Source organism: Coloeus monedula (assembly GCF_965178545.1).
Source record: "Coloeus monedula genome assembly, chromosome: 5".
NCBI classification, from domain to species: domain Eukaryota; kingdom Metazoa; phylum Chordata; class Aves; order Passeriformes; family Corvidae; genus Coloeus; species Coloeus monedula.
Window position 1 is genome coordinate 34,393,371 of NC_138785.1, and position 71,448 is coordinate 34,464,818.

The following is a 71,448-nucleotide window of genomic DNA, read 5'->3' on the forward strand; positions in this document are numbered from 1 at the left end:
CAGAAAATGAAACATCACAAGCAGGTTAATGATCCCATTGAAAGGAATGAGATAGATTTGTCTTTACAAACAAACTGTGGGTTTGCTGATAGGCAAAGATAGACACTGAGAGATGAAAGAAGCAATAGGAAGAACCATAAATTTCGTAGGAAAAGAAGAAGGGGGCTATACATTAGAAGGGGGTCTGTATTAGGCGATTCGGGGAGTCTGTACCTCTCAAGTACCTCAGCCAATGGGGAAAGACAGAGGGAAATGCAGCCGAGAAATTAGGATAAAAAGGAAGCTGCGTCCTCTAACAATTTGAGAGACCCCAGGGGAATACCCCATGGCCTCTCCCTTTATTCGAATAAAGTAACAGGACTTCTCTGTCGCCGTTTTGGATGTAAACCTCTAGTGTTGGTGCATTAATTTTCCTGACACCATCTTGTAGCAATGGCCCCTTTGCTTCAAAGGCCGCCAGATGGAATGTCAAGAGGGCCAGTCAAAACTTCCATCCTGCTGCAGATCCCTTCACCTACCCTGGCAGGGAGCTGACTTCACCCAGTCTGAAGCACTCCGTCGCCCAGTAAAACCTCTACCACTGCAGTTTAGCCAGCGAAGAACAGATTCAGGCACCAAGGACATGCTCTGAAGACACGGTCAGCTTCCCCCTGTGTCCAGGTGAGACACAGGCGGTACCAAGCACCTCCAGAACGGGAGGCAGGGCGGGATTCCCCCGCATGGGGAAGGCCGGCCCATGCAGGCGCTGCCGCAGCCCTCAGCGAGCGGCGCAGAAGAGGCCGTGGCGTCCCGTTAGTTGGGAAGGAATCTGGGCAACCTGGTGCCGGCAGGAACAGGCCCATCAGCCTGGACAGCGGGCCTGCTCCCTCGGAGGTACAGTAAAGTCCATCTCCCTGCCGGACTAAAGGGGCCGGGATGGAAGACGCTGGTGCAGCCCTCAGCAGCCACTAACCCAGCCGCACCGCAAGGCAACACTGCGGACGCCCTCAGGAAACACAGAGACCTTGGCCCGCACCGCAGTCTGCGGGAAGAAAAGCGCTATAAAGCGCTTGTGACCGACCCAGCGCGCCCCCACCCTGCGAGGGCGAGAGGGAGGAAAGAGCCAGGGCCTTCACCCGCCCCTGAGAGAGAGGCGGTGGAGAAGGAGGCGGGCTCCCCGTCCGCTTCCGGAGGCAGCCGCGGCCGTGCGCGATGGCGAGCGGGGTGAGCGTTTGCGTCGCGCGGTGGGAATGTCGCCGGGCGCGCGCGGCGGGAAGATCGCCCGGGGGCGGGCGGAGCGTCCCGCACCGGGCAGATGAGGCGGGCGAGCCCTCCTTGCCCTGCTGTGCCCTCCCTGCCGGGTTCCGGGGGCTGCCTGGCGCCGGGGCCGCGGGCCGGGGTCGCCGTGGCTCCCGTCCCAGCGCTGGCGAGAGCCGGGGTGCGAGGGTTGTCCGGGCGTCTCCGCGCTCGTGCCCCACGACTGTGAGGCGTGCGGCGGAGTCGGTGCCGCTTCTTAGGCGTGAGAGGCTCCCGCTGTGAGTATTTGCGGGACTGGGAAAGAAAACACACGCGTTTGCTCCTCGCCGTGTGTTGTACTCGACCCCCGTGCGCGTTCTGTGGGCTGCGCTCCGGCCGCTCCTGGGTCGCGGCCGTGGAGGAACAAGCAGAAGACCTTGAGCTTGCGTGGCTTCCTGTGGGCTTCGGCCAGGTGCGACCGAATCGGCGTGAAGGAAGGGGTGAAAAAGGGGCCTTCCTGCCTGCTCAGAAAGCCATTGCCTGGCACGTTTGCTGCATTACTTTAAGAACAGCGCTATAGTCCAGACCTTCTGCCAATATTGCTCTGAATTCTGCACAGGCGGTCAGTGCCCGGGGCCCCAGAGAGTTCGGTGGGCGCTTGGCCGGACGCTGAAGGCTGCTCCAGGCTGGCACTGGGTTTGGAACAGCTTCTGTCACTGCCCAGAGCTCGGTTTCATCCCGACTGAGATAGCTGATCATGTACATAGCCACAAGGAATCCAAGAGATGTGCTCCTGTGCTAGTATGGTAACAGAGGAAATGAAGAATTGCTGGAAGTTGGTGTTTTGGGTTTTTTTCCAGTTGTTGGCTTCAAGGTTTTCAGCAACGCAACAGCAGAAAGCTTTGAATAATTAGAAGGCAGAAGAAGATGGGGCTTTCCTTATGCCCACTCTGAATAGTCCAGGAGCCTTTGTGGCTGTGTGAACTGAATCAGAAATTACTATTTCAAAATGTGCTTTCAGATGTGTACTGTTAGTTTTAGATAATCAGAATTTATCCTGTAAGGAGATATTTTTTCTCCTCTCTGTCTTTAAATTTGTGTTTAACTAAGCTTGTGGAAATCACATTTCAGGAATGCGCAATCTCCTGTGCAAGAACAAGTGATGACTTGATGAGGGGACAGATTGAAAACCAGTAAATTATTTACTGAGTGATGGCTCCTCTTGCACTTTGTGCTTTGAATTTAGATTTTCTGGCAAAATCTTTGGTAGATTTAGAGATTACGACCAATGGCTCACACTGTGATTCCACAGTTAGTTACTATGGCACATTCCATGCATTTTTGTAATATTTACCCTGGTATTAAAAAGCAGGGCAAGGAGATTTCATAGTTCTAGTTCGGGGCGTTTCTGTCTAATTTAGATCCCTGCTGGCTGTTGGAACAGGTACCTGTTTTCTGTTACAAAGCTTTTAGGGTCTGTAGTATTTATTTTCCCGAGTTTAAGCCAAGGTAAGCATCTGAAGATCTGCTATTACAGGTACCGTGAAGATTTTAACTGGCTCTGGCAAAGTCTGATACTGTTTACAACAGAAATACTACAGAAAGGCATAAATTAGCCATTCTTTTCTCCTGATCACAGGTGATGAATCAGACTTGGCAAGCTCAACAGGTGGTCTTCGCACTGCTTTTTCTTCCAGAAAGTGAAATTTCTAAAAGGCTGGGTGACTGTATTTCTGGTCTTGGAAATTTGCATTAATCCTCTTTCAAGCATTCCCTGGGAACACCACAGCTATTTTGAACACACAAAATGTCATTTTCTTCTATTGGTTTATATTTCTGATAGCAATGGCTTAGACCTTGTCATCTTCATAAAGCCAACCTCTAAGGTAATCCAGATGCTTATCCTTTCAGTAGCTGAAGCTGCTCTAGGTTGTATGGCTATAATGCCTGCTGATTTTTTAAGTCAGTTGTGCATATGTACCTGTTAATAGGGTTTACAGATCCAGAAATCCTTCTCTTTCATCCAGGCTCTGCACTGTTTAGATTGAAAAGCTTCCTGGGATGTTTAGGTGTGGATGCAGAGCAGGATGTGTCATGGTGTTGAGAGCAGTGAATGAAGACTTGTTAACAGTGATCCCTGAGGCCACTGCAGAGGTGTCAGTGCTCAGGAACTCGCTGCCAGGAGCCTTAAAGCAAAGTTCCTCTTGTCCCTCTGCAGCATTGGAGGGCTCTGCATGTGAGCTGCACACATGCATTTCCTTGCCAGAATCCTACTCGGAAACCATCCTGATAAGGAACAGGAAATTCACTCTTGATGTGGGTCTCCACAGTTTCCTTTCTGAACTTGCCAACTTTAAACACTATGCTTAATGAACATATCTGAAATGAATGGCAATCTCTGGTTTTAAACTCCCATTTTTATTATGCAACCTTTCCATTCATGTTGCTCACTTCACTGCATCGTGTCTCCTAAGCACTCCCAGGCTTACTATATTTTTTGCTCAGTAAGAGAATGACATCCAAATTTGAGATCTTGGCTTACTCATTGTTTAGCTTCCTGAAAGCAAATGTGGGGCAATTAAACCTTTGTGTTGAAATTATGAATTTCAGATCTGGGATTCTTTCCAAAAGCCAGTAGTGCTTCTTTTATTTTCTCACTTGGCTGAACAAGAATTATTGAGTGAACCATACAACAGATGTCCTCTTTTTGTTGTTGTTGGTTTTGTCTTTTAGGTTATTAAATGCAAGGCTGCTGTTGCCTGGGAGGCAGGTAAACCTCTCTCTATTGAGGAGGTGGAGGTTGCTCCACCAAAAGCTCATGAAGTTCGTATCAAGGTAATTACATAAATTCTTATCTATATGTTTTCTATTTTGGGAGACTGAATATTCAAGATGAACGGTTTGTTTGCCAACAGAAGAAATGTTGAATAGATATCATTAGTTCATTAGTATCTCAGCTGGCTTTACAGAAAATAAAATTACAGTATTTAGATCTTCTGTTTATGAAAAACACTTTTAGTTTCTACTAGTCTCACTTCATAGTCTGGTCTGAGGATAATGGCTAAACCTGGGGATTAATTCCAGTTGTTACAGACCAAGTTCCCACAAAATGTCTGAACTGAGAACATGTTTATCATGTTTGAAGGAAAGCAATTTGTCATTTGTGGCAGCTGTGTAACATGCTGGATTTTACATCAGTCAGGTCGTAAGTTACTGCTTGCTGAGCTGGGATTGGTCTCGGATTCCCTATATCCAAGTTTCTGATTTCATCAGGACTTCAGTAGCCTGTATCTGCCAAAAAGCATACATTGATGTGAAACGTTTTTCTGTAGAAAGGATTTCTGCATGGTGCTGAAGACCTAAACTGGATTTATGCAGAACTGACAGTTCTGCATGGTCTCTCTGGTAATTTTACCTCTGTGTCTTAACTTACTTCAAATCTGACATGCTAACCTACTTTGAGATGACTTGGAGCACCAATTTCTAGCTATAGGAAACAACATGTCATCTTTTACCCCTTTCAGTGTCACAGTTTGGTTGACAGAAATTATAAAATGTACTATCATGACTTTGCTTTTTCAAAGTACAAATGCCTTGCCAGGAATTGAAAGTATATTGCCCATATCCCAAATGCTGCCAGAACTTTGACCTGGCAATTGTTCTGAATTTCTGACCAAAGGGAATTATTTACATCTGTGCTACTATTCTGTTCTTCAGGGTGTCTCAGATTATGTATTTCTTCACAGATAGTTGCCACTGCTGTCTGTCACACTGATGCCTATACTCTGAGTGGTGCTGATCCTGAGGGATGTTTCCCTGTGATCTTGGGACACGAAGGAGCAGGAATTGTAGAGAGTGTTGGGGAAGGAGTAACAAAAGTAAAGAAGGGTAAGAAAATACCTTACAAGTTTTCTGCCTTCCTTGACAGTGTTACTTTATTTGAAGACCAGCTGTCAAATTGGGCCACTGAAATGCAATATTGTAGGAGTTAATACAATGTTTTATTTTGGGGTGTATGCCTGTGTAGATTTCTATGGCCTGTGAGACACAACACTGATCTATTCAATGAGCTCTTGATTTAAAACTTGAAAGAGCCCAGAATACCAATTTTTTTACTTTAAATTGGATCAATGTGTAGTTAGAAGAGGGTTGGGGGATTATTTTTTTTTTTCAAATTATAGTTTTTATCTGTTAGTTTAATTAAAAGGCTTAAAGTGTTTAATCATGTTGTTCACTGTTGATTTGGGGTGGTTTTGTTCTATAGTAACATTGCTACTTGTTCTGGAACGATGAATTTTGGATGGGCTGTCTGCTCAGCCAGGATTAAAGTGGTTTATCTAGCACCCTATAATACCACTGTGTACCATACAGAGCTTTTACTACGCAAAGGTTTTAAGTGAACACAAGCTCACATAAAAACAATGACAATCAAGTAACTTCATTTTTTTTTCAGAATGCCTTGCTTGATTCAATGACTAGACACAGAATGTTTTTTTTTCTCAGGGGACACTGTTATCCCTCTATACATCCCCCAGTGTGGAGAGTGCAAGTTCTGTAAGAATCCTAAAACAAACCTGTGCCAGAAGATAAGGTCTGTTGGACTTTTTTTTTTTTTTGACACACTACAAGCATTTGTTCAATGTATACCTGCTGTAGTTATCAAAAGTAATTGACAGAAGTTTTATTTGAAGAATAAATCTGTTGATGCATCATTTAATGACTTGGAAAGTATGTGTTTCAGGAGTCAGTTATGCAGTTTTTTTTCCATTCTTCCTTAAAATTTCTTTCCTTCTCTTAAATAAAACTCTTTCTCTCTTTTCATATATGTTAAGGTGCAGACTGCTACCTTGTGTCCACAGGTTTGAAAACATAAATGCTCTGACTCTGTATTTAATCCATACTTAAGGGAAGCACTTCAGAGAATTTAGCTCTTGGGAGCAAACACCAAAGCTTTCAAGTGGTACAGACGGCTCCTTTCTTCCTTAATACCTGCTTCCCACATAAATTTGCAGCTCTTATTCTGGAAAAAAGTCTCCCAAACTCAAAAAAAAAAAGCCCCAGTGATATAACTGACAGGTGCTATTCAAGGGGAAGGTACTGAAGGAGGCCAAGACAGTGGTGGTGTACTGTGGCACAAGCACTTAGCATTGGTAGCTAACAAAGTCAACATGTTAATATTAACTCCATTTCTTTCAGTGCTTCCATGAATTAATTAACAGCATGAAATTTTAGGAGTTTAGCATCTCATTTCTGTGAACTCCTACGTTTATTGAAATGGTCCAAATATAAAGGTGCAATTATGCAACTGCCTCTCTGTGCTGCTTAGTGAATTCTGTCTAGTGAGACTATTTGCTGCTTAAGACTCTGACTGCCCTTTCCTGTCTTTGCCTCAAGAATTACTCAAGGGAAAGGAGTCATGCCTGATGGTACCAGCAGATTCACCTGCAAGGGAAAGCAGATTTACCACTTCATGGGGACCAGCACCTTCTCTGAGTACACTGTGGTGGCTGATATCTCCGTAGCCAAGATAGACGCTGCAGCGCCTCTGGACAAAGTGTGCCTGCTGGGCTGTGGCATCTCCACGGGCTATGGGGCTGCTGTCAACACTGCTAAGGTAAAGGCTGTGCTTGTGGTACACACAGCTTAGGGACCACAGCAGGACTGTAAACGTGATGTACCAAATCTGTATTTCTTCTTCCTCTTCAACTGATGAAGTTTAGCTAAGAATGTCTTAACTTCCCCATAAGAAGCAGATCAGGTTACAAGAACCTGTTGCCCTCTGGAGGAAATTCAGGTGGACTATTCTACATCCCTTTTGATACCAGCTATATACAAATTACTTTCCCAGTTCATTTGCTGCAAGTCATTCTGATAATCTGAAGCTCAGGGTGACACAGGTGGTAGGTGAGTGGGCATGAGTCTTCAGGCAAAAGAAAAAGCTTAGTACCTAAAGAGCTTTTTGGATTAAATTTATATATAGTTTCCTTTATCTATAAAATCTTATAGCCATATATATTTGCTTCCATTTTTTCCTTTATTACAGACTCCTTAACCTACATTTCCTCTTCATGTGGAAAAGGATGAATTTTTGTCTGCTGCTCATGACTCCATTCTTACTCCTAGGTGGAGCCTGGCTCTACGTGTGCTGTGTTTGGTTTGGGAGGAGTTGGGCTGGCAGTTATCATGGGCTGCAAAATAGCAGGAGCATCCCGGATCATTGGCATTGACATTAACAAGGATAAGTATGCCAAAGCCAAAGAATTTGGAGCTACTGAGTGCATCAGCCCCCAAGACTCCAAGAAGTCCATCCAGGAGGTGCTGGTTGAGATGACTGATGGTGGTGTGGACTACTCTTTTGAGTGCATTGGGAATGTGGGAGTCATGGTGAGTGCTTGACCAACAGGAGCATATACAGGGAGGACCAGCTGAGCTAAATAGCAAGAGCAGCTGTTTTCTTAACACAGAACATGCTAGACTCATTAATTTTTTTTCATAGTAATGATAACTGCTATGACTAAAAAAGACAATTTACACTCAATCCTAATTATATAATGAAAGCAGCTGCTACTTCTTGGGTTGAAAATGGCACTTTAAAATGTTTTTTCCTTAATTGGACTTTTTTGAGATCCTGAGTGTCTTTATGGTCACAGTTGAAAAATTAACAAAACTCACATAAAATATATTGTGCAGTGAACAGTAAACTCTCAGGAATCAGTCAGTATTTCCCTAATTTCTCACGGTGAATTTCACCTTTGGAAATGCAGACGTATTGCTGAATGTAAGGCTAGGTTTTCAGGAATTACAGTAGCATTCCTAACTGTCAGTAGTATGGTATGTGGTTACAGTTTATCCCAACTCTCAGTGGGAGTTCAGAGTGACTTCTTTGAAAGCTAGATAGGATATAAAAAGTGCAAAGTGAACCTTTAACGCATAAAGAATCTGAACCAATGGAAAATATAATGTCATTTTCAGTGTATTTACTGTTCCTTAAATGCTGATGTGGTGACTCATTAATTGGGGAAAGGAAGTGCTACCTGTCCAGGCAGCATAAACCTTAGCAATAACCACTCTGCTTTGTCCTGTCTGTCCATGAAGAGGGCTGCCTTGGAAGCCTGCCACAAAGGCTGGGGAGTCAGTGTGATAGTTGGAGTAGCTGCTGCTGGCCAGGAGATCTCCACACGGCCATTCCAGCTGGTAACTGGGCGGACATGGAAAGGGACCGCGTTTGGAGGTAACTCTTCTCTTGGTATGGGGATAAAAATAATTTACTGTGGGCTAAAGCTGGGAAGAACACACCACCTCAGTTTTGCTTGTGCAAGAAATGTACTATTGACAGACGATTCATAAATGCTGTGTTGACTTTTAAGATAAAGACTTTTAAAATCTGTTATTCCTACGGACAGGGTACAGATTAACACATGGGTATGAGATCTAACGTATTTTGAAGAGAGAATATATCTATATGCTATTCAGTACTAAAGGGAGACTGCTTTATCACCAAGTGAAGGTTTGGTTCAGTTTGATCCAGTGAAAGGACCTATTCTTTGGGGAGATTTGAACTCACATCAGTGTGTTTGTGTTGCTTAACCACTCAAGCAAATTGTGGGGCCAACATGATAATGTGCTGTAAAGACCTTTAAAATAAAAAGGTAACAAGTGCTTGATACACGTTTTCTGCTGTCAACTCAAAAACACATTGAGTTCTTTTTTTGGGGAATTCAGTAATTGCTGAAGTTGATGGAAGTATTCAGACTTTTGAGTTATTACACTGCTCTTTGTCCAAGCAAGACAAAACTTATGGAGTTGGGTTATAAAGATACATAGGGAGCCTGATAGAGATGTCTTGTGTATACTTTCCTAGGTGAGGGCTGCTACTATGTTGAATGCTGGAACAGCTAGTGAAAGATTTGTGCTTTGGATAATGTGTGCTTTTTGCCAGACCTCCGTGGGAGAGACAAACATGTCACTTGCTTCTGTTCCTTTTCATATTGATCATACAAGTGCCTGTGTAAGGGTTCTATTTTTAATTTTCTGAGATGGGTGGAAAAGGGAAAAAACAAGGCATATTTTCTTTCTTTCAGGCTGGAAGAGTGTAGACAATGTACCCAAACTGGTGACTGAATACATGTCCAAAAAGATCAAGGTTGATGAATTTGTGACTCACACGCTGCCTTTTGACAAAATTAATGAGGCTTTTGAGCTGATGCATTCAGGAAAAAGGTAATGTTCACAATATTGAAAGGTAAAGAAGACATTTCTTGATCAGACACTGTCAAAGTACAAGTTCCCTGCCCACTGTCATGTTTTAAACAGGGAAGCTAAAGGGTGACATATACCACATGCATTGATTCTGATACAAACACACTTCTCTGAGCTTCCAGGCATGTGCCAAAACACAGGCACACAGTAAAAAGCAAGCAACAGTGTACAAGACAAATACACACAGATGTAAAGCTGATAAAGGGGATAGGACAGTCTCAGGCATTCACCATTGCTAGAACATTCTTCCTTATAAAAAGGAATGTAAAGAGACTGAAGATTACATATTCGGTAATATTTAGGTTCCTCTGCAGATATACAAATAGTTATGAGCATTATCTCCAGAAACCACCATGGGCTTTGTATTTGATCTCAGTCTACATCTATCTCTTGTAGATAACTTTGGAGGAAGTACTAACTTTATCTGCTTTAGCTCATATGTATTCTGTTTTGGATTAATCAGTTGGCTGTCACTGCATTTGTTACAATTGGAAACACTGCATTTATGCAAATTTCATCCAGCAGTTATCCCCTGTCCCAATTAGAAACTTGGGTATTGTTTCAGTGCTTTATTCATACATGAGCATGTCCTAGGAAACTAATACTGAAAGCTACCTAACATTTTCCAAACAGACAAAAGGGGAAATGTCTGTTAATATTACTGCTCCTGATCAGTCTTGGCTAGCTACTGAAAACTGACACCTAATTCAAAAAAGTGTCCATTTGGAGTTTATTTTACTGGAGGAGAGATGAAAAAACCCCAAAGATAACAAGCATTATCCTGGACTTTTAGTAAATATTATAGGCATAAGCATGACGTCATTCTTACAAAGGAAAGAAGTTAAAATATGTCTCAGCAATGAAAGGGAGGGGAGAGAGAGTGAGAAAATTGACTTCTTGGTAATTTTTATTTTCTTCTTTATTTTAAGCATTCGAACTGTCCTAAAATTTTAGAGCCAAGTGTGGACCTTCTAACTGACCAGCAATATGGTAACTGCCTTTTTGTAATGGAATTTTTGATAGAAGATAGAATCAAGCAACTGAAAACTCACTTGGACTAGGAAGACCATGTATTTTAGGGTGAGCATTCTGGGTATTAAATAATAAAAAACTGTTTACTACTAAATAGCATAACAGAATTAGTCCTGATTATGGAACTTGTTTCTATAATCATTCTTCAAATTCAATAGTGGCAAACTCAATCTGGTTAATAAAAGCTTATTTCTAAACCCATTCTTGGAATTACTGAGCATTAAGAGTGATTGCTATCTTACTTGTTCTGCTCTAGTGATTTTACAGTGCGTATGTGACAGAGTGTTCAGCAGAGTCTACAGCAAATGATGTGGGATTCACTGCAGAAGGCACAGCTAAGCACAGGGCTGAGAAGCAGCATCCATTTGCTGCAACTGTGCTGAGAAAGTAGCCAGAACTTGTCAAGTTTCTGAGGCTGTTCTAGGACTACAGTGGATTGCAGCATCCAGCTCAACACTGAAGCCAACTGTAGAGCAGATACTTCAGTGTTCAGAGGGATCCATGTTCGGAGTGGTCTGTGTTCTGCCTTATTTCCCATTTGTCTCATTGACAAGGCCTCTTGTAAAGATCATGGCATAGACTCCTCTTGTCACTTGCTCTAGTAGAGTCTTCCAAGGCTTCAGTAGGACAACTTTCCCATTTCCTTAAACTTATTGTCAAATGAAGCAAACTTTGCCACCAACACTGCAAAAACAAACAGCGTGGGATTGTTACCTCTACATGATCATGCCATTGAAGCAGGCACTATTACTGTTACAGCAAGTCTACTCTTGAGGGGTGTAGGGGAACAGGAAAGAGCATTGTCTGATGATGGCTTCAGCATTTTCTGAGATTTTTTTTGTTGGAGGGGGAGGGGTTAAGTCTCAATTTTGGAGTTGCAGGTTTTCTTAACTCTAGGTGAAGTGATCTGACTGGAAAAAATTCTTTTTGTATTGAAACCTGTAACCAGTGCCCCACATCCAGAAAAACACAGAGAAAGAGCAGAACTCAGACTGCAAAGCAGAGGCAGAAAGACTAGCCAGTTAAAAGAAAAGTTAGATACATAAAAACTCAGTGTTTTTCAGTCAACCAAGGACACTGATGAAGTGAGAAGTTTCATGTTTTAAAGAATCCTGGTCAAAACAACTGTTTACGGAGAACACAGAATGCAGACAGAAATCTTATTAGAAGAAATTCCCTCTCACCACTAAAAATTACCCCAAGCCGCTGCTATACAACTGGGACAATTGCATCTTTTCCATCTGTCATTAAAAAGATGCCTAGAGCATTCTGAAAATAGTTGGGGTACTGCATTTTTAACTTTGTTTCAGACAGTAAAGAACAAATATGAATGTTATAAGAATTCAATTTTGAGCATCAGGAGGAACTAAAAACTGAATTTGTACAAAGAAAGTGAGCCCTTTAGCCCAGCAGTGAAGTGATTCTCAGTAGCTTGTAGCTCGAGGAAGGCTGGCTGAACATCAGAAAACTTGCTGCTAAGCTGTTCCACTGAGAGTACGCCATAATTACAAAATGGTATAAATACAATACTAACTAACCTGGCAAACCACCCCCCAGCTGGATGTAACAGATTTAAAATACACTGGAACAGCTGCTCCTCTATGCTGCACAGACTGGCTGAAGACCACACAATCATGTCTGCATTACATGATTAATTCTCTGAATTAATCTCTGATTAATTATCTGAATCTCAGAGTGTGTGTGGGAAGCCAGTCTGTAATGCCAACAAGAAAGACACGTACTGATACCGGAGCACTTGGGTCAAAGACTTGCAGCTTCTTCCTAGCCTGAAGAGCTGATGTCCCAGCCACTACTTTGTCCTGCAAAGCATTTGATTGAATGGAGCATGTTTGAAATAGGGTTTTTTGGAAGTTGTTCAGCAAACAAAGGGACTCAAGAACAAGAGCTTCTACCTCATTTTTGGTGGCCAAGGTAGTGTACTGAACTGCACCATCCTGACAATGGTAACTTCAACAGACAAAAACTTCCCACCAAATGACTGTGCATGAAATGTGCATGTACTCTGCTGGCTGTCATGTAAAACATGCAGGTTGGCCTCTCTCCTCCTGCTGTTACTCCTACTCAACACCATCTACCAAATTTTCTCTCCTTAAGTATTCAAGTCAAGTTGCAGAAACAGCATGAAGAATTTCCACACTGCCTTACACGACAGTACAGGGAAAATACATTAAGAGATTGTTTCTGAACTAATTGCAGGATTGTGTTTTTGGTAAAAGTGTATACAATTGCTAAAAATGTTATTAAAAAGTAGATTTAAGTTGAGATTTTTTATTTAAGTGGATAGCAACTTATGTAAGAATAAAAAATAGTTAATTTCCACAATCTAGTCAGCACAAATCTAGTACGTCATGTTCAAGCAAAGACACAGCTAGGTAGGTGAAAAAATAGCTTTTCTCATTTTTTTTATCTAATAAGTTTTGTTCTCAAGCCTGATGTGCCCTCTCATGTTGGAAGAACTTGTGTAGATGCTGACTAAGCTTTCCACTCATTTAAAACTACTGCAGTAGTATGAACTCACTATAAGCAGTTTTCCTGCTGTGATTTCCATTTATAGTCAGAAATGCATAGCATCATAGACTACCTGTATTAAAAATGTGCTAAATTTGGTTTGTGTCAATACAACAGCAAAGAGGTATCCAAGTGGCACGTGTGTGGGTTTAAGGGTGAGTTCTAACTGCATGCATGTAGCAGTGGGGCTTGCACTTGTGCAAGCAAACCTGGATATAACTGAAAATTCTACGTCTGGGTTTGGATTACAAGGAAAAAAAAAGTTATTTCTGTTAAAAGCAGCTGCAACTTTTATTTTAGAGACCAAAAATGAAGCCCCCCCACCCCCAGCATCATACACACACACATAGAAAAGGCAAGACCATTGTAACCATTCAAGTGAAGGATATGGTGGGCAAACCTCCAGGACAGGCGTCTCCTCAACACATCTCATTCAGCGCAGTGAATCCCACTCAAGTACTACAGTCTGTTTGTTAAAAATCTCTACACACACATGCATACGCACGCACACACGCTCTCTGTGCATCGTGTCAGGTCACTTTACTGCATAATTAAAAATAAGAATAAAGGTAATGAAAACATCGCAGTGATACTCTTACAGCAGCAGAGGTCTGAGGCACTCAGGGCAGAGAAGACGTTTTCTGGTAAATTTGGGAGTAGACGAGTCCAGTACTATGAAGCACTAACCCCTTTCCCCCACCTAAATTCTGCAGGCCAAGGAGAGCCAAGGGTATGCAGCACTTCATGTTCTTGGTCTGTGGCAACAAATTCACCAGACATCTTGTAAGAAGTGTATTTTATGCCCATGATTGTATGATTTAATGTCTGTGTTGGTTTAAGTTTTTCTTGTGTTACAGTGGTGTAAGACGAAGTCTACAATGGGGTCTGAAAATTTTTTCATTACAATTCAGAAGAAAAAATAAATTCCCTCAGCAGAGACACCAAAGATGATGGAAGGGAAATGGGCATGGAAAAAGAAAGAATAGAGAGAAGGGAGGCTTAATCAATCCACACTCCTTATCATAACAGTTTCCAGCTCACCATGACCCATTAACAGAATATAAAGGGGTATATATACCAACATTGCCCACTCTATACCCTGTCTGAGGAAAAAAAATACCAGTTTTCATAGCTGCCCCGCTAAGACTTTCCAAAAGCCTGAAACTCACACAACTGAGGGGGAAAAACAATTACCCGTTTAAAAATTACCAAAAGAAAATGAATACAGCACTGAACGTGTTTCATTTTCACATACTCAGACCTGTTTTGAGATACTTCACTGTAAGTCTTGCAAATCCAATCCCCCACAGCTACTGTGGATGTACTTTTCAAAAATGCCCCACAGTTAACACACGTAGGGATCCCATGAATCACGGGATCTTTTTGGTTCTTGTTTAATTCCTTTACCTAGGCAAGTCTGATACTTCAGCTTCACCATGCTTTTGGGAGCAGGAGGCTGCCTGCAAGTACTGCTTCACCAAGAAGCAGCTTATTCCAGGGAGCTGCATAGAACACAGACTTTGTTAATTTCCCATACGATCAAATCTCCAGTAAGAGAAACAAGTCCTGCCATTAACACAGTGTGCCACCCACAGTGGCAATCACCACAGAAGCCACCAGCAGAGAGATGGGGGCAGAATGAAAGGTAGCCTGCTCTTGTACGTGCGTGTCTTTCTCCCTTCTGCCCCCTTCTCAACTGATAAATAAACAAGGCCCAGAACAGTATCTGCAGAGGCAGGAGCAAGTCTTTGGAATAAGAAATGCTTAAAATCTCAGGTGCCACTCACAAACCAAGAGTGACAGGGCACACTGAAATGGTGAAAAAAACCTGGATCCCAAAATATCAAGTCCCAGTGGGAAAGCTTACCCACGCTTTTCTAGCTAATATCATGGCAGCAACAAAAGCAACTGTGGGTCTAATTGGAAGAAAGGTGCTAAAGAGATAATTGAAGAAAAAAAGGAAAGTACAGCGTGAGTGTTGTAGGTAGGAGGAAAGAAGGAAATTCTTTAAATTCTTCTCTGCATTTGCAGACATTGGGTCAGGTTCTTTGAGATATTCCTCTTATCTACAATCACTGAGAACAAAGTAAACGGTGAAATCTTTCTATTCTGTACTCTTAAAAAAATGCATAGTACAGGGGCAAAAAAAAAAAAAAATTATCGTTCTGATGCACCTCTCAGTGTGGACTAAGACTGGGTCATGAAGTGGGGGCGAATGCTGTCCAGGCGCCGGGTGAGGATCTCGCAGCCCGTGTCCGTGACCAGCAGCGTGTGTTCAAACTGCGCCGAGCGCTTCCCGTCCCTCGTCACTGCGGTCCAACCATCGGGCCAGGTCTCGTCCTGCCAACCACCTGAAAACAGAAAGCATCACTTCTTGCCAGTTTTTAAGTAACAAATATCACTCCCCCAAAGAGAAATGAAAAAATCTATCAGCTCTACAGGAGAGAACGAGCATCCTGTTCCATCACTACTTAAGAGCAAACAAGAGTAACCATTTTACTCTACTGCTAAATTGCTCACCTTCACAGATCATTGGTTCAATAGTAAATACATGACCTGGCTTCATGACTCCAACTGCCTTGTTTTCTGCAATAAAATAAACATTCAGCTTAGAAAAAAAGAATACCATCTTAGTAAATGAATGAATCGTTGTCCTAGCAGAATACAACAGAAACATAGTAAAGTCAGAAAAGCCCTTCTAAAATGATGTGTTCACTTGTCCATTTGTAGTTCTACATTGAGATTTCCCTTAGTTCTTTCCTTCTCCCCATCCTCCCACACTGTAATACTTACTCAAGCAGCTTAAAATTAATTGCTTGCTTTCTCTCCAACAACTGGAATTTCAACTCTGGTTCTATAAAAACACTGAACAAATATAATACAGAAATTTCTGCATACTTCTATAATGAAAAACATCATTAAGAAACAACACAAGTAAGAAGCACTTAAGATATTCAGACAAGGCTTGAAACCTCATTTGTTTGCACTGAGCCATTAGCTCCAATAAACTGTCAAAATGTGACAGTGGTTAAGTAATCCCATGATTCCATTTATGAAAGACACACTGCCCCCTTATTACCCTGAGTATTGGGGTCATAGTAGTGTCAGACTGATAATGCTGTGTTCATTAGCTAACATAAAACAGCAGAGCATTTCAAGGCATCCAGGACAATAACACAGGAACTTTCTGATTTTAAATGCACCAGAAATGTTTACGTGGGGGCACATGAACTGATGGACACCAAGACTCCAGGAGTGCAGTTTGACTGGAGAAAGGTTTTGGCCCATTTTTGCTGCCCTGTTTCACCTGGAAGGACAGCGCAGCTCAGACGTGACTGAGCCTGAGAGCTGGAACAAACTCCAGGACTGCACAGGAACCATTAGCTCCCAGCTATTTTGCTGCTACAGACAATTCGCATTCATTTTTACACTCCCCCATCTAAATCGAATTGTGCAAATTCCTCACACTGGCTAAACAACCTAGAGGCTTCAAAAATCTCAGACATCAAGCTGCCACAAAAGCAACAGAACATTTTTCTTAGAAAATGAGCTTTTTGCTTTTTAAACTCCTTTCATAGTAAGCTAGAAATAAGCAACAGCATTCTTTTTTTCTCCGATAGGCTTTAAGTCCCTCAGATCTTTCCATTTTGCTTTTGCTGGGAGTCTGTATTTAAAAATACCAGAAAAAACACCCAGCATCTTTCTTTCTGGCAGCAGACATATCTGCTCAATGAAAAGAAAAGTTGAAACTTCCAAACAGCCAGGAGAGATACAAGTTTCCTTTGTCTAGGATTGGATTTTAATTGGTACAAAATGCTCTTCACCGCCAAAGAATCCATATTTTCTTCATTTTACACAAAATGTACATATCAGGAGTTGATATCCTTCTACCCTGCAATTAACAGATTTTCTCTGTTGTCAGAAAAAAATAACTTAGGGAAATGATGACATGGAAAGTCAGGAATCACTAGATTATAATATATAACCACAACATGTGTTAAGGCCCATTAGGAGATGGGAAGATGGAGGCAGATGGTCAGGTCTGAGGAAATAAGGGTCCTATCTGGGAAGCTTTACAGCTGAAGTGGTTGTGAACTGTTCATCACTGCTTCATGATATTTACTCTGCCCTTTGTTGTCCACTGGCACTTAACCTTCCATCCTTTGCCTCTGTGGATGCTGTTTCTGAGTCTTGATGGAAAAACTGGTATGGGGCCATGGACATTTCCAAAAGCTACCACTCCTGGGGGAATGCTCATTCCTCCTCTGCCACACACTAGGATGAAGTTTCCAGAAATACCAAATCACAACACTCAAATGAAAATAAGGGAAAGAAACAGGATCCAGATTCAAGCACAACACCCATCTATACCATTCAGAGAGCTTTTTATTTACATCTGTAAATGGCAGTAAAGTTTTGCTTGGACCTTCTAAGAAGAGAAACATTTGCCCGTTCATGTCAGACAAGAATGTCTAAGGAAATTCAGGCACGAACTTTGAGCACTTACCCAGTACTGATGAGGGCTAACACTAACCATTAGTGGAGGCAGAGATAGCACAGGCACAGGTTCATAAAGTATGGTACAGGTCCAGAGTTAAAAAAACCATTATTTCCCAAGTGCCAAAATGCTAACTTGATGGCTTCAAGTAAATTGGGTGCATTCACTGCAAACCACTTCTTGTCTACAGGACAGCACAAAGGGAACGAATACTCACTGGCATAATGTGGCACGTTAGGAGCCGTATGGAAAAGTTTATGGATTCCATGCCCACAGTAGCTCCGAACCACTGAAAATCCATTTGCTTGAGCGTGTTTCTGAATTATGTTCCCCAGTTCTCTGTACCGAACACCAGGTTTTACTGCAAAATTAAAGAGATAGAAATGGAAATTTAGAGAGCTTTCTCTCAACACAACTAACCATCAAACATCATCTCTGTAGCACACATGGCTTGTGTGTCCATCTGTTCCAGTATGCCACCTCCTATGATCGCTTAATCCACTAAGTATATGAGTGAGTGCAATAACATGAGAGAGGGAGGAAACTGTCTCATATTAAAAAAAACCCAAGAGAGACAGAAGAAAACTCCTTTTCCACAAGAATACTACTTTCTTCCTTTCATGGATCTAAGTGTTCACATTAGAAGGATGTCGAAGTTTGAAATTAAAAATTAAGGACTTTCAAAGTACTTGGTAAGCTCTCACACCCTGAGCTGCAGTGTTTCTTGCAATGAATGTATGAACTGTATTTTAATATATACTTACCCCTCTACTGTGTGGCAAATGCACACAAAGGACCAATATTAAAAAAAAATAAGTAAAGGGAAAATGGGTATCTCTACTCTTAGACAAGATTCTCACTCACAACGCTACAGCAAATAAGAATGTTCATAATTCAGGTTTAACTTTTTTGACAATCCCTTTAGGAAGTCTTACATGTCAAAGTGTTTGAAACGCATGAAAATGGTGTGAGAAATTCACTTTGAGCACTTGGACAAGGGAGTAATAATGCCATAAAAGCAACAATGTTTCATCATTCAGCTAATGAAGATTCATACCAAAAACAACCTTGAGCCACTTAAAACAAAAAATCAAGCTTTTCCAAGACCATTTCCAACTCCCTGAATATATGCTGTTCCTTCAGGAGCCAGATGTGTGGTTGTGTGGAGCCATCTTAGGCAGAGTTCACATAAAGCTAAAACTTCATGTGAATAAACCGTTTAGTTCAATTCTCTGCTAATGTAAGTGACTACAACTGAAACCCCTAAGTTGAATTTACAGAAAATAACAAGAAATTTATATTACTGGAATCTACATGCTTTTCCAAAAAAAACCCCAAAAAAACAAAAAAACCAAAACAAAATAAAACCAACCAACCAAACAAAAAAAATCCCACAAAAACCCAAAAAACCCCCAAAGGACATGGTGGGGAAGAGATTAATCTGAGCTAAACAGCTGTGAAATATGGGCCTGACAGCATATGTGACTCATTTCAATGGAGCAAGGAGCCCTCTGCTTCTCTCTCATACAGCTCCCCTAGCTAGAGCTCTGCTGGTCCAACACCAAGACACTAAGATAAACTAAAGAGGGGAGAGGTGACCCCCTTTTTAACAGCTGAGACACTTGCTGCCACAATTCCTACCCACATGCAAAGTCTGAAACCCTTCAAAACACATTACAGCATCTAAGAAATTGGTACAAAAGACTTACAGTGAGAATTTTAATCTTGTTGTAACGAACACAAAGGGAAATTTCTGTCACAGTTTATACATCCAAGCCAGGATACCAAACCAAAGGTAAGAGACAACACATGTAACATTTGCAATAAAAAAGTACAGGACCAAAGATACACACTGTTCTGATTTAGCTCTGAAAAACAAAGTGGTCATTTCAGAACAGTAATCCCACATAAACAGGTAACCTATATTCTTCATAGTTCAATCTGGCAGTGTTTTCTTGATCACACAGTGGATACACAAGACATAATTCCTATGGATTTTTGTCTTTTCAGTTTGACTAGCTATCTCCAAATTATTAACCAAAGTTATGTTCATTTTAATTTCTTTTATTTACATTTACTTTTGATTAAATTCAAGTTTAAAGCCTTACATATACACCTTAAACTTCCATCTTTAGAGGCCATGAAGTGATTGAATTATAATGGGGATTTTAAGATGCTGCAGGGTATAAAAGATACAGATGATACAAGTATTTCCAGGGACTTGGGAAATTCTTGTTTTGTTTTCTGAAGTTGAACAGAACACTCTCCAGCTACCTTTCTATCTCATTGTATGTCTCGATGCAGCTGCTCTGAGTGATAACTAAGCAACATAATTAAAGTTCTGTAGGTTGTGGAGGATATGGATCTGTCTTCTCTGGCACACTTCCACAGCAGAAAATCAAGAGCTCGTAACTAGCTTTATGAAATAACAATCAGGTTTGGCTGGGCTAAAGAGATATATTTAGGTGTTCGTACAATGTTTTACCTTACCAGTTTTCTGTGTAACACCATACAAATTATAAAAGTAGGGTTTTCCAGAACATACTTTACTTGTTACATGCTCTTTATTACTCAGATCAAGTACGTCTTACTCATCAATGGTCAAAAAAAGGCTGTTTCCATGTCAATATCATCTGTGGATTGGCTCAGCATCAAATACATTTTCCTCATCAACCCACATTTAAAAAGAAGTTGCAGCCACCGCTCACAGAACTGAGCCATTTGAAGGATCACTGCATTACACAACACCCATCATCTGCTGGTGACAACATACCAGTGCCTCTGTGTGCTGCAACAGAAGCCACTCTGAGCAGTGGCCAATCTGAGCAAACATGTTTGAGAAGCAAAACCTTCATGCTTCAGGCATGTTTTACCTGCATCGATGGCTTGCATTAGGCACTCATAAGTTGTTTGGACAAGCCTCCTGGCACCCTCATCCACTTCTCCGACATAAAATGTCTCATTCAGATCTCCGTGGTAGCCATTGCGATACACAGTGATATCCACTGCAAACAACATCAGATATGGAAAATTAGCATTCTGTTCATCACTTCTTGCCTCTGATTTGCGAAAGAACAAACACGTAAAAATGGGGTATTCTAATTGTGAAGTGATTACTTCACAAGAATTCCATATGAAAATTCTTCCATCAGAACCAATTCTTTCATGCTTATCCTGTAGGTTCCATAAAATTAATTAATAAGGTAGTGTTTCACTGGTCAACAGTTTGATTTAATGAAATGAAAGGGGGAGGGGGAGAAAAAAAATCTCCCAGCAATGCAACACACACAGCAAGCCAGCATTGGTTTTCTAGGTATATATAAAAACTGGAAAGAGAAGCTCTTTGCTCCATGGTGATTTACCTGATTAAAGTACTTTCTCAGAATTAATTCCAGCACTAATAGGGGGAAATTAAATTTAAAAAGGTATGTAATCATGGTTTTGCATATCAAGTTGTTTCACTGTGGTAGCATGGGTACTTTTGTTTCTAAGTCTTTGTCAGTCATCTGGTAGGTCTAATAGCTGCTAGATCACCAAACCCACTAGAATAGTAATTGCACTGCTATTCATGAAGAAACACATACCCAAATCCACTCCCAGGTAAACAGCCATGAAAGAAACTGTAATGAACAATAATACTTTAGGAGTATCATACATGAGCTGCCAAGAGCGACCAATACAATCTTGATAGGAAAATGTGGGAAAACACACTTTGGTGTCAACAACTAGACATCACTTGCTAGTACCTTCTTGATGACATGTTTCTGTGATTCAAAAAACCTGTTTTGGACTTTGGCACAGCTTCCAGCAGGCTAAAAAGTTTTAAATAAAGAAAAATATGGACACTTCCTTTTAATTGTTCATTGGGTACATTCCCTCCAAGGTACCTTTTCTATCCCTTCAGGGAACCTGCTTTGGTCCTCCTTTTCAAGTGTCTTTTGAGCCACTACCTTATGAAAAGGAAGCCTAGCTCTTTCTCATCAAAACAAAGCAGAAGGCTCCCAGACTGATCAAGTGCCGGAATGTGGACAAAGGGATGACTAAACCCTCCTACAGATAGTGTTCTCTAGGGCTGAGGTACAGCCTTGGCATGCAAATAGCAGAGAGGTAAGGCACCATGTAGATGAAGTCACCCATTTTGATTAGAAGGCTGGAGCACCTCTTCAGTGAGAAAAGGCTGAGAGAACTCAGATTGTTCAGAAAAGGCTTCAGGATGACTTAATTGTGGCTTTCCAGTACTTGAAGGAAGCCAATAAGAAAGGTGGAGAGAAACTTTTTACAAGAGCATGTAGGGACACGACAAGGAGGAATGGATTCAAACTGAAAGAGAGTAGGTTTAGATTAGATACTAGACAAAAATTCTTTACAGTGACAGTAGTGAGGCACTGGAACAAATTGCCCAGAGAAATTGTGGATGCCCTATCCCTGGAAATGTTCAAGGCTAGGCTGGATGGGGCTTTGAGCAACCTGGTCTATACTGAAAGTGTCCCCGCACACAGCCCAAGGGCTGAAGCCAAACAATCTTTAAGGTGCCTTTCAACACCAACCATCTATGGTTTTATGATTCTTTGAGCTGGGCTTCTTAGTTTGGACTCCAGCAATGCCAGAAAAGTAGGCAATAATACAGAGCTGTGTGAAAGCACCATCTTTGAAAATAAAAAAAGATAAAGGAGCTTTGGCATACATGTACCCTGCAAGCTCAGAGCTATTAGCCAGACCACAGCTCACCTAGACTGGGGCAGCAACCATGACACATGCGGAGGTGTAGACTTAGTAGCTATTATTACATGCTAATATGTATCAAATATCTGATAATCTAAAAAGATTACAAGCTGCTTCTAGAGGCAGGTCAAATCTTAGGATACGCTATTTACTTATAGATAAGAGAAAAGCAAACCAATGCAGTAAACAAAGGTGCAAACATTGGTACAAAAAAAGGCATCATTAATTTTTACTGCCAAACCAAGAAGAAATGGAAGTGAAAACAAAAAATGGTCATTTATAATTTATAAAATTTATATAATAAATATAAAATCTATAAAAGTATCCCTCACCACCCAAGAAGATCTAAGTACCTTGAGTACCAAGAACAAAAAGCAGCTGGTGTTGTTAGGCTGCGAGATGCTCAAAAAAAGGTAACAGGCACCTAACACAATGCCTCCCCATCAGGACCCTTTACAGTCATCATAATCATCATGAGCACAGCAAAATTGTAAGGATCTAGAGCCATCTAATCAAGAATTCACACAGAACTAATCCAGTTGAATAATTCAATATACATTTTATTCACTGTATACACATAGTCTAGCCCACAAGTGAAATACCCAGGGACTATACTAATGCACAGATCAGGGTAGAAGAATTATAAAGCTCTTAAAGTGCACTGACCTTTTGAAATTATTTTATTAAATAAACTCATGAATTTAAGTATGTAAACAGCAGAGGTAAATGAGAACAAACTAATTGGCAAATGAGAACAAAAGCCCCTCTTAAGAAGCTATTCCAGTCATGTTGCCTGCTTGTGAAACCTTACCTTACTGCATGGTTTAAGTGCACAGAAGGTAGAAATGTTGAAGGTTAATTTTCACAGCACCTACCATTAACAATATCTCCCTCCTGCAATGGCCTCCTGTCAGGAATTCCATGACAGATCACTTCATTCACTGACGTACAGCACGACTTGGGGAAATTATAATAATTCAAAGGGGAAGGATAGCAATTCCTTGCAATACAAGCCTAAATAGAGAAGATAATTAAGTTTTGTACAAAGAAAAAACACCACAAAAAACATGTGCAACAGCTTTACAGTAAGAATGATAGGCTGAAAAGCAGTGACTCTTGAGAATAAGATTCTTCAAGCATTTCTTGGCAGTTTTTGTTATGCCTTGCATTTCTTACCAGGAAGAAATTAAAGCTACTTCAATTTTGTTTCTACTCATTTTTATGTTTGACTGCAAATGCTGAGATATTCAGGTTTGAAACAATGGCAATATTTATTCAGTTTTAAAAAGTAATTTTCAGTAACTGCTTTTATGCACCCAGCCTAAGATTTTTGCAAGACACAGAAGCTAAACAAAATAATATTTAGCACCACTCTTCCCCCCCAGCTTTAAAACCTTAAGCTGCTTCCCTTGCACTGTAGTAACTTTAGTATTTTTGCAAAACTGACACATTTTATATATACTTATACATACATACATACACTTTGTGACATACTGAGCAAAGTACAGAGATTGCAAGAATATTGGGTCAACTTTTTTTTTTCCTTAAATAATACTGTTTTTAAAACCGCAAAATACCAATTAGGGATATCAGTTAGTAGAAACAACCTGCCAAGCCAAAGTTTCCATAAACTGCTCAGGAGGGGTAACTCCATTTTACCTACTAGTTGTTCATATTAGACAATATGCCTAAGAAAGTAGTTTTGTGTTTAATGCAGTTCAGCAGAAGTCTCCAGCCTAAAGAAAGCAGACAATCTTGGCTCAACAGCTGTAGATAAAGATAAGAAGAACCAGAAAGCTCTCTAACAAACTTAACTATACCAAAATTGTTGCATTTCCCACAATGCACAGAAGTAGCCTCAATTACCAGCTTACATGACTCATAGAGAAGACAGCCAATTAAAAAATTACACAATTCAAATAACTATGAAAAGTTAAACCAGGAAAATTCTTGAACATGTTTTTCCAAACACTTCATTGTACTGTGACTTTATTTTGCCAGGCTGCATCAAACATCTTGTTTGAGTTCTCTCTGAGGCACGTCAGATCTGATCTCCCAGTCATAAATAATTTAGCTTTCTCCTCTGTATGTCTTAACTACCAACAGGGAGTACAAGAAGTCCATGGCCTACATATGGTGTTCTTTATATAATGGTATCCGTGGAGCAAAAAGGGTTTAGAAGAAAGAAAATAACATGATGTTAACTGAGAAAGCAAGTGAAGAAACTCAGAAGAAATCTGAAGCCAGAAATATGGAAGCAGCTGATACAGAGAGAGACCCAGGAATTCCTAACTCACTTTGACCCTACCATTGCAATGTAGCACATTTCTGCCATCTGCACTACTCACCAGCCTCAAACTGGGAGACAGCTCAAAATAAAGAAATTAAATTCATGCAACAAAGTAAACCACACCGTAATAGTTTAAAAACAAAGAGATAGAAGAAAACACTTATAAACACCAGAATGATAATAAAATAATCTTACTAAATGGACAGCATGATCAATTTCTTCAGTAGTTACTCCTGGTTTCACCATCATGGCAGCAACATCCAATACTTCTCTAGCAAGCTGCAAATGAAACAATTTAAAATTTAAAACAGATTTAAAATTGATCTATTGACCTAATTTAAGTTGATTTAAAATAGGCCAGGACTACCCTGTGCAACATTAGTAGCCCATTTTTGACATCTACGCTGAGATCCCCAGAAAAGCTGTGTGGAGTTGGCTCTAGAAAGACTTTGAGATGTCTCCAGGTCATGTACTAAGCCACCTCTGTGAGAGCTGAAAACACCCCAGTTAAAGTTTGGACCACATCTTCCTTGAATGCCATAATCTTAAATCAGACTACCTAAATACATTTCGAAGTTTGACTTTATGCACAAGGAAGTGGTTACAACCGAACAGCTCTTTTTCAAAAATTGTTAGTAATGGGGCTTTGTTTTGCTTTTTTTTTTTAGTTTTTACCTAGCACCAGCCCCAGGAGAGGAAAAAAGTTCTGCTCTCATTTATGCACTATAAAAGATATTCTTCACAGTAACAACATCTCAGGCACAGATTGTCTTACAAGTAATAACAAAGCCAGGAAACAGATAAAAGTCATCTTTCTGCTTACAAAATACTTTACTGGGAATTGGGAGACACAAGAAGGGAAAAAACTAGAAAATATCCAGCCTCCCAAACTATTTTTCAGTGCACTAAAGTGGTTTGAAAGTTTGCACTCTCAAATGTGCTGCGACAAAGTGGTAAAATCATTACAGATTTTTTTAAAGAATATAAAGGCACTTTGTAAGAAAAATCAAAACCCCCTTACCCTACACACTACTCGCATCCCTTCTATATCCTCAGATGACAGTATTTTTATTTGAGAGGTTCCTTTTAAAGCTTGTTCTGATTCAGACATTCCTGAAAAGAAAAAAGAGAGAGGATTGAAAAAAAAAAGGAAAAGAAGAAACCCCATGTTATATAGGGGGATGATTCCTATACATACCCAGTCCAGGAACTTACTTAGCTTACCAAGGGCAATAGAAGCACAGACTTTCTCACCATAGCCTAAACTTAAGAAACCCACCAAGCCATAGTATTATCATCATTATCCAGACTACCTGGAATCCAGAAGCCTTCCACAACACCATAATGCCCCCATGTGCTCAGGAAGCCCACTCATTTACTACATAAAACCATCATGTCCAGTTACTCAAAACACAGCCTTAAATATTGGGTCTACAAGGAAGTTATTTTATTCATAGAAAAGCATTTTTCAGCTGCTCTAAGAAAATAATTAGTAAAAATTACATTCTATAACACTCATAAAGGCTTACATGAGCTTGGGAATGTATCTGGTTATACTATGGCAATAATCACCTGATAAAAACATTTAAGTTCTTCCTACCAAATTCTGTGCAAGCTCAGCTTTATAGATTAGCAACCCCTTAAAATACAGTATTCGGTGTTGTTTAAATACTTACACTCTTTAAAAACTAACTATGGAACGCCTTAAGATTAAAAATTAATGCTAACAGACTTCATAGTAGCCTTTTGGGGAAATGCAAAGCACCAATACTGGTATAAAAAGGGGAAAATAACAAAACAATCCAGTAAGCAGGTAATTTTGAATGCATTCTCTCTCTGTCCAAAACCAGCTGCAACTCATACATCAGTTTTCTTTTGGGGGTTGCATACTGCAAGGTTTTCTTGGTTTTGTTATAACACATTTTCAACAGATACACTGATGCCACAGAGAATGGCTTAGCAGAATTCATCTGTGATAGCTGTTTATTATCAAATTAACAACAGAACTAGGACTTGTATGTTTGGGATTAAAAAAAACCAAAACCAAATTAAGTAACTCTTAATTTCCTGTACACCTTTGAAAGACAACCCATTACAAATTTTGGGCTTTCGAAAAATACTTGCAACCATGATTTTTTAAAAATCAGTAAGTTACTGTGGGGAAGAAGTAAAGTGAGAACAGATAAAGGAGCTTCCCTTCTCCATTATCTCCTTGATGCTTTAAAGGCTTTTTCAATTAAAAGGAAAATTGAGAGCAAACATAACACTCATAACTGTGATTTGTTTCAAGTTACCTAGCGGGTGATCAGCATAATCTGGTCTCTGAATATAACTTGGCACAGGTCTTGTTGGCGTCTAAATAAATCAGAGCAAAGCTGGTTAGGTTGCAAGAACACTTATTACAGTCACAAAAACAGTCACACAGCAAAATTAAATACAGTACGAAATATTTTGTGTGAAATACAGCTAAGTCCACTTAGAAAAGGTTGCAAAGTCTGTAAACACTCCAAAACAGCTCCAAGTTTCATTCTGAAACATTCTGCAGTTACTCTCTATAGCTATCATATTATACAACTTTTAATAGCCAATTGCACAGCTTTGTAAAAATCACATTTTCAGTGTCAAGTGAATCAAACTGGTTTTATAATGTATTATGCCTTACTGTAATGTTTTTTCTGTTGCTTTCCAGACTGCAAGTGCACTGGTTCTTCTCTTTAGTAAGACTGCTACTTCAAATCATCACCTTAGTCAAAATCTCTACTTCCGTTTGCATCAATCTCACAGCAGTCACAAGACAAAAAAGCCAATGTTCAGAGATAACACTGCTGAATTACTTGGCCAGTGTAATATCCCAAACACCTTTTTCTCCAACAACACTAACACACATGGGCTCAGGCTCTCTTAATCAGCCTCTTAATGAGCCTGTAACAGACGGAGAAGACCACAGAGAGGATGCCACTGGGGCAGCTTTTCTAGCACAGGCCAATTAGAAAAGACAAATGTAGAGAAAATGCCTTAATTGCTGTAAAAAAGCTTCAGCTTACTCCATGTACAAACTTGTACCAATTTAAAAATACAGCTCTCTCTCTCTCTGTGTATATATATATATATACACACACACAGAGCTATATGTCATGATCTTCTAAACCCACCTTTCACAACCAAAGTTCTTACTGAGCTCTGTTGTTCTTCACCGTTCCAGTGCTGGAGATTACCGTAACCTCTTGTTCTTTCAGCTGTTCACCAGTTCACTCACCAGCTTATTCTAAACCACTTACATAATATAATATAAAACCATTTATTTAAATTCCAAATTAATTCACCTGAGCTTTTCAGAAACAGTCTGCTCCATAATTGGTGAGGACAGTAAACAGCTAGGAGACATCATCTGAACTAGCAGTAGCTTTTTTGCAGAATAAATGTCAAAATGTACATCCAAAAGGTATGAACTTAAGCCTGTTACTGATGCTCAAAGGCACTCCCTTAATTATAAATATACCAACAGATAGAACAAGTTAAATCAAAATGAACCACAAGGACAGCCATTGCACATCCTTTCCATCAGGTTCAGATTAAACAACTCTCCTCTCTTAACTAAAATGTGGGAGGTCATCAGGTCAGGAGTGGTCCATTAGTTGCTACAGAACATAGCTGTGCTGGAGTAGAGTAGCACCTCTTGCTTACCAGTGGATAGTGTGGCCTGAGTTTCCCAGTGTATCGATAACCAGACCAGGGATTCGTATTAACATCGCCTTCCAGGCTCCAGGAGGAAACCTCACGCTTAGCTTTTTCATCTTCTGAAAAGACAAGAAAAAGGGGGGAAAAAAGTGGCAGCAGCAAAATCTGTCCTACTAAGAATGAGAACTGTGGGGTCTAGAAAGTGACTTAGAAGTGCCTAAGTCTAGACCTGACTCTTTCTGGCATTTTAGATACTGATATATGAAAGTGTAAGTAGCAGTTATCACTTTGTATTGTCCATTCCAAATTCACATTCTTCCTACCCTATTCAATAGCCAACTGGGGAATGTCAGGACTGAATGCACAAAGGAAGTGTAGTAATTAAGCTGTTCTTCATTTGCAGTTTTATAACATAGTGCTTGTTTTCATTCCTGGGAAAAAGCTTATTTCTACAAAGGCACTCACTATCCCTTCAATTAACATCCTTTCACTGCAGATCAACGTTCCTTTCTTGTGACATCCCTTAGCAGCCAGTGACTGAAATGACCTGAGGTGGGAAGAAGGCCATCCAAAGGAGGAAGGGGGGCCATCCAACTGCCAGGCTCAATACATGGAGCCTGCTACCCCTCCAGAGCTGATGAAGAGTGTGCAGGTCCTGCCACTTCTGCAGTTCAGGACAAGCACTGCTCACACCTTACAAGATGGTGTCAAACTGCTGGAGCATCCCAGCTCTCTGAATCTTGTGAAATTCAAGTCTGATGTGGTCCAATGACTGACTTCATTCACAAATAACACATTCCTATGAGGGCAGATTGAAGGTGTTTATACATAAAGGATTGAAACAAGCAGATCCTGAGCAATACCAAAAGGAGAAGTACTTACTCAGAAAGAGAAGACAAGGGTTAAGAAAGAGCATGGTAACATTAATCTTTAACTCATAACAGGATAACTTGTTTGTTTTCTCTTTTTAGAAGGACGAAGAGGTACGTCTGCCATTGCAAGCCCTAATGTGAATTCCTCAGAGCCTCTGTGGCTGACATCTGAGCCATCTGCTCAAACGACATTCAGTTCAGATGAAACTGAGAAATAACAACTTAAAAGTCCAAAGCTTTTCATATTCACACAAATTAATAGGATACAGAATGCAAGTGTGAACTATAAGATCCCTACTCTGGAAAGGCAGAAAGAAGGAAAACATTTGTAATTGTCTGTACTGCTCCAACCTATTTGCCACTCAGCATTTATCATGGAAAAAGAAGCTTTACTGAATTTTAGGAAAGGAGGCAAATTATTTGAGGATGTGAATTTCTGCCATACTGCTTTTTAATCCTACCTCTTTTTTCAGCAGGGCTTAAAGAAGATAGGCAGGGTGATGGCAGAGGGGAGGCAAGGGGGCAGAACTGAGGTCTGCCCTCTCTTTGGTTTTAAACCCATGGGTTATGTTCACTACTCAGATAAGGCAGAATCTACCAATCTCTTAGTATTTCTGTGCCAGAGCTACCAGCTGTCCCTAAGGCACACAGATACTCTTACTACCTTGAACTGAACTCAGCAAAATCATAGCTGTGATACATCCTCTATCAATGGCTGCACCATGCACACAAGCATTCTCCCTTTTTCTCCAAAAATGTACACAACAGCTGCACTCTGACTCACTTGTGTTCCAGCAAGTGTCTAATCACAAAGACTTTGCAAGAACCTTTCCCACTGTATTGTCTTTTACTGTATTAGACATCAGAATGTTATAAAGGAACATTGCCTTACAATAATGATTTATTATTTTTCTTGCCTTTTATTTCAGCACCCCTCTTTCTGTGCTCATATACCTGAACACAGAACAGGTGTATATTCTATACATGTAGAACATCTATAGAACATATAACTGTAGCTCAAGCAGTAATTCATGCAAATAGAAAAAAGAACAGAGACTTCTGTGTACCTCTGCCTTTGAAATTTTACGCAGCACTTTAGATTGTAGGGAACTGGACAAAATTTCAGACATGCATCATTCGGTGTCAAGTATCTTGGTAAAAAACCCAATACCATTCTTAGGCGGAGAAGAACAGAGCAGTTGAAGTAGGAAAGGACCTCTGGAGGTCATCTGGTCCAATCCCCAGCTCAAGCAGGGCCACCTAGAGCTCACTGCACAGCACAACACCAAAGCAATATTAAAATGCATTTTAAAAAAAAATGTACTTACTTGCTTTCTTGTGTAATAACTTGTGAGTGGCCCAGCTTCCCTTAAAGCATTCCTAGAATTGCAAACAAAATGTATAAATTTATGTTTTAAGCAGCATTTACATGGACAGATACACCAACTTGACAAAATAGAGAAGGAAATGTATTTTAAAAGAAAACTAGAAGACTGCTTTTATTAACCCTTGTAGCAATATGCAGTAAATGCTCCTGTAACTGCTAGTCTTAGCAGTAGAAAATACTACATTCAAAAGTTCTGAACCAGAATAGGCAGAAAGCACAGCCAAACAGACAACACCCATGACAGTGAAATACATTGATATAATCCTACATATTAAATATTGACCCCTTATCATTTTAATGGGTAACTAAACACCATGGTGGCTGCAGGTTGGCTGAAACAGAGTCTATCTCAGTACCTGATCTCACAGTGCTGCAGTGAGCAGCAAGGTCCTCCCTTGACTCCTACAAGAAGCCATCTCCACCTGCTAATTGCATCCCTTCTGCCTCCTGCTCCAGCACAGGAAAGCACCAGAGGCCAATTAGCACAACCACAAGGGAACTAATGAAGTAGACTAAAGGGGGGAAATGAGGGCTACTGCATGAAAATAGGAAATGGAAAAAAAATATCGAGAAAGTTGAAATGTAAATCAGGAAAAAAATTACTGTGGAGGAGTTTGGTCTTTTCTTCCCAAGCACAAACAGAGCAGTTCATGCAAGGAACAAAGAATCAGCAAAGGGGCAGATGGAAATGGCTAGCAGCTGGAGAATAAAGAAATACTAAGATGAAGAAAACACATGAAAGAAAAGAGATTTAAGTAGAAAGGCTGCAGAAGGCAGCATTAAAGGTGATCCCTTAAGGTGCTAATGAGCAAATTACTTGGTTTTGTAGCAGAAATTCTAAATCAATGGCTGTGTGCACTCAAAACAACCATTAAGAAACTGCTAATTCCAATCACTGACAATTACAGCTGAATTTCTGAAGAGGAAGGAAGCAAACTGTTTTTCTTTTTAAGGAAAAACAATACTAATGCTGAATCATCATTGTAAAACTACCATCCAGAGCCAACAACTGATTCAACCTGAAGTATACAACACTCGACCAGTCCAAGACAACAGATCTGCAAACTAAGTCCAGCTTGTAACATTCTCCCCTTGCTTCAGGGTCACTCTTGAGCGCTCTGAGATGTCTGCTCCTGTTGAGCCACTTTCTCCCTCTGCCCTCATTAGTCTTGCAAGCAGTAGTTACCAAAATGCACCCACAAACACACAGTGCAGTGGTAGACAAGTACACCTATGTTCAAAAAGACCCTGCTGTGCGCTGTTCCCTTCGTGATCAGAACCAGTTGCTTGTTGTGTTCTGCTACCCTACACACCAGGAGTGATTAAACCAACCCTTCCCATGACCCGAGAAAACATCACTTCCAGTGAGCAGCCCAAGGTTCTGCTGTCACACCTATATAACCCACTGCATACACAGACCTTTGCACTGCACTTTTCTCTGTTGGGAAGCTAGGAGAAAAGGAACAGGTTTTAACTCAGGCCTGCTACAAGGAAAAAAAATTAAGAAAAAAAAAATCTGAACCCACTATTTCAAGCACACTAGAAGCACCAGTATGGTTTTAATCCCCTTTCAAACACGAGGTCTTTGTTCTGAAGCAGAAGAAGGATTACACAACCAAGGACTTAGAGCAGCTACCAAGTCTACAAACCTAGAATCCACTTATTTGAATATAAAGGAGCATCTGGGGAAGATGTACATCAGCTGTGGTAATTACTGACTGTAGTTGCTTCTCTGCTTTTTTGAGGGACATTCTCTAATGCCCTTACTTTGTCCTACACCAATAGCCTTTCCTCTTTGCTGGCCCATAACCAGAAAAACTGGACAAACACAGCACCAGGGATAGTACCATAACCTGATTGGCTCTATTTTGGCTTTTATTTCCTGCAGCTATGGACAATCTAAGATGATCCTGCATAAGGCTGCCATATGCTTGAGTTTTCCCAAACATGTTTCCCAGATTTTACTTGCCCTCTATCTCCAGAGGAGCAGCAGCTCTGTGAGAACTCCTGGGGCACAGCTCCAAAGCTGCTGTACACCAAGGCAACCCAGACACGGGCCCCATGTGCACATCCATCAAATGCAACAGGCACACACAGCTAGTTTGAAGCATTTTTGTGAGCAGGGGCTGTTACAAGTGCAATGTACAATCAATGAATCTCTCTGCCTTGGTCTGACACTTTTGGAAGGCACTCAAAGGATATGCTGCACATCCACCTACAGCCCATCTATTTTGTGTAGGATCAGTCATATGCTTCCTGCAAGCACTGGACTTACCGGGTACATACAAATTATTTATATTCAACGACCTACTGCACAAGCCCCACACTGCACATGACTGCAGAGCTCTGCCTTGGCAATTCCCCATAAAAATATGGCAGCTGTCATCTCACAGGTTGAAGAATCACAGCTCTGGCAACAAAGCTCTACCAAAGTACCACTGCACATTGCAAACACCCTCACCTTCTATACCACAGACTTCCTGACAAGCTATGGAAGAAACCAGCTCCTTCTCTCCATGTGGGCCACTTTCTGGAAAATCTTCTGGACAAAATTATGTTTTTCACTGAGCCTTCTCCTGAGACATTTACTTCAATCTTGCTATTACGATTAACGATTCTTCTGTGTTCCTATGCCCTACCCAGGTCAGGATAGAAAATTTTCAATAACTAAATAAACAAAATCCAGGGAAAAAATATCCAGGGTGATTTTTAATATTAAAATGAAGAAAATAAAGACCCTTTTTTTTTCTGATACAGTGAAAAAGTGAACATGTAACACTACATGGCTATATTTTAAAATATTAAATAACTTCAGGGGGAAAGTACACAGGAACAAAATTAATTTAGCTTCAAGTTTCTTGGAAGACTTCCTGGATTTCATTTCAAACACTATATTATCCATTAGCATGCCTGATATTAATACCCCCACCCTTCTCACATAAAGCATTTTTCTTTTTATTGCATGTGCCTTTTACACAGCAATCAAGACAGACATGGAAACACTGAAGAGGACTGTACAAGAAGAGAGGTCAAACGTATGACAAAAAAGAAGGCAGAGGGGTGATCCTGGACTTGTTTAGAGCAATCCTGGGTACAACTATTCTATCATGATGAAAACTATAGATGTGTTTGACAGAGGCTGTCAACATACTTAAACCTCTAACAACATTTCTGGCTTCAAGACATTCTTAAGCCAATCCCACTGGTTTTGTATTTGGAGAGAAGTTCAATCCAGTGTTCACCAGAATATACCGAAAGGTAACCAAAGGCACAACCAGCATTATCATTTGGAAAGATTCCCATTGGATCCCCTTGTGGAAGCTGTGTTATTTCTGAAAATGATTTTTACCTTAAGGACTCACCCAACAGCTATTTACTGGTTGAAATATTGACAGAATCATGCAGCATAGCACCATTTGTTTTATAGTATGGTGCATTTTCACTGTGAACACACTGATCACTACCAAATACCTTGAGCTTTTTTTTTAAATCAACTACTGAAAGAACAAAACCCTATAAAACAGTTATTGAAGTAATTAGGGGGGAAAAATTATGCTATGTTTATTGTCATCTTTACAGTAGTAACAGGGAGCTTCTTATTTGTTCGGTTCATGTATGCATATAACCTGATTAAGAGGTGGAAAAGTACAGCCAACTGCAAATTCCAGAGGAGAAAAGGATGCTCAATCAAGATTTGGGTATCATTACACTGCAAACCTCTGTACAGCACAGACATAACAAACTAGATTTAAATCAGCTACCCAGAGATGAGGATGCCCCATCCCTGGATGTGTTCACAGCCAGGTTGGATGGGGCTCTGAACAACCTGGTCTAGTGGAAGGTGTCCCTGCCCATGGCAGGGGGTTGGAACCAGATGATCTTTAAGGTCCCTTCCAAGCCAGGCCATTCTATGATATCCAAACCCAGGAAGCTATGCAGCCACCACACCACAGATTTCAAGGCGTGCTCATAGACCGTGTTTCTGAACTGCCTTTGCATGGGAGCAGCTCATTTCAAGTTAGCTCTGGCAACATTTGTCAGCACTCCAACTTGTGTCCAACTTCCACAGAATTACCCCTTCCATCCTCTATGCTCATCATTTACAGCCACTGTGATCAACTTCCAAAAATACCTACTTTACAGGAAAAAAAAAAAAAAAAATTTGGAATTAAGACTGTGAGGACAGACTGTCTGTCTCTTTGCATGTCATTATACCCTGAATTGTGATGGACAAACATCTAGGAAACAGTGCCAAGCAGCACACTGTATTTAAAAATATTCTGAGCAATCTTTTTAACAGAATTTACAAATGTCCTTTAGAATGTAAAACTGTCTGGGGCTTAGCCTGAGATCATGTAGTTTTGCACAATGAGAACTCATTTTAACCAAATACCTTGAAGGTATGCAAAACAGAAGCAAAAAAAAAAAAAAAAAGCCCTGAAGACAGCATTTAGCTTAATACCAGGCTATCAGTGATATATATATACTAAATACAGTACAGATTAACTCACATTTTATCCATAAGTACAAGTATGTTGACATGTTAATACATTTGATGCTAAATGAAACAGTTGACCCTTTTCAGCACGCTGAAATCCTTCTAGGGCAGTACAAGCCCACAGAGACAAACTCTCTACAGAATTCCCAAACTAGCCTAAGCAGCATACATGAATAGTCAGGTTTTCAGAAGAATCAAGTATGTGTTTTCAGATTCAACTCCAAGAGAAGTACCTACATGCAGCACCTACATCAACAAGTACCTACATCAACTTTCTCCTTCATCTAAGACCTGATCGGTCCCACATGAACAACTGAGCCCTTCCTTTGAGGAAGGGACTGCATTCTGCAGCTCTTCAGATTTACAGAAATATACAACTGATTTCTGAGAGTAGTGAAGGAACAACAGACCAGAGGAAATCCAACTGGACTATCCTTTCAGTACATGGAACAATAGTTCAGCAAGTCTGCCTATAGCAGTCTGAAGTTTTACTTTCAGAAAGTCATGAGGGCTCAGCTTTTATACCTCATCAACAATCAGGCACTTACCTCAGACACAGGTATTCATGGTGATTTACAGGCAATTGAAAATGTCATCTTCCTGATGAAAGAAATCTGATTTTCTAGAAGATAGTATCAGCTGAGTGCCATTTATGCCTGAGGAAACCCCTGCGTGCTGCTGTTGGATCCAAGCGGCAGGTTTTAGCCTATTTCAGGCACAGCAAGGAATAGTGAACCAAGGACAAAACATGGCACTGATGTCCTACAGTCTGATGTGAGAGAGGACAAAGAATAGTTTCATCCAGGTCCGTTGCTCCCTGCTCCCCACCCCCAACACATTGACGGTGAAAGGAAATAGCAAAACAGGAGATGGGATGACAATCTTCTTCAGGTCCACAGTTTTTCACAAATTACTGTGACCTTGAGCATCCACAGCTGTCAAGGGCCCAGGGCTGAGTGTCAGTGAAAATGTGCCTCCCAGAAAGGAGTAAATGGTATATAAACTCCCCGAGAGAACAAAACAGCATTTCTTTCCCGTCACTGGAATTTAACGAGTCATACTCCACCTCAAATGTCAAGAGGTATGAAGAGATATTGGGAGGTACCCACCAGTCCAAGAGAGACACTGCCGCCAACTGTACAGTTCAGAGAAACTGCTACCCCTTCAAACACCTAAAACACACGTGGCAGAGTCACCATGCCACCCCAATCCTCGCCTCGGAATCCACAGCCAGACCACTTCATACACCTGGGGCTGACAACACAAGGCCACACAAAGCAGGAAGGGGCAACAGTTCTCCTTGAGTAAGTTATGACTACTGTTAGGATAAAAACCCACAGCCTCCAGCTCTCAGAGAAACAAAAATGGCACAGGCCACTGACTTCAGAGTAAGAGAATGTTTTCAGAAAGTGTCTAAAAGTAGGTATTTCTGAATTTGGCTGGAGAAATGGCCCTGCAACAGCATCTAGTCCACACTACAGAAAACCTACTCTGTTTTGTCCAAGACACTTTTATATAAGTAGTATGAAAGAGGAAGTTGTCATGAAAGCAACACAAAATCACTAATAAGAGATCCGTTCACAATTAGAAGGCTCACATAAAAATGGTAACTGGAGACCTCAATAACAATCATTACTCTCCTCTTCTTTATCCTTCAGCCACTTGTAGAAGACATAAAAGAAATGCAAATTGTCTATTTAAACACACACTCTTTATGTACACTACACACAATGTACACACAAGTGACTGTATCTATAAGGCAGATTTCACAACAGCAAATTCATCTTAGCAAGAGGAACACTGCAGTTGAGATGTGATGCTGGACATCTGTGTTATTTCTGCATTCAGAAGACAGACTGCATTACTGTAGCTCACCGTAAGATGATAAACACATGCAACACTGCAGTAAGTCTCTACAGAAAAGAAAACAAGACAGTGAAAAAAGGTAGCTGGTAGTGACAGTACTTCATTTACTAGCCTAAAGTATTACTAAGGGTTAACAGCAGACAGAATCCCTCAGCAGAACAGTTCCTCTTGTTACACCTTGAAGTGACAGGAAAAGAAAACCACCCAGGGTTCAACACACCACCTCAAGAGCTCCTCTGCTGCTAAAAGCCATTTTCACCTTGTCTCCACTAGCGGTTCAAAACCTCCCTGCTCGGCCAGAACCCGGCCACGTGGCCTCCTTTCCATCCACGACCCACAAGAACAACTATTACTCAGCAGTTGTACCCAGTTTCCAAGGTGCCCAACAGCCAGAGAGGAAACAGTGTTGGCTCAAAGAAATCTCAGAGAATGTCAAATTACTTTGGCATATGCATTTTCAGGGCATATTGTTGAGGCATACATTTTGATGCAGAGAGGGAGAAAAAAATAAGTGACCAGAAGAACACCCTTCCTCCAGGAAAGGAGAGACACAAATGATAAATCCATCAGGGAAATCATTGTCTTGATGTGATCTACTTGAAAAGTTCACTTCAATTCTCTATGTACAGTCATGAAAAATAATTTGTAATCAATCTCCACACTACACCGAGATTCTCAGTCCTATACCTCCCGCACTATTTTTCCTTAGCAAATGATATGTTAGTAACTTATAATCCAAACACATTGCTTCATATGGTTGCCTTCCTACAGCAGTTCACAATTATTTTATTCTTTATTCTTAGCAGTAGAAAAAATTAATTACTACAAATTTGGGGTTAGTTCTGATTGGTGTTTTGGCTGTATGAAAAAGTCATTGCAGGCTTCCAGGCAGATTAATTAACCTGGTGTCCGTGTCCATACAGATGCTTTTACCTGTCAAGGAGATGCCAGATAGCTTGTGGCTCCCAGTCCACCCTCAGCTCAAAGTAAGTGCCCACACACCTGGCTAACACCACTGCATTCCATAAGGACAGGCTGACTTTATGGCTGGGCCAAACTGGGCCACACTGGGCAAGCCTGCTCTTCAGCAGCACACTCCTGAAGTGTTTCATGGCCCTGCAGTGCACAGCTAGCTAAACAAGCAAAAGAAACCCAATTAATGCAACTGCTTTTCCTCCATTAAAAGAAAACCCTGAAGAACTCAGAAGTGGCTCACCAAGGAATCAGGGATAGCTTAAGAGAAAGGTGCATCCTTGGAGGAAGGGAATAGCACCAAGCTAGCTACAACACAGGCTGTGCTGTGAGGTGGAACAATATCCTAGGTCCACTCACTAGCTTATCTAGGAGTTATTTATGCATGGAAGACCAGAATGGAAAGAAAACCACCAAACAGAGAACTCCAGAAAAGTTTCACAGATGCTAACCAGATGAAACTTGCTGGAAGTTTAAAGAAAATAACAGTCCTTCACCTGCACGTGCTTATTGGAAGAGGCAGCCAGGTTGTCAGCAGCACCTCACCCACCCTTCTGATGGTGCTTGCCAGACACCAGGGCAGGACTGCGGCGAGTCTCTTCCACGGCACACACCAGGTGACAAGGAGAGCTGGAGCCTCGGGACAGTTCAATGCTGGGCCCCACAGAGGCTACTACTGGGGGCTAAGGGTCTGAACACGGGGATTCTTCTCTCAGTGCATGACACTTCTTTCATGTCTTTAAAACAAGCTGTCGTTAATGTCCTTCTCTGTAACGTGTTGCCCCAAAACTTCCGAAGCACCTTCAAAGTGCTTACCTACATTCCTGACTGGGACAGTGAGGCACAACACGCCCCAGGTCACTCAGAAGTGAGATGACTGGGATTCCCAGTTCAGTATTTCATTTTCTAGGCAGGACAGCTTTACAAGTGCGTAGTCAGTTATCCAGCAGCCTATTTTAACAAGCTAGGAAATACTTCCAGTAATTCCCCTTTTACCTAACAACGGCAGCAGGTATTTCAAAAGAATTAAACTTAATATATAGATAATAAGAATCTCTGCACCCTATATAGAATTAGCTGAGTTAGGGATGGGAAGGAGAGGAGTGAAGATGTAACTAGAACTCTTCACATTGACCTGTTCATTCTCTTAACAAATGGTTTTGTTGTCACCATCTAATATTTGTATATAACCAACGATGCATTTATGATGAGTTTTACATCAGACATGTCAAAACATGCAGTGAAACGCAGAGCAAATCCTAGAAGTTAACCACAAGCACCACGTGGGAACCAGAGATACAGAACTGTCAGAACAATTCTGAGTTGCAGTTGCTCTAATTTGGCATCGAGTCCCAGCATAGGGCACAGAGACTTCAAGGGAAAGTACCAGAAACTGTGCAGTGGGTGTGTCACAAGCACGTGGGAAGTTTTCCCCTAGTCCTATGCAAACCATAACTATCAGCTTATATCCCGGCTCAGAAAAGAATTCTTTCCAATTAATAAGTTAATCTACCTGATGTGACTGAATTATTTTCTTATGTTTATCTACAGATGTTCAGTGACTTTACTCTGAATTATAACTGTGACAAGGAAAGTCAGTGTTAACCTCTGAACTATACACATACGTCCTCACTGATTTTGACAGAAATTACACATACAAAAAGTTCAAAGGATTAGGCTATATATTTTACCTCACATTTTAAAGTTAATAAAAAAAATCCAAACAAAACAGAACAAAACCAAAACAAACCCCACAAACAAAAAACCCACTCAACACAGCTCTTTCTACTGAAGGACCACACTCTATTACCACTGTGGTAACAGGTGAGGATGGCCGAGGCCTACAGAACATGTTCAGTTCTCTGATTTATACGTGAGGGCTGACTGCTCTATGACATGTGGCCTAACCTGAGCCTTCCTGTTTGGCACCCTCAGAGTAGAACATCAGAAGACACAGTGGGGGGAAAAAAAAGTTGGGAATAATTTAAAACAAAAAGGAAGAGTATAAAATAATTTTCACAGAAACTCATAACTTAAAGAAAATCTGTTTTCAGAGCAACAAGTCTCCCGGTGTCTATCAAAGCCGAGCAACTCCAGAGCTGACGCCGGCAGAGAAACGCTCCCGCTGGAATTTGATGAGCACGTCTCACTTTGTCCCACTAAGCCTTTATTCTTAAGGGGAGCACACGGACCACCCACACCTTAAGGCAAAGGAACATCCGTGCACCCTCTCACGAGCGCTCCGGCTGCGCTTTCGTGCCGCTGAGGTCCCGCATCGCCCGCGGCCACGAGGAGCAACCGGGCTCCCTCTCCGCCCGGGGCCGCCAGCCCGGCTCCCCCAGCTCCAACACCCGAGGAACCGAGGGGGAACTTCGCGCGGGGCCCCTGCCCGGGGGCTGCTGCCGCGGGCTGGCCGGGAGCGGGCGGGCAGAGAGGCAGAGCCGGGCACGCCGGGCCGGGCCCGGGCGGCCGGGAGCCGGCGCGGGGAGCTGGATCCTGCGCCCGCCGCACGCCCGGAGCGCGAAGCGAGGAGCTGGGCCGCGGGGAACCTCACCTGGGAGCAGAAGTAGGAGCCCTGGATGCCCAGCTTGAGGCAGGTGGGGCACTGCAGCTTGGCCTCGCTGCTGCAGCCGGCGGTCTCGCAGACTCTGCGGGTCTCCACCGCCGCCGCCATGCTGCCGGGCGGCCACGGGGGAGGAGCCGCCGCCCGGAGCTGCCGCCGGCTGGGGCGGGCGGGGGGAGCAGGACAGGGGGAGGGACGGACGGAGGGGGAGAGGGAGGAGGCTCCGGCGGCGCAGAGCCTCAGCCAGCCCGGCCTTGAACGCTCCCGACGATGGGCCGTCCGCAGCTTCCCGGGGCTACGTATGCCTCCCTCACAGCAGAGAGGGTGTGTAGCCTATATAGCCCAGAGAACAGACGACTGAGAGGGGATCTCATAAATGTCTCAAAGGTGGGTATGAAGAAGATGGTGCCAGACTCTTTTCAGTGGTGCTCAGTGACGGGATGAGGAGCAACGGCCATAAACTCAAGAAGTTTCACCTCATCGTGAGGAAGAACTTACTTACATTGAGGGTGGCAGAGCACTGGAACAGGCTGCCCAGGGGCTCTCTGGAGATATTCCAAACCCACCTGGACACATTCATCTGCCACCTGCTCTGGGAGACCCTGCCTTGGCAAGGGGGTTGGCCTGGATGATCTCCAGAGGTTCCCTCCAACCCTAATGATTCTGTGAAGACCTTCCCGTAGTTTTCATCTGCAAGGCCGTGCAAGAAATCTTTCAAGCATATCTTCTTTATTATGGAGTGTGTATGTAGGTCTGTCTGTGTGGTTTATAGCAATTCTTTCACTCTATTTTTAGCCCAGGTAAAACCATCACAAATTCAATATTCAGTAAGGCAGTAACTAAAATTAGAAAAAGAGGCTGCAGAATCAAGGTGGCATTGTCACATGAAGGATGCTGATTTTCTTCCTGGAAAGAGAAAGATTAGAAACCAATGATCTGTCATAAAAATAAATGTAATTAATGCACATATTATATTTCTCCTATTTGTATGGGTTAGAGAGTGAAAAAAGATACTACCTGTGCCTGTAAAGCTGACTGTGGTTATGGTCTCTGAGTGTTGTTGTCAAACCTAGAGTCAACATAGAACCATGGAGTTGTTAAGGTTGGAAAAGACCTTTAAGATCATCAAGTCCAACTGTCAACTTTGCACCACCACCGTGTTCACCACCAAACCACATCCTCAAGTGCTATATCCATGTTTTTTAAACACTTCCAGGGATGGTGACTCCACCACCTCCCTGGGCAGCCTGTTCTAATGCTTTACAATCCTTTCCACGAAAAAAGTTTTTCTAATACCCAATCTAAATCTCCCCTGGCACAACCTAAGGCCATTTCCTCTTGTCCTTTCACTTGTTACCTGGGAGAAGAGGCCAACCCCCACCTGGCTACAGCCTCTTTTCAGGCAGTTGTAGAGAGCAATAAGAACCTCCCTCAGCCTCCTTTTCACCAGGCTAAAACACCCCCGAGCTCCCTCAGCTGCCCCTCACCAGAGTTGTGCTCCAGACCCTTCCCCAGCTCCATGGTGCTTCTCTGGACATGCTCCAGCACCTCAATGTCCTTCTTGGAGTGAGGGGCCCAAAACTGAACACAAGATTTGAGGTGCAGCCTCAACAGTATCACAGAGGAATGATCACTATCCTGTGTACTAAAATACCTCTAACTTAATATCACTGCAAGATGCTTTTTACTGGTTCATGTCAATAAGCAGTTGCTTTCAGAAAGAGCACGGGGAGATGCCTATTAAGTGGCAGAATAGCTGCAAAACACTTCAGAGCACATATCTGCAAGATCCAGCCATTAGTGCTGGGATCCCACTCCTTGTGTAAATTTCAGCTGTCTTCCCACTAGCTGGCAAGTACAGACTATGATTCCAGTAAAACTTTGTGGGAGGAAATTCTGTCTGTCTTTCTACTTCAGTGCCGTTAACTTCAATTAAACTACACCAATCCTTATTCTGATCTTAGTACACAAAATATTCTTCTGATTTCCTGGCATCCAGATGACTCCCCAGAAAGTGTGTTTCAAAATCCAACCTATAATCTCAGTGTTTTCTGCAATTCTCTTATTCCCTGTGGCCTTTTGTTCCCATCACTAATAAAGAATAATAATAATTTTTAAATTCTTTATCTCCTAGGCTTAGAGGTTAAGTTAAAATTTCTGCTTCTCCAGAACAGAAAAGCATACATTCTATCTTTCCAGAATAAGTGTATTCATATAAATATACTTGATGCCTTATGATAGCATTCATTGGCAAAAAGTGGCTAAGTAGCCCAGCTGACTATAGGACAAAGGCAACAGATAACAAAGTGTATGATCCAGGTTTGCTGTGTGATAAGCACTTTCACATAACATGGCAAATTAACTGAAGGAATTTGATGCCATGCTATTACTGAAGTGTAGTTGCAGGTGGCGACCTGTGTTTTCTAACAGTTCTCACCTTCATTTCTCTAGTACTGATAATATTTGTATCAGCCTATCATTTGTAGAAAGCATGAATTCACTGTCAGAGCAAATTAGAAATGTTTCTAGGATCCCTGCAAAATGCAAAGATTACAATTATTATTTTCTTAAACGAGTGAAAATAGCTGTGTACTGATTCATGCAGCTCATGCTGTGACAGTATTTATGTCCAAATTCTGAAGACAGGCAACCAACTGCCAACCAACATCATGAAATATCTTTAAAGGACACATCATTAAGTGCTTATTTTAACCTTCTTAAAGCAAAATGTTACTGAACGGGCAGAATCACTCCTTAATTACCCATGTTGCTGGCAGGTATTGTACTGTGAAAAATCAGTGCTGCTTTTCCAAGTAACCAACAAACCAAGCTATCAAGCAAAGCAGGACAGGTACCTTCAAATGCTTTAGTTGCCTCTTTGTTCCAATTTAAGAACCCTAAGGAGTTGTAGACATGGTTTGCCTGGTTAAGCAGGGTTTTCAAGTACCTGTTGTCATTGACATGGTATAAAAAAACCTGAAGGATACTGGTTGATCTAGTTCAGTGTCTCCTGCTCAAATGTCCTCATCTGCTTCTTGATGAGATTTCAGTACTATCATTATTAATAATTTTGGATACTTTACTAAATTTTATGGGCATCTAATTCACATTTAAATTCGTATCTGAGTAAAAATTCACAATTTATTCCTATTTTTGTCTTTCATCCTTACTGGGACAATGCCAGTATATGCTTGTGCTTATTTTGTAATGGTCAACAAGGAGGCATGTAAGGAAAAAAGAGAAGTTCTGCTCTAACTAGTAGACAGGGTTCCTTCTGTTATTCAGTTTCATTTATTTGCTGTACTTCTGAAGTGCAAATTAAAGGCATGCTGTTTCCCTGCTTCCTTAGAGAAGCCAAGGATGCATATATTAATTAAACAATTTAAATATATGTGTAATTTAAAGAACAGCAAGCCCCCTAATTGAGGAATTAGTGAACTTGCGTGCTTGTCCTCTGCAGTCTTTGGAAAGAACACAGACTGCAACAGCATATCAGCCTAGAATAACAAACTGAAAGATTTGGCCTAGGATTTGATGTTGAAATGGTTTTTAAACAGCCCTGTATCATCATCCCTGTAGTAAAAATTGTGTGGTTTCTGTGGTATTTCAATGCTTTTGTTTTCCAATTGGCCTTGATTTTCTGATTTACTGAGTAAACCGACTCCTGCCTCCTGGAGGTCCATCCACTGCCATTTCCCATTATCTGGTGGCACGCTCATTCTCACCGGGGAAGTTCACTGACCTTTGCTATGACCTTCCCTGAGCAGAGGTCTTTTTTCTCTGTCAGGCTTTTCAAGTCCCTTTCTGGCTGCCTGTCCCCCTGTGTTACAGACCAACACACACAGAGGCGCATGAGTCACGAATTTTATAGCCCATTCATGATCCTTGATTTATGTCCACGCTGTATTCCTGCTGTCCTCCCAACTTCTCCCAAGTGATGCGAGGCTGGGAGTACAGGAGGGAAGCAAACAAGGGCAAAAGGGGAGGTCAGTGATGTCTCATGGGTCAGAGAGCAGCCACAGAAAAGTGAGAGCAGCTGGCAGCTGAGACAGCTGCTGCTTAGGGAAAAAATGGCCACTGAATTTGACATTACTTAATTAAGAGAGCACCTTAGCTCGGGTCCCCCCTCCTCACTTTGCTTCTCTGCACTGCAGTAGTGGGGGCTGGGCAGTCCCCCTTTCCCAGTGAAGCTCTTGGGTATTGTAGCTGTCTCCCGCACAGGCTCATTGAAGATGCAATTAAATGCCTCTTTGTCTAGGGATAGCTGAAACAATGCAAAAATACCACCCAGGAGCCAGACCACATGCAAATGTGCACTGTTGTGGCTTGGCCAGATGATACAGGCACTTACTGAGATTCTCATACCAAATGCAACAGTTAAGTAGGTTGTGTGTGTCTGTACGTGCATGTGAAAAAGAGAAATTGCAAACCCATCGCAAACTCAAACATCTCAAAGATGGCCACAAAAGCACGATCTTAAAAAAAATGAACGGAAAGCAGCTCTGTAGGAAACATTACCCAGAGGAAAAGAAAAACCTGTGTTCAAAGCAAAATAGTGTTACTATGAGCACGGGGAAAAAATCATTGTAAACATCATTTCTAAATGAACAAAGAAATACCTGTCTCCATTTTTCCTCTTTAAGAAAAAATTATGTGGGATTTCAAGTTCTGTCCAATTCTCTAAGTCAAAAGAGGTTGCAATATATTTTAAGCCCCTGCATCACCCTTTTTCCTTCCATTGGTGCAGGTGCAAACTAAACTACTGAAAGGCCAACTCCACCTATAATCCAGGCTGGAGCAGCCTTACTCAAAGCTAATTCCAAGCAAGCTTTAGCTGTGGTGAAAAGGAAGATCCTGTACATTGTTTTGTTTTGTTTTGATTGTTCAAGCTGCACTGCCTCTTGCAGACTCTCTGTTAATATAGGGCATCAAATTTCCACTATGATGTAAGAATGGTTCTCTCTGCATTCAAGAACACTCTTCTGGTATCCAAGAATTTTAGCATTTTCCAGTATATTCGTATGAAACTGGTTGTTTTATCATGGGACAACATCAAAGGAAAAGAAGCTGCATCTTTGTAAACAAAATGGTGCTTTTATAAAAAGCATTTCTATTTAACCAATAAGTTACAAGCTTTAAAGAGAGAAACTCCACTGCTGGTTATATTTGAAAGAATCCATTCATATATCTTGAGATGAGAAAAAGTTTATTCTTTACTGTGGAAACACAGTAGAAGTCATGGAGTGCAGTTCTGGCCCAATTAATTCAATAGGAATGTTACTGATATCCAAAGGGATTTAACTTATTTTGTGTCATCAGTCAGGGCCATAGAAAATAGACTTAATAGCAGTAAAATAAAATCAGCATTTTGTTTCTACTTTAGATGCCATGGACAATACTGTGTGACATTAAAAATTCTTTTTATTTTCAGGTTTCAAAATCAAACGAAGATGATCAGATTTTTAATCATGTACAACACGGGGATTTTAAAAGTGTTATTTCACTCACATCAGTGAGATACAGGCATGGAGATCACTTGGAGCTCATACCTGCGCACCTCTGACTTGGGTGCCACACTTTGCAGAACGAAGCAGATGTTCCCAACGACTACCTAAATTCACATTGGAAACTGATAAATCCCTGAAGTGTACAAGGATTACTGAGGACGAGATACTCAGCATTTCTTTAGTTCAGCCCCTTCTTTTCTCCACTATAACTTCAAAAGGTGGGATTTTCTGGCTGTATCTATGATACCTCTTTGCCTTCTATCTTAAATTTCCTTTTAGTTTGAAGATTCTATCACTTGCAAGGCAGCCACATCACTTCTGAGCATCTTGTCTATTATGTGTGTTAGTGACTTGAAAAGATTACAGTAGCTCATAATCCTCTCATTGCTACTGTAAATTATTGGATAACTTCTGATGTCATCTTTAGAGGCTTTGTGCCTTCGTAACTCAACAAATCAAAGAAAAACATATCCCAAGCCACAACATGTGCTTGCTTCCTATTTGTGTGGCAATAAGTCAGGCCATGTTCTGAACTCAGCTGTGCTATATTCATCTATCTAATTAAACATTCTTAATAAGCATAGCTGTCTTATAGAGGACTTCATGCTGTTCTCCCTGTGTTGCATAAGAAAAATGAAATAGCCAAATGCTATATGACATTCAATACAATTTGGTGGTTAACACTCACTTATAGTTCTTCTCAGTAAAATGATGTTCAGAGCTGTAAAAGGTAGATCTGTACACTTGGTTCATTGAGAATAAAAATACAAAGTTAAACACAGAAGAAGATGAAGAAAAAATAATCAGGGAGGAAGACGATTCTGGGTGGATTATCTTTATTTATGTTAAGAGACTTAAAGGCAGGATTAAAACAGGCAGTCAAAGGTTGTGCTTGGCTGCCAAACAAGTAAAATGGAATGTAAGATCCATATGGCAGCATATTAGGCAAATAAATAGGAAGATTTATTAATTACTGTATTTGCATCAAACAGTCTATAAAGAATTACCAGAAACCAAATTTTATAAAATAGGTAAAATGAACAGTATGTCACTGAGCAACAAGAAAAAAAAAGCTTCTTCTTGTATTGGTGTATTTCTGAATGTACAAATTTCAGGGATTATGTTCTTATTTTGCCATCATAATATGATTTAAAATTATGCAGTATAGGGAGAAATATTTTCTTTTTCAATTTCTGTTTTGTCACTGGGATAAAGATATGTCCCAGTTCTTTTACTTTGAAAACTGTTACAGTATTTGTTTTATAAAGCAGTATTACAAAAGGTTAAGAACTTAAATATATTTTTGTTCTGTTTTTCTTTAGAGATGTGCGATGGCAGATAAAACATTACTTTATTGAACCCTTTGCCTTTGTTAAATACTAATCAAATTACAACACTAAAATGAATCCCATGGCTGGGTTTACCTGATTTAACAGGGTGCCCAGGGGAGTGGTGGAATCACCATTCCTGGAAGTGTTGAGAAAAATGCGTGGATGTGATGCTTATGTACATGGTTTAGAGCTGGGCTTAGAAGTGCTGGGTTAACAGGTGGACTAAATGTTCTTGAAGGTGTTTTCCATCCTAAATGATTCTCTGATTCTCTTCCCGGGACGAAGGGCCACGGAGCGCTGTGCTCAGGGGACAGGGGGCCACGGAGCGGTGCGCTCGGGGGACGGAAGGCCACGGAGCGGTGCGCTCGGGGGACGGAAGGCCAGAGCGGTGCGCTCGGGGGCCGCTCCGTGCCCTCAGCGCGGGCGGGCGGTGCCGCTCCCCCAGCCACCGCCAGAGAGCGCTCCCGCGGCCGCCCGCCTCTTCCTGCCCGGGCGGGAGCGGGAGGGGTTCCCGGCGGCCCCCGCGATTGGCGACTACATCTCCCGGTTGGCACCGCGCCCCAAACGGCCGCCGGGCGCACGTGACCACCGGGCAGCCACTCGCGTGCGGGCTGGGGCCTTTACCCGCCCCCGCCCCGCCCCGCGGTGCGTCCGCGATCCGAGCGCTCTAAGATGGCGGCGGTGGAGCCGGTGAGTGCCGCGTTCCCTTCTCCCGCCCGCCTTTCCCTTGCTTTCCTCCCGCCGCATCCTTATCCTCTTCCTCCTCGTTGAGACGCCGCTCCGCCGGCCGCGACGGGCGAGGGCGCGGCGGGCGCCCGGACGGGCGGGCGGGCGGGAGGCGGATGGCCGGGGAGGCCGGCGAGGAGCGCACGCTCTCAGGGGCCGGGGCGGGGGAGGGGGCGGCGGGCCCCGTGGCTGTGCCGGCACCGCCGCCCGGGCACGCGGGGCACGGCCGCGGCTCCCGTAGGGCCCGGCGGGAGCGGGACCCGTGGTCCGGCGGCGCCCATTGTGTGGCGCCCCGCCCGCGGTGCCGGCGGCCGCCCGGCCCGCCCGGCGCATGTGGCGCGGTGGGGGTGGCCATGTTGGTTCCCGCCGCCGCGGCGAGCCGGGCAGCGAGGGGCGGCTCCTGCGGCAGCGGGGAAGGGCCGCGTTCCCCGCACGCAGTGCCGGAGAGGCACCGCGGTGAGGGAGCGCGGGGTCGGTAAGTCACGGGTGCGGTGCTGGGGTAACCGCGACAACAGCGTGGCTGGGGAGCCTCGGCAAACGAAATCGTCTTTTCAGGTTGTGTCATCTTCTATTCGAGGTTTTTTTTTTTTTTTTTTTTTTTTTTTTAGACCTTTCATGGTAATTAAGCGCTTCTTTTTTTTTTCAGGTCGTAAGTTATGTTCATGGTATTATGCTCGGTCTTACAAACGTAGCCCCAGCCTGCACTTCCATAATGAGCTGGAGCAGCTGGAAGTGATCCAAGTACAGTTGTTATTCTAATCCCACATGATTGTGTATCATGAGGAGAGGACAGCAGAAGACTCTCTGTTAGGATTTCAAGCAAACAGAGTTAAGGAGGGCTGGTCTCTTGCTGCAGCGTTTACCAGCTGTGAATAAATAGCCAGTGTGCTTTTTGGGGAGACTTTGTAACATTTAGACAAAGTGAAAAAAGTTTGAAAATCAGTGGTTTTAAATAAAGATTAGTTTTGCCGTTTTGCGTAAGGGACACTGATTTTTCTCATAATGGCTTTCCTCTATGAACCGAACCCTGTATTTTTACCTATGAGGAAGATATTGAAGTGGGTCAGCATTTGTAAATTGCTTGGCAGCAGTTCTGTACAAGGAAGGTGTTAGTTATTAAGAGTGCAAGACAGACCACCAGCAGCACCCTTCCCATGCTCTTCAGCCAGAGTGTTAAACACTTGCTTTCACATCCAAAAGCCAACCTTCAAGTTGTTGCCCACATATCTAAAGATGAGGGCTTTCTGTCAGCGCAGTGCTTTGTGGTGACTGTGGAGCTTAGTAGGAATTGTGATAAGTAATTTGTAATACTCACAGCCTATAGAAATTGAGATTACTGTGAAGGACTGGGCCTTGTGGCTTTCTTTGCTGTGCTGCTGGCACAAAAACTATCTTTGCACCATTTTCTCCATTGTTCATTGGTGTTAAGCTGCACATTGAGGTAGATCCGGGCCTAATGGAGCTGAAAGTGAACAATTGTTTTTGCCATGCTGTGTCCCAGCAGGATTGGTTTTCCAGATCCAGTTTCCCATGAGCTGTTGTGCTGAGCCAGTGAAGGTGGAAGATGGGGCAACACTCTCAACAGTTTAAGTAATTAATGCAGTTGTTGAATGTTCTGCTGTAGCTGCAGTATACTTGCATTCAGGAGTCAGCTACCACCTATGCTTCTTTATTTCAAATTGAAGTAAATAATAAAGTCTTTGTTTACTGTCTTTGTAGGTGACTCACTTCTACCTAAGCCTAAAGTTAGACTTGTGTAGTGAGTGAGGTCAGAGGTGCACAGTGTTGCAGGAATACTATGTGCTTTGCAGCTGAACAATTTAATTGCATGTGTGGTTAGGGATTACCTCTTGATCATAGGGAGGCCTTTCTGTTGCTCAACTGCACAGTCTGGACCTGGGTTTGTAGACATGTCATCTGTCATGCTTTCCTGGTGGGAGAACATATCATGGGAAGTGAAAATACAACAGAGTATGGGCTGATTTTGGTTTTTTTAATACAGGCTCCTACTAAAATCAGTGATGTTTCTAGTACTATCATGGTTTCAAAAGTAGCATTTAAAGTCTTGTTAAGAGGCTTGAAAAATATTTCAGACTGTTCACAAACATGGAAAGTTGAGTTCAGAGTTTTGTACAGAATCCCATGGAAGTTGCTAAGAAAAGCAAGATTATTCTAAGTAAGTACAAACCAATTGCACAGTGGTTCCCTTCTTCACTGTAGGGAAGACTTAAGCCTTTGCAACACTGACAGGTTAAAACTCCATTTTTCTTGTGATGTCTAGGTTTTTCTCTTAGAATTATTCTAGATTAATTTTTGAGAATATGCAGAAGTGTCACCTGTTAGCATGCTCATACAGCCTTTGAGGATTAAATGTGATCAGAAAACAACATGCAAAAGTCCACAAAGTCAACAACAAAACCAGTAGTAATGTTTTAGTAAACATAGTTTACCAAAGGTGACTTAAAAATGTAGCTGCACAGAGCCTGTAACTTCTCGGTGCACATGAATCTGATCCCTCATTTTGCAAATTGGAAGTAGGCATCATGGGTTTTATATTTTTGCTTAATGGCAGTTATTGTTATAAATACAATTCTTGTAAATTTAACTCTGTTTTTTTTTAGGATACAGCAGTGACATTTCATTTATCTGTACTTGAAAAGTGCTTAAGAGGGTAATCATACATAGGTAGGAATCAAAACTTTATTTAAATGAAACTTATCTCAAGGGGTTACTAACATAGTGGTGTAGGGCCTTAAAATTCTGGAAAGTTCATAATAGCTCCTAAAATTCAAGGTAGGCTGAAGTGTATTTCTTTTGTATTATTTGCAGAAAGTTAGCATGTAGTTTAGACTTGCTTTTGTTGCTGGGTACATTTTGTTGCTGCTGTAATAGTCAGTGATTTGCTCTGTTTGAAGTCAATACAGCATTGAAGTGCAGTATTGTGACCACAGTTGCTTGCTCATTGCATTTTTCTGAAATGATACAGGAAAGATGTATCTTTCATGCTGTTTAATGATTGAGAATATATATGATGAGCTTTTGAATTGTAAATTACATTTCCAAGTGAGTATGGAGCTCCCTCTAAGAGGAGTATATTGGACATCTTGTAAATTTTTTGAGATAAACACTTCTCTGAAAGCAATTTTGAATAGTTACATTTCACACAGCATATAAAATACCAAGCTTATTTCAAAGAAATGCATAAAAATAGCATATGAAATCAAGCTGTGTTTCATTTACTGATACTACCTGCAGGTGTGGAGGTACATGGGAAACTTCTTGATGAGAAAATATGCCCCTTTTGGCAGCTTTGTAAAGATCAGTCTGAATTTTGAGAGGATAGAGTAGAGAATTAAATAAGGGATGTTGGTAGAGTGCCTGCATTGTGAAAGAGAAATGTGGACTTTAAATGTGAGTTAATGTGATTTCTTCATCAAATAAGTTTCTTTCACTTCTGAAATATTCTATAGTCAAGGTTAAACTTGAGTTTAGAAGCTGTTTATTAGCTTGCAGTTGTCCTCATTTTTTGATGTTTTAAACCTGTTCCTCTAGAAGACATTCATGTTAGGAAAGTGTGTGTGATGTACAGATGTTAGTGAGCTGTACAGTACGAGTGTGTTGTTAGCTGCCTGTAAGTGCCAGTATTCCTGGATTCTGTATAGTGGATGTAAAGCAGAAAAGTTTAAGCTGTTTAAAAGTCCTTTTTTTTTCCCCTTGAATGTTCAGAGCAGTTGTTTGAGTGATCTTTTATAGAGGTCTGTTTTTCTTGTACTTTGTGCTGGTCATCAAATAACTTAAATGTATGACATCCTTTGCAATCACTGGGCATACCACTAGTACTTGTTTGAAGAGTGATCTCTTGTCCATTCATACAGTCTAAAATTGTTTTAAATTCTTTTCTGAAGATTGAATGTGTCTTGTTTTCAGCTAATATAAAATTGTATGCTTTGTTGAACCAGGGGCTCGGTATACTTGCAAAACGTGGAGGTCTTTTATGTCAGAGTGTTTGGGGAGACTAGAGGCTTTTTGTTCTTTGAATCATCTAAACTGTTCTCCCCAGCAGTTTTGGGAAGTTTTCTTGTCCAAGTGCTTTAGAACTGACAGAATGTTAGATGTGAAAACTTATGCCACGGGTAGATTTTGTGTTCTGGTAGAATGGCAGCAGCAGAGTGCAGACTGGCATGAGAGGTGTTAGCACAAAGGCAACTTGCCTAGGCAGCTACAAAACCCACAAAGATACTGAAGTAATTTGATATTTCTTATAAACTATTTGCTAATGCTGGTTAGAAGTTTGTGAGTTAAATGGTGAAAATCTGATGGGTATTTTCAAGTGTATATAATCCATTTTTCAGAAGTCAGGGGGTCTATAAATAGTCTTTGTATCTTAATCTGAGGTGATATTTCCTAGAAAACCTTTGACCATGGAGGAAGTGTATGACTTTTTTACTTAGACTTTTGTTCCTGTCCTCCTTTACATGTGTTTCACTTCTGTTGCAATTTGAGGAGATGTCACTCAGTTAAAATCAGGTTCCATGTTTGTGTTCAAATAGTGGTTGCCTTTCTAAAAATCTGTGGTGTTCTAAATAATGTTGAATGCAGTTAGGATAGTTACTCTATTAGGCCTTGCTGTCTCACAAGTAAAAATATTTTCTTTGTCCTGGTGTCTGGAAATCTACTTCACACTGTTAAGTTGGTGACAGGTGACCTTTAGTACCTCTCTTACAGTTGCTATTACATATACTACATATGATTTTTACCACTGTACGTTCATTCCTCAGAGTTGTGTGTCAAATCATCACTTGGTTTGTTTTCTTACAGGATATAATCCATGCTTGTGGGTGGCCTTTAATTTTTTGTTGTTGTTGTTTAGAATGTTTTGAAATAAATAGCACCTGAATTTTGTGCCTTGGAAGTTATCCTAGCTGTACTGTAGTTGCAGTTACCCACCAGAAGTGTAAGGACCAGCAGATAGTTGAAATTGGTTTTTCCCAAGACATCAGGTAACTGGGGCATGCAGTTTTCTTCTGTTGGAAGCCCTAAACAAGAAGGTGTAAAAACTCTGGAATGTAACTTACTTTGGTTTAATGCAAGAAGACTTGGAAAGCCTCTTCCACTAATTAATTCTCTTAGCCTTCACCAAGAGTGCATAATAGTGCTAGGTTATGTCCTTTAGGGCAGTAATTGTTGCACTCCAGCTGGACTTGCTAAACAACTTCTGTAGACTACTAATGACGTGAATGTGGTCTGGGCAGCATCTGAAAACAGTTGGTAAAACCTAGTCAAGCTGCTGGTTCTCCTCGACAGACAAACCTGATGAAGCAGTTGTTACTGTAAATGCTCTTTGTTTCCTGTCCCAGTGACATGCACACCTTCCTTTGATATGTTGGTCATTATGTGGTGTGGAGAAAGAGTAAATAACACCAATTAAATCTGCAAGTGTCAGAATTCAAGTAATTGCAGATTAACAGTCATTAAATGCTGAGAAGGCAAATGTTTCCTGGACTTCTGCAAGCTGATTCCTCCATCAAAAACCATGTGGGTAGTGAATAAAGGTCACTTAATTATGTGCTGTCTTGTCTGTGAGAAGTGGGATTGGCCATATGCAGCTTTCCAGTTTATCTAGTAATACTACCCTATTTTATTACTTACGTTTTAAAAGCAGCAAACTTAATGGTTACTTAGTGTAAAGTCAATTTTAGGTTAAACAATACATTAGTTATGAGCAATAGTAAAGTATTATGAAGGATTTTGAATAAATCAGTCCAGAAACTACTAGCGGAGTCAGTCTGACTTTGGTTAGTAGTGTTGCAATTACAGGGTTTCAAGCTGTGAATTGCTAAAATGTGGACAGTAACATTAATTCATGTGGTATTTATAGAATAGAATTCTATGCAATTTCTTGTAGAATTTCTTGGATACTAGGACTTTAAATGGGCTTTAAATACCAATTAATGAACTTACATACTTTCTATTTGACTAATAATGAAAAGTGCTTTGGTATACAAACATTTCATTTTGGTTGTCAGAATAGTGAGATAAATGTAAGATGAAAGGAAATTTGAGCTGATAGTGATTAACCAGCCAAAAATTAAAATGGTTCTTTTTCTGTTTTCCTTGATGGCTGTGGGAAATAGCAGGAAATGAAAATAAGCTGCTTTTGGGCTTCTTTCTGAGACCAGCCAGAAAACTGGTTTTTAATAGTAAGCTCTGCTTCCAGCTTTATACCTAGTTTGTAGACCTGTAGCTATCCTTGATGGAGCAGCCTGGTGCTGGAAAAAAAGAAGTCTCTTCTGGCTGGTGTAGTTTTTGAGGGGAGTGGCACAGTCTTGGGTCAAGGTCATAGTTCGCTGGGCCTTGGAGTTGAGCTGTCATGTTCTATTTTGGACAGGAGCTTGAAATAATGGTTAGTCTGAGTTTTGTGAATGCCATGTAGCTTTCAGAATATCTAAAGGGACCTGATATTGTGGTGGCTTAAGTACTATGGTTGTGTTGAGTCAGATGTCTTCTATTTGTCCAAAAATAGAGTATCATGTAGTTGTGTGAAGGATGACCATCAGTGTACTGGGCAGACATTCAGGCTCATGGCATTTTTCTATCTGGATGTGCTACCTTAATCCTTTCTAATGTTGTCTTCTGTTAGAAGTTATGAAACAGTTTAGCCCTGCATGTGCTCAGTGGCTTTGTATTGATTCTTCCATTTTATGTAGTTGTGATACTTCTGGAAGAATGACCAGGGAGACTTTGGGATTAGCTCTTCGTATGTTGAAAGCTAATTGCTGAGCAAACATGAGATTCTCAACTGAAATTATTTTTGGAAGATATCTGCATTCAGCAAGAGTGAGTCTGTTTGATGTCAAAATTCCTAGTGTAATAGCACTTGTAAATCAGTTGTGAATATTATATGTCACAACTGCAGAGTATTGTGGCTGAAAGCAAGCTTTATCACAAAACCTAGTGCTATTCCAGAATATCAGCAATATTTCTGTTGTAGGGTTATTGTTTCTGCCCATGTAACTTCTCTGAATTTTCTAGTTAGAGACCCCTGAAGGGGCCACACTTAAATTTTAGCTGTCTATACTTATTTCTTTGTAATATAATACAGATGATAATGTGAAAGAGGAAATATGTAAGTGCTTCCTTGGTGAATTCTAAAGCTTTTGTGCACTGTCTTGAATTGTTCAGTGGGATGGTTTTGTGTGATTAAGGATGAATGATAGCAAAAATAAGTGGGGGTAACACTAGAAATTTTATTCTAGCTAGAATTTGAGGAATTAACTGTTTTTTGAAGGCTGCTTAGCTTTTTATAGTATTACGCTGGAGGAGATGTGACAGGTTGTTCAACACTGCTTCTGTGGGTTTGTTAGTGATGATCCCTTTGGGGAATCCTCAGAAAGCATTTAGTTTTATTATGAGGAACGGAATCGTGCTGTTGCAAACCAAAGCACTGGCCAAGTGCTCCTGTTAGGTCTTGGCATTTCAGTCCCTTCACTGTAAATGCTGGTGCATGTGAGTGTTCTGAAATGTAAGGAGGTGTTTTCCTAGGTGGGTTGTTAAACTGAAGTGTACTTTATTTTCAACAATAAAGGAGTAACTTCCCTGATGTAAAACTTGCTTAATAATGCTAAATAAATTGATAATTAAAAGAAAATTAAAGATCTGTCTGTTAAGACAGATCTTTATGTGTTACCAGAAGAGTTTGCCAGCTGGGTCTGTGAAGATTAAACAGTGTTATCACTTCAAATCCATTCCACTTTTCAGCAGCTTTGGTATGATGGTAAACTTATGTGGAAGCCTGGAGTAAACTATTCCATTAATTAAATTACTTAACATTTCTTAATTCACCCCTATGTTAATTTGTTTTGTTTAGAACCATAACATTTAAATTAATTTTTAAGTACTAATTTTATATTGCCACATTTGGAAATGTGTAGAGTCTTTGGGTCTGCTGTAGTTAGCTTTTGTTTATATTACTGAAGTGCCTTTTCTTCCATGGGGTCAGCTGTATAGGCATTTTTGTGTTAGCTGTAGGGAAGTTACAGTCCTCATTCCATGTTTCTGTAATATTCTAGCATGGATTGCAGATTAGGGAGAGATGGTGGTAACTGGCAGGGATACTTGGCCTCACAATAAAGCTTTGTATTCTGTGGTTTGAAGGAATGGCATCAGAATTTCAAACCTGACACAGTGACTTCTCGAACTGAATGACAAGCCTGAGGGGGTTTGCGTGCAAAGAGAATATATTTTACTACTTTGCGTTAATTTCTATTTAGCATTTCTAGAGCTGTCTCTAGAAGGTTGAAAAAAATAACCCTTGAAATCAATCTAATACATACTGAACCAGTAAGTACGTTTATTTCAGTTGGAAGTTTGAGAACTGATGTGTGTTCAAATTCTGCTGTTTGGTTTGTGATTCTGCTGCAAATACAAAGATAACTATGCACTGGCTTGGCTTCTAGCTGCTTGCAGTAGCTGATTCTAGATCTGAGAATTGTAGTTTTATCTTCTACATGTATTAATAGATTTTTTTTCTAAATAACAGGGCCTGTACACCTGTTTCAAATGATGCTCTATGAGAAGCTGAATAAAAATAATTTTCCTTCTGAAATTACTGCTCTGTGAATTTATTTTAGATATGCATCTTCTAGATAATGTATATTTCTGAAATAGCACTCAAAACTATTACAAAATTAGACAAGTATGTATAGTAAACCATTTTGGAAACAAATTACATAGGAAGCAAATCACTGAACAGCAGAATGCAAATTCCTGCAGTTAGTGTTTATTGTAGGACCTGTTCACATGTTGAAGAATAAAGGGATACAAGTTGTGCTTCCATGATGTGATCTGGGCCTGCAATGAAGATAAATTATAGGAACTCTTAGCTTCACCCTTCCTAAAGCTACTTCAAAGAACTAAATTACTTCAATAAAAATTGAGAAGGAATGTATTAATAACTCCTTTCTTCAAACAGGAAACCACTCCCAACCCCCAACCTGCAGAAGAGGAGAAAACTGAGCCAGCACCTAGTCAGGAGGTTGCCAGCCCTGAACAGTATATTAAACATCCACTACAAAACAGGTAAATAGTACAGAAGTGTGATTGTAGTTTTGCCAGGGACAGAAAAATGCCTGTGGCTTTGCAGCTCTTGTTGACCTTACATTCTCTAGCAGTATTTTGAGAGTTCTCAGGTTTTCTTGAAGATTTTTGCAGTGAGGTTTCAGAGTAAGGAGAATCTGATCCAGATGTTAGTATTCAGAGTCTTTTCAGTGCAGTTACAGAAGCTGAAAATCTTTGCAAGTTTTAAAAATGCAGCCAGGTGTTTGGAAAGAGCATAGCTTTGCTTTTAGTTGGAGGCAAGTAGAACTTTTGTTCCAGCAGAACTGGAAAACCTTGCATTCTCCTTGTACTTGGGTAAATTAAGGTGCCAGTGGTAAAAACTTGTAGTTAAAATTATAGTTAAAAGTTAGTGAAAAAATACAAGTCCTCTTACAGCTTCAAAAAGACCAGCTAGGAAGTAATTTTCTCCAAGTGAACTGGAGAGTTACTGTGGAATACTCAGTAGTTAGTGTTGGCAGATACCTTTTACCAAGTGATACCTTACTCTTCTGCTAAGTTTTGAGCAAGTGTGGAAAACCATGCTTCCCTGGAGTGCTATGCTGCATGTATCCCATTTTTCTTGTTGTCTTTCAGCTTCCATCCTTCTTCTCTTTCCTCTAAACATCTTGATTAAATTGGTGCTGACACTTCTTTACGAGTGGCAGTGAGGCTATTACTGGAAAGGAGTAAACTTAAAACTAGGTTTGAAATGTCAGGAAGGGTCTCAAAACAATAGATTGACATCTAGTGACTTAAAGGTCTCTGCTGTGAGAAGATAAATTTACTCTAGTGCTAACCTGAGTTATTTCAACACTACTGAAATGATCAGAGTGGAAAAAATCCCCAGCTGTTTGATTAAATGCCTCATTAGGTATCCTCTTCCAGCATTTTAAATTGTTGCAATGATGCTTTTTAGATTCAGAAAGAGCATCTTTGTGTGAAAGGTTCAATTTGTGTTGATGTTTGTACTCAGCAGAGATTTAGTCTCTTCTTTATATATGCCGATTTTAAAACTCAAAACAATCAATTTGTGGGGATTTGAGGTGGTTGCCATTAGTAAGTGTAATGCAGCTTCCCTTTTAAAATTTATGCTTTCCTAGTATGTGAGTGCTTGGGAAGCTTTCATGTCATACATAGCTTTGGAGTGATATAATTCGCTTATGTAACCTTTACAAGGAATTTACTGGCCAGGGAGCCCAGTTCGAACAGTTGGTGTTGTTTTAGATCATAATCAGTTGTTTGTGGTAGGGGTTTGCAGTTTAGCAGTGACAGCAAGGAGAAACATCTGAGGTTTAGAGTCTTAAAAGAATTCCAAAGCTATTTAAAATATTTACCTAATGGATTGATAAAGTCTGCCACAATTCTTGTAATGGAAGCACAAACGTTGGTCTGTAAAAGAATTGATCATGTAGCTTATTGATGAAAACTGACCTCCATGCTGATAATATATTAAGGTTTCTAATTAGTTTGGATATAGTAATAGAAATAATTATATTTTTAATATACTTTAATTTCTAGACGTTTTTATTTTGTTTTCCTTTAGATGGGCACTCTGGTTTTTTAAAAATGACAAGAGCAAAACTTGGCAAGCAAATCTTCGTCTTATCTCAAAGTTCGATACTGTTGAAGATTTTTGGGCGTAAGTAAAGACTTTTCAATCTGCACAATAGTTCTGGGATTTGTTGGCAAAGCTTATATCCAAGTCAAACCCTTGAAGTACTCCATTAACTGCAAATTTTTTGGTGTAATCTGAAATATTTGCAAAATTGAAGGTGAAGTCTGTTAAAGAAAATGTAAATGGAGAAGTTCTTCATCCTTTAAATGCACATTGTCTTGCTGTAACACTGCAACACTGCTTATATTCATGTGTACACGACGAATATGTAGAACATTTAATTTGTGCAGTAGCTATCTCATAGTAACATGAATCTGTAAATTCTGGTGGCCAACTGATTGCCAGTTCCATGGCCCTACATTTTGCTTCTTGATTAAATTGACTGCTGGCTCATGACACATGTTCAAGAGTGCCTGAATCTGGAGCATAGTACTTGAGATTCATGCAGATTAATGGCATCCTTGAAAAAAATTCATTAGAGGTTACAGAAGAAATGACCTTCATTCTAAGTTGAAGGTCTCTGAGAGTGGTTGGGCAATAAAAAGCCTTTGAAGGCAGGCCTGTGCTTTCCAAACGCTTGCTTCAGTCAAGATTTTGCCTGCCGTGATGCTGAAACATGGAGAAAATGCAAGTGCTGTGAAATTGAGAGTGGAAAAAGAGCATTATACACATGATCTTAGTTGTTTCATGCTACATTGAGTGGTAGGGTTCTTGTTTTTGTGGCATACTTTTTTGGATGTGATCACCAAGGGAGAGAGATGGGGTCTGAGTGTAATAATAGGACCCATCAGTGACCCATTAGCACAGGGAGGAAAAATGCTTCAGCATTTACGGTAACTTTAGGGGTGCAGTTGTTGCAGGAGAACAGGATTCTGGGCTTGTAACCAGCTTTCCCATTCCTGCTGTGGGGGTGACTGCAAACTGTCGTTCATTCAGCTGACCGTGGTGGGGTATGTGATGAGCAGCTGAAGTGTTTGAAGCTCACTATTAAACTTGGTTAAGGGTGGGTTTTTGAGCTTCTACAACCAAGATAGTCTTGGTAATGAAAATAAGTGCTTAATCTAGATGTCTGCATCTAGTGAAGGTATAAAATCAGTCACCAGCAGTTAAGTTATGCCTCCTTTGTGCTTGGAGTGGGAAATAGGTGTGTTGTTCTGGGGAGAAAATTTCTGTGTTAAGATAAACTTAAAAGAGGCAAACTGTTAAATTTTCTAACTGGTGTTATAAATTCCTCTGCATGATTTCTCGTAGTTAGAACATCACAGTAATCAGTTTTCTTTTTGGTGCTGAGCTATGCCTGCATATTAGTTGGTCTTGGGTTACAGGTTGCTGTAATATGTGCTGCTTCTTTCTGAAGTCTGATCCTACCAGCGCAGGGGTGAAAAAAGGCATCTATCTCCTTGCTTGAGGAGGAGACGCTATGTACTGCTTTGTTTTTCTAAATTGCATAGTTGTGAATTTAATTCTGAATAGATATTTTGTTGTCTATCATCTGTTCTTGCCTTTTGAGTCCTTAATTTGAATTATCAGGCCTACAGCATTCATACCTAGAGAACTGTATTAAATAGCAAGGTTGAATGTTTCTCCTAAAAAACAGCAGTGAGAGTAGCCCTAGAAATATAAACAATTATCCTTATTCCATGAATATATAGAAAACACACAGACACAGAAGCTGTTGCCATGAAAGCTCAGTGAGTTATGTTCCTAATAACTTTGGACTTTAGAACTAAACCTTAGAACTAGGTTTAAAAGAAGCATTGTAAGTGAGTTTTTAATTAGTTGTGGGGTTCCTATACCGTTCTGCTGCTTTAAGCCTAGAACATCTTAAAACTGATGCTTTTATAGTGTTGAAAAATACTTAAGAAATAGGATTGTTTCTGAAATAACTTCGTTGCTCCGTAATTTTTGGGCTTTGTTTGGTCATATGTCTTAAGTTCTTTAAGAATTTTGTACCTTAAAACAATGCTTAGTTTCTAATCCTGCTTTTTTCCCTCCCAATAGTTTGTACAACCATATCCAGCTGTCTAGTAATTTAATGCCTGGTTGTGACTATTCGCTCTTTAAGGTAGGCTGCTAACATTTTTTCTGTAGTTATGGATGTTGATGGATGGTTTCCTGACTAAGAAAGACACTGTCCAAATATTTCACTTAAGACACTTAGGAGCATGGTTGGAAATGTCATAAAGGTGTTAATTTTTTTGAGGACATCCCAAACATGTGCTGTCTGAAAATCGGGTTGTCACTACTTCTGAAATTGCAAGTATTTGCTTTAACGTGTGACAGACAGTAGATTTTAATCCATGACTGTATTAGATTTCATTCTACATTGAGATGTTTGTGCAAACAATTAAGTGTAAATTTTTCTAATATGAAAGGGTTTCCAGCTGTCACATGATGTGGGAGGCAGCAATGTTCCTCAGTATTTCTTACGGGTACTACTAGCCAGATGCACAATGCTCCTATTCATTTTTACACTGCCAGTTAAATGCTGTATTACTTAAACATGGAATAGAAAAGTGCACCCAACATGGACACTTGGAACATGCTGAGGAAGTGTCCAAATTAGTGAATAGGAAATGCTGATGGGAAAGTGTACATGAAATCATGCCTCAGCTAGGGTGGAGATCTGAATCGGAGCTCTGAGTTAAATCCTAACCTCTTGGTAGTGCTTCTATCATGCAGCTTCCTTTCTGGATTCTGATACCTAAATAGTCCCTGAAGTGCTGGTGCCTGGTTCCTCTGTGCTTGTAAAATGTAGCCACAGGCTGGGGCTCCTCAGCAGACTGTGTATACTGTTTGTAGGCCCAGCAGCTTTATGTAATGGAGAGGTGATGCTGCTTGGGTTTGGGAAGGTAAAGGTGACTGAGAAACCTTACTAGAATTCTAAGAAGCTGTAGGCCCTTCAGAGAGTAGTGTATCTATGGATAATTCTTGTATTTTTTGCATGAATCCTAAATATATGTTTTAAGTACGTGTATCTGTTCTGTGTTTGCTTGTCATCAAGCAGTAATAAATTATATAACTTTATGGAACAGGTATAGAATTGCCAACTGTTTCAGGCTTCTGGGCAATCTCTTACTGCTGTCCTTCAGTTGTGACCTCTTAAGAGGGCCTCTTAAAGGTGATGAAGTAGTTTAAGATCTACAGCTGCCAGTGGGGGTGTTATATTTACAGTGAGATGACACCACTCCATCCTGCAGGTTGAACACTTAGTTTTCAGCCACAAGTTCTGTAGTGCAGTTCTCTTAATGGACAGTTCTTAGCAGAATTCCTCTATCTAGACAATTACTTTTTGAGTGACTTTCTGAAGTGCAGCATAGCTGGTTGATATCGGAGTAGCAGCTGGCTGCTTTGCTGTATCAGCACATGCAGAATCATTTAATTCAGTGCGGGGCCACTGATAAAATATGAATCTGATTCATCTTTGAAAGGGTATGTTGATTTTTTTCTTTTTTTTTCCCCCCCTGTCTTTTCCCCTGGCAATGAAAACCCTCTTATTTTCACCTTATGTGTGAAGGAAGTTATTGAGAGAGACTGCCAAAGGTGTGTGTTTCAGTGAAATAATCTGTATGCATAAGTGAAGGACTTGGCTGATCTTGCACTCAGTGCAAGACTTAAAATAAGGACTCCAGATAAAATTAGTAGCTACATGCTGGTTTCGTGCAGGGCAAAGCAGGTGGTTGTCTTTGCCTGTTGCCTCAAGGTTTTTTTAATGTAATATGTAGCTAAGACTTTTGCCTGGGCTGTGATGTTTCTGTAGAACTAAAAATTCATTAGAGAGTGCACTTGTTTTTTTGGAAGTTTGATGTTGGTGTGAGACAGTATTTCTGGACATTCTGGTATGTATCTTAAACTATACATTTCTCTCTTAACTTGCTGTTTCAGTTATCACTGGCCTTTTGGTGGCTCTTTAGGGAAAATAGAGATGGAGTCTGATTTAACTTGTGGCCTTTCTTCGCAGGATGGGATTGAACCCATGTGGGAAGATGAAAAAAACAAGCGAGGAGGCCGATGGCTAATTACACTAAACAAGCAGCAGAGACGAAGTGACCTTGATCGCTTCTGGCTAGAGACAGTAAGCACTATGGGTTTACCAGCAGCTGCTGAAGAGTCTTGTGTTTGTGTGAAAAAATATTTAACTGGTTTGATCTTGGTGTGCTACACTAGGCTTCTAACTTACTGGCAGCAGAGTGTCCTGTAGGGTTTTATTGACAGACTGTATTTGAAACGTGTTTTTTTCAATAGTGATCCTTCATGTGGGTGTATTCTGCCTAATACTTTATTGTAACAGGCAGCAACAGGGAGAGTTCTGCAGGACAGATTAGGCTTTTCCCTTGTAGCGTACAGAACAGCTGTCATATTACTGTGAAAATAATATTGTCGTGAGTGCAGCTTGCTGATTAAACTGATAAAACAATTTGTTTTACAGATTCTTTTTAAAGAAAAATATTTTCAGGTTTTGGTTGTGTTGAACAAGGGAATTTCAGATTTTTTTTTCTTTCTGTATTTATCTTAATGCTGGGATAGGCAATAATAGCACATTCATCCTGTATATACACCATAAAAATACTTTTTTTTCCCATTGCATTATCTCTTTGGAATAGAACTGAATGGTAAATATATTTCTAGAGATTGTGGATTGCAGTAAATGTGTTATAGAAAAATGTGTTGTCTAGAAACTGACTCAGAATAGCCTGAGACAGTCTAGGGTGATGTAGGATTTAGGGGTATGGATTACAGACAGGACAGTGCACCGCAGTCTTGGCAAATCTCTCGTCTTTTGTCCTTGTTTTTGTGAGAGGCAAGGAGCATTGCACCCCTTTGAAACGGAGAAATGGCCTTGAGAATCAAAGCAGAGGTGTCCAAAATGTCAGAACATTCAGGATCTTTGTAGTCACTGTAGTTGTGATTTGAAGAGAGCATTGTGAGCATCACAGTACTGGGCAGTGTGACTGCCTGTGAGCAAATTAACATCCTGCTGCTCGTACTTGGCCTAATGCATGTGTGAGTCCTGACTCCTAATAGCCATGACATATGGCTTGGAAACATGTAGATAGACTGTGTAAACTAAAGGCTAGAAGGCTCTGCTTTTTGCTTAGCAGTGAGCAATGGCACAGAGCCTAAATACCCAGGTGACTGTGATATGTGCCCTAAAACAACCCTGTCACTTCTAATTCCAGTGATTATATGCAACCAATTTTCTGCAATAGAAATCAAAGCCTTTATAACTCCCCTTTGGAACAAATTTTTATTATAATATGATCTTAACTGTAAACCCCTCAATTGAGGAGGCTTTTTTCCCTGTTGTGCAACATTCATGAGAAATGTACTTGACTAGTGTTCATTGAGCATGGTATTCATCTTTGCTTGTATGGGATCTAAGGCAATTGGTCAATATTTTGCATGTTTGTGTGTGGCTTAATCTTAACCATATATGGTTTGAATTACTCAGTGTGTGCAGCCTGTAGTTGGGTGTAATATTGAAAGCTTGTCTAGTTATACCTGATTTATTCATTAGCATGCTTTGTCCTTTTTGTGTTTACTTGAGTAAGCCAGCCCTTGTGGGTCTGATGAGTACTGTAAGACCTGCTTTGTTTGACCTGCTTTTGCAAACATGTTGAATTTCCAAATGTTACAAGTGATAGCAGAAAACTGATATAATAGCAGTGTACTTAATGTACTGTGGAGGTGAAATAAACAAGTGTCCATTTGCAGATTCAATGTGCAGAAAGATATTTTTATTTTGATTCAGCATAGTCTAGGCAAATCTGTCTCAACCACAAGAAACCATTAGTTTTGAGTATCTGGATTGCTTGTTTTACAAGTTGCAAGCTGAAGATTTTTAATAGTACTTTCACAGTTAGCACATGGCTGTGACCCAGCTGAGTAATGTTCCTCGCCCATTCCATGCTTTGCTGTTAGAAACCTGTGAGGAAGAACCTTGTGTTACTTGTGCATGTGCACTTGTATTAAAAACTGTTCAGGATCATCGATGCCCACTTTAGAGTTTATGGAAATGCTGAAGCTTCCTGTGTTGGTAGGAAGTGACATTTCATTGGATAGCACTTTTCATCTGGCTGTGGTAAGATTTACCTCTGAATTGGTAGACTTCAGCACTGAAGTTAAACCTTATGTAGCTGATGATGTGCAAATAGTCCTTAACAGTTTCTTCCTAGAGAATGGATGGAGACACCAAAATTTCAGATTGGTCTACCTGTGCTAAGTGTACTGTAGAAGAATACAGTGCTTTAATTCTTCTCCTGTTTTGGATGGGGTGGAAGGCAGCACTGTGTAAATGATCAGCTGTGTCACAACTTGCAGCTGGTGGGAGAGGAGGAGGAATGGAAAGAATGGAAAATTCAGAATAGGAGGAAGATGCCCTACTAGAGTTTACATTCACTTCAAGAAGACACTGCAGTAAATAGAAAATGATTGCTGTATGGCAAGTGGCTGTAGGCAGTAAAATGTATTCCTCAGTCCTTGTGTACACTGAGTGCTTGCCTACAGAACAGGATTCTGACACTGAACTGCTTTCTCTTTCACAGCTGCTGTGCCTTATTGGGGAGTCATTCGATGACTACAGTGATGATGTGTGTGGTGCTGTTGTTAACGTTAGAACTAAGGGTGATAAAATAGCAATATGGACAACTGAATGTGAAAACAGGGATGCTGTTACGCATATAGGGTAAGTAACGTGATTGGTGCCTTGACTGTAACCATGCATGTAAAGCGAATTAGCTTGATAAAGAAGGCATTTCAGGTAAGTGGAGCCTGTGCAGAGCTGTATCCCGGGGTTAAGTAACTGCCAAATTGTGTTAAATTCTTCATTTCTAAACTACACTGAAGGTAGTGCAGCAGTACAGAGTAGTTACTAACACATGCCCATACACAAATCTTGGCAAAAATTCTCATTTCATAATGAGGCGTTGTAGTTAACAACTGCAGGTAATGTGCAGTCTGTTCCAGCCTGCCAGTTTGTAAAGCTGGGTACTCAGTAAGAGTAAAGCACTGATAAGATTTTTTTTTTCCAGGAAAAGTGATGCTTACAGATCAGAGGGGAAAGGTGCTGCAAGTCTTAAGCACATGAGGATGTACTTAAATTTGAAAAGAAAAAGCTGCACAATGATGTGCTGTGAAACTCTACAGGTGTTTCTTACCTTTTACCTCTGTTGAAGTACAGATAAAACAATGCTGAGATTCATGGGTTATTTGACCTGTGCAATAGTGTGCTGTAGTCTTTGTTTTAGTAAGCAACAGTAGTTATCTTATATTATCATGAGTCTGTGCTAAGGATAAGCATGTTGTGCTCTACTGCTTAGCAAGTGTTATTAATTACACAGTTACTATTTACACAATTACATAACTGCAATTTCTAATTACACAAGTATTTATTGGATTCTGTAGTACTGATGCTTTGGAATAACTCGCTGCTAATTATCATTGTAGGCCACTTACCTCATGCAAACCAAAGAAAATATTTCTCTTCCTGGTGTAGTGCATCTGTCTTAAGCCAAACTTGAACTTACTAACTTTTTTCTCTACCTGATGGCTCTTTTGACACATGCCTTATTTGGGCCTTTAAGAATCTGTGTCTGCTTTCTACTAACAATTTTGTTACACAATCATGTTTTCAGGCTTAAATGGTGTTTAATAATGAACAAGCAAAACTATGGTATTCATCTTCTGCTACCAGACGTTGCAGCAAACCTAGTAGGCATCACACAGCATTTTAGAATGGTATTAATCATTAACTAAGGAGTTGAGTCCTTTAGAGAGCTGTGAAAAAGTTAAGATTTTTGCAAACTGACACAAGGACCAAGGTAAGCTGTGATGACCACTGACTCCCATATTACCCTGACTCCAGACAGGAGTAGCCATTAGTGACTTGCATCTCTGTGTGTGTGTGTGTGTGTTTGTGTCTAAGGCAGGTACTGCTGCTTCTTTCTCTTAAGACATAAAATCCAAGCTAGTTTTTCTAAAAGCTGCTGTTGGGTAAGGTGACTGTGACCAGGTCTGTGGGGTTCTGCTTTCTACCAGTAGTTAAAAGAAAGCAACTCTGTGCAACCGAGTGTGTGTGGTGATTAAAACTGACTGACTGTTTTGGGGAATTGCTGCTTTCTTTGGTTCAGGCGACTTTATCATCCTAGTAACTCTGGAATTGTGAACCACGAGTTCTGTATAGCTGTTTTGTTTATGTGGAAATACAGCTTTCTGGTATTAATGATACTCACATGAATGCAGTATAGAGTCCCTACATTTTGCATTTATTTAGGCCTGTTAATTATTTTTTGTCCTATTGTATGTGGTAAGTCATTTTATGAAACTGTAGGTGGGTTTTAGATGCAATACACTAGAAAAATCATATTTCAAGTCCTTTATTTATAGCTGAGAAATTGTTTCTAAGTAGGCAACTCTTTGATGGTGTCCACAGATCTTAAAAGCAGGTGTCCTGATACTAATTCCTTCCTAAGGACTTTGCTTAAACTGTTGTTCTATTTCTTTTCCTCTCCAGGAGAGTATACAAGGAAAGATTAGGACTTCCTCCAAAGATAGTGATTGGTTATCAGTCCCATGCAGACACAGCTACTAAGAGCGGCTCCACCACTAAAAATAGGTTTGTTGTTTAAGACGACACCTTCTGAGTATTCTTTCATAGGAGACTGCGTCAAGCAATCGAGATTGGGAGCTGAACCAAAGCCTCTTCAAAAGCAGAGTGGACTACATTTAAATTTGATTTCCACCTAAATGTTGCTAAGATTTGTGAGAAGTCTCATTTGCCTTTGTCTTGTACTTCTGTGTTCAATTTTTCTATTTTGGCCGAAGTAACCGTTACCAATTGGAATTTTAGTACACTTCACCCCCCAAATCCATAAGTGTGTTTCTCGCCCACTCTGTAATAGCTTGGTAGAAACATTACTATTGGAAAAAAAAATTGTTTATCCACAGTATTCAGAAAAGAAGTTGCATTTCTGTACCTGCAGGAAATTACTCTGTTTTACATTTGCATTGTATGCAGTAAGATTTTGCTGGTTTGGAAAAGAGTATGGTGCATACAGTTTTCTAGCAATTTTTTTATACAGCATCATCTTTGCTGTAACCTATGCTGATGGCTGCTAGATTAATTTATTTGTTTTCCCTCTTTGATAACATTAGTGATATTTTGATTTCAGTTGTTTTTGCTCATGTAACATTTGGTGAAGAATCTGGGAATATGACAAAGGTGGAATAAACATTAATTTTGTGCATTCTTTGGTAATTTTTTGGTTTTTTGGTAACATCAAAGCTTTGCTACAGACTTATGCATTTCAGTCAAATCAGTGATCTTTTTGTGTGATTTCCTGAACATAAATGTGGAATTTTTTTTTTTAATGTAACACCATAATTTACATTCCTTACTAGAAATAGTATGTCTGTTTTTGTATCTTATGCTGTATTTTAACACTTTGTATTACTTAGGTTATTTTGCTTTGGTTAAAATGGCTCAAGTAGAAAAGCGGTCCCATTCATACTAAGACAGTGTACAAAACTGTAAATAAAATGTGTACAGTGAATTGTCTTTTAGACAACTAGATTTGTCCTTTTATTTCTCCATCTATACAGCAAGTATTTGTACCTCTTGTGACAAGGCAGTTTCTACTGTGGCTTCTATTGTAGTGTCTTCCAAGAAAGATAGATAAAGTCTGGAGCTATAGTCTGTTGAAACTTTTAATAAACCTATTAGATAGCACCCTAAATCAAAGTGAAATTATATTGATGTTGCTACTGTTCTTTCTTAGTTGTTGGTCTAATTGATCATGGTTTGTGTTGTTTCTCTTTTGACTTCTGTTTATGCCCAACCAAGAATTTCAAGGATACACAGAAAGCTGTTTAGTTTCAAGTAGGAGCTACACTTAAAAGTGCTTTAGTGAGTGATTCTGCTCTAAGGATGTAATGCCTATAATAAAGTACAAGTAGAGTGTACCAGAGACATGGCTACAAAATAAAAGTATGAATATCTAGATAGCCTGCTATTACATGTCTTACTAACTGAAGCTTTGTTTCATTGTTTGAAAGTTACTCCAGGAAAGCTGTAAGTTTACTTGGAAGTTTATAGAATGGAGATTTTGAGGGGTCGAGTTCACTTACTTTGAGCAAAAGATGAGAGGCTTTTTCTCTCTACTCTTTTAAAACAGAGCATGCAGCAACATCAGTGCTTTATTGCTGATTTCTTACTTTTTTTAGTGTGATGTACTTAAAGATCTTGCCAGGCCTAAGGAGCTTTTCTTCAGTTAAGTGTTAAGGCAGGTGCTTATTGGGGTTTTGATCTTTGTGATAACTTACTAAAGCAAGTTTAGTCACTGGCAGTGAAGCTTCAGGTGAATCTGCCTGATGAAGGCACTGAAGTATCTGTGTGCTGAAATAGACTTGAATGCTTTTCTTGCACATTTGATCAGAAATGTGTCATAAGGAGCATATCAGACTATGCCAAAAATGTCTGGATCATTATTATGGCTGTTTAATAGAAATACTTGAAAGAAGACATCTCTAGATAGAGATCCTATGCCTTGAATATTGGTCATTAACCGGGATAGCTGGTGAATGTGGAGAGAGCTGTCAAGGCTGTTTGTGTGCTGGTTTTTGTGGATTCTCATGTAACTGGTTGCCTGTCTTGGTTCAGCAGATGTGCAGAGCAAGTCGGGTTTGTTTAATAGGTCCATTGATAGTAGAATCTAGTAGTCCATGCCTGTTTTTCAGCTTCAGCTAATCACCAGTAATGCTTGCATGCATGGGAATGTAAAGATGAATCAGCTTCCTGAGTGGTGACTGCCTGTATGTAGTTTGGGAGCACAGCGGCCAGGCTTGCTCAAAGGAGTGTCACTGGGAAACGCTGGTAGTGCTGCCCTTTTGTCAAGAGCATTGAGATTAACCTGAGTGCTGTTGTGAGAACTAAATAGTACTGGGTTTGTTTCATTTCACTACAAGACTGACTGGAGTGTTATTTAGGGTGGCAGCATTTTGTTCATCTAGAAAAGCAATTGATAGGTTTTTTTGGTGTGGGCTCAGGTTTTTGAGCCTGAACCTATTTAAGCAGCCACCTAACTGGCACTGTAGTATGAAAAGTGCAGGCAGGTTGATTTGAGGCTCTTTGCTGCTCACATAACAACTGCAGTGTTTCTAGAAGACTTGAGAGGAAATTAGCTGGCATGGTTGCTTTATCAAACATACAGCCTATGCCTTTAATTCATTTTTAGAGGAAGCAAATGACCATGAACTTTGTTTTCTCCAGCTTGCAAATCACTTTGTGCTGCATACTAATGTTCTTCTGATTATAATGGTGTAGTTTGTATTTGTGAGCGAAGGGAGAAAGCTGAGAGCTCTCCATTCTGTACATTAGCGTAACAGCCACAGGCTCAGGAGAGGACAAAGCAGTAAATGTTGAAGTATCTCATATTGATGCAAAATATTCAGTGTCATTAAACTCCCAGCTAAAGGGGTGGCTGTTGTCAGTGTGGTTTTAGTAAGCCTGGGAAGACTACAGAGTAATGTCTAAAGCATCTATTCAGAAGTGGGGTTATATGGTACAAAACCAGCAGAGCAAGTAAAGACAGCAGAAATTGCTGTGTTAGTAGAGGTGTAAGAATGTGCCAAAATACAGCCTGTGAAGATGGGCAACATGAGGAGTATGTGTGAATTGGCAGCTTCTGGGTATACTGTAAGTCTTGGGCTGTGCAATGCTTTTCATTGTCACTTCTGTTTGTCCTGCTGTGCTGTCACTGTCTTGTGTATCAAGTTGTCTCTAGCTCAGGAAACTTAACTTTAATGTTACCCAAATTCTGGAAACTTGGAGTAGTGGCTCTTAGCCAAGCCTGTAGCGTGCTTAAAACTTCCATCCTCCTTAATGGAATCCTTTTGTACTAAATTGCTTGGAAAAAGTACTCTGGACTCCATTCTGGGACTCTTACTAAATGCAAAAAAGCCCCCTAAAACATTGCATTTTTGTCTCTGAAAGTGACATGGATCTTCCCTTTGATATGTGACCTCCCATGTTTCCAAGAAGCTTTATTTTTAAGTCTAGGCCTGATGGTTTTAAAACTAGTTTTTAAGAACAACCTGCACTCAGTTGAGCATGATAGTTAAAACCAGCTTTCAGGCTGCCAGGCACTTAACATTTAGGTGACTTTGCCCTCTTAAAAACAGTCAGTGGTTTCTGCAAAATTTTTTTGTGACTAGGTTTTACTTAGGTCTTAAAATAACTTTTTTAAATGCAGAATTTGTGCCTTTTCCCATTGGGCAAAAAACAGGCAAATGGAAATGACATGACCAGTAAGGAAATAGGTGTAACTATTTCACTTCGAGACATTTCATACCTGCCCATCTAAATTCTTTGGAGGGCAGAAGTGCAGAGTGCGTTAGCAAGCAGTGTGGAACCAGTCCTATGGAATGCACCTGCTGGACCTCTCCATCATTGCTTCAGAGCTCCAGAAGCTGTTCAATCTCAATGCTTGCCATTTTTGATCTCTTTGTGGGACACCCATTTACCGCAGCTGCTTGAACAGGTTTTCTGTCTTTTAGCTCTTAAAACTTTTGTATTCTGCCAGGATTTGTTTTCAGGTGTCTAGCTCTGGCACTGCAGCAAAGCCTTTAATAAGCACTTAAATTCCTTCCCTGGTGATAAAAACCATGGTCACTCCTCCTCTTGCCTGGTGGCTGCCTGGCACTTTCCCAAAAGACTATGGGATTCCCTCCTAGCCTTTCTATTTTGAAATACAGCAGGTTCTGATGTCCAGAGCTAAATGTGAATTATGGCTGTGC

General features: G+C 40.7%; 3 protein-coding genes across 4 annotated transcripts in view; 2 read left to right on the forward strand and 1 right to left on the reverse strand.

Annotated features, from left to right (window-relative positions):
• Window positions 1-1,146: 1,146 nt before the first annotated feature.
• On the forward strand, window positions 1,147-10,680 carry LOC309573474 (alcohol dehydrogenase class-3). The gene is made up of 9 exons (XM_082282470.1): window positions 1,147-1,203; window positions 3,949-4,050; window positions 4,962-5,103; window positions 5,719-5,806; window positions 6,610-6,829; window positions 7,339-7,599; window positions 8,311-8,446; window positions 9,297-9,435; window positions 10,404-10,680. Exons 1-9 carry the CDS (start codon window positions 1,192-1,194, stop codon window positions 10,426-10,428), a joined length of 1,125 nt encoding a protein of 374 aa, XP_082138596.1. The 5' UTR covers window positions 1,147-1,191; the 3' UTR covers window positions 10,429-10,680.
• Window positions 10,681-11,043: 363 nt separating this feature from the next.
• METAP1 (methionyl aminopeptidase 1) lies at window positions 11,044-40,509 on the reverse strand. 2 transcript variants are annotated; one of them, XM_082282469.1, is made up of 12 exons: window positions 40,373-40,509; window positions 30,424-30,475; window positions 28,230-28,342; window positions 26,840-26,900; window positions 25,567-25,658; window positions 24,741-24,824; window positions 23,131-23,269; window positions 20,407-20,538; window positions 17,751-17,894; window positions 15,556-15,621; window positions 15,210-15,386; window positions 11,044-11,190 (listed from the first exon to the last, which is right to left on the reverse strand). In XM_082282469.1, exons 1-11 carry the CDS (start codon window positions 40,490-40,492, stop codon window positions 15,223-15,225), a joined length of 1,167 nt encoding a protein of 388 aa, XP_082138595.1. In that variant the 5' UTR covers window positions 40,493-40,509; the 3' UTR covers window positions 11,044-11,190; window positions 15,210-15,222. The 2 variants fall into 2 exon arrangements, with proteins under 2 accessions (XP_082138595.1, XP_082138594.1); XM_082282468.1 differs by lacking the exon at window positions 11,044-11,190 and having other exon boundaries at window positions 13,314-15,386.
• A 7,307-nt stretch (window positions 40,510-47,816) lies between these two features.
• EIF4E (eukaryotic translation initiation factor 4E) overlaps window positions 47,817-71,448 on the forward strand; it is a 24,494-nt gene continuing 862 nt past the window's right edge. The window contains exons 1-7 of the mRNA XM_082282328.1: window positions 47,817-47,909; window positions 56,917-57,023; window positions 58,585-58,680; window positions 60,658-60,721; window positions 62,618-62,731; window positions 65,202-65,341; window positions 67,169-71,448. The exon at window positions 67,169-71,448 is cut by the window's right edge and continues 862 nt beyond it. Coding sequence (XP_082138454.1) covers window positions 47,892-47,909; window positions 56,917-57,023; window positions 58,585-58,680; window positions 60,658-60,721; window positions 62,618-62,731; window positions 65,202-65,341; window positions 67,169-67,283 — 654 coding nt within the window. The 5' untranslated portion in view covers window positions 47,817-47,891 and the 3' untranslated portion in view covers window positions 67,284-71,448. The remainder of the gene's footprint in view (window positions 47,910-56,916; window positions 57,024-58,584; window positions 58,681-60,657; window positions 60,722-62,617; window positions 62,732-65,201; window positions 65,342-67,168) is intronic.

Excerpts from the sequence above, each read along its gene's own strand:
- METAP1 (XM_082282469.1), bottom strand. The coding sequence starts at position 40,492 with ATGGCGGCGGCGGTGGAGACCCGCAGAGTCTGCGAGACCGCCGGCTGC. Across the intron at positions 28,343-30,423 it reads GTTATTACACAAGAAAGCAA|AAGATGAAAAAGCTAAGCGT; the intron begins GTAAGTACATTT and ends TTGTCTTTTCAG. Across the intron at positions 15,622-17,750 it reads TAACGTGCCACATTATGCCA|AAAACAAGGCAGTTGGAGTC; the intron begins GTGAGTATTCGT and ends ATTTTATTGCAG.
- LOC309573474 (XM_082282470.1), top strand. Across the intron at positions 5,104-5,718 it reads AGTAACAAAAGTAAAGAAGG|GGGACACTGTTATCCCTCTA; the intron begins GTAAGAAAATAC and ends TTTTTTTCTCAG. Across the intron at positions 6,830-7,338 it reads CTGCTGTCAACACTGCTAAG|GTGGAGCCTGGCTCTACGTG; the intron begins GTAAAGGCTGTG and ends TCTTACTCCTAG.